The sequence below is a fragment of the Aethalodelphis obliquidens genome, unplaced genomic scaffold, assembly GCF_003676395.1.
Source record: "Aethalodelphis obliquidens isolate GAN/ISIS:26980383/991018 unplaced genomic scaffold, ASM367639v1 scaffold1, whole genome shotgun sequence".
NCBI lineage: Eukaryota > Metazoa > Chordata > Mammalia > Artiodactyla > Delphinidae > Aethalodelphis > Aethalodelphis obliquidens.
In genome coordinates, this window is record NW_020837945.1 from 3,688,623 (window position 1) to 3,759,504 (window position 70,882).

Sequence of the window (70,882 nt, forward strand, 5' to 3'; positions counted from 1 at the left end):
TCAGCCGAATTGGAGGACCTGGAGGTGTCTAGGTGTTTAAGGACCAGGGTGGTGGGAAGAGAGAGGAGGGGTGAGCAGGTCCTGCCTCTGAAGAAAAGAGCACGGCGGGCTGAAGCTTCTACTCGGGGGGTTCTTCAGTTCAGTACCCTCCCCTTTCTTACCATGATGTGCAAAGACCAGGCTTCTCAACAGTGAGGACACAGTGGAATTGACACTCAACCCAGCCCAGCCTCAACCATGCTCAGGAGAGAGCTGGGGCCCACCCAGTTCTGAGGCTCGCTGGCATCTCACATGGCAGACACCATGAGGGCGGTTGTCATGATCCATTCACAGAGAATCGAACGCTTCACCACTTCTCATTGCCTCCTTTTTCCTACATCATCATGTGCTTTTCAAAGACCTTCCCCCACGGCTGACATGGAAACAGGAACACTGTGTTCACGTGTCGTAGGTCAAATAGTAGCCTCCAAAAACATCTGGTCCCAATCTCTGGAACCTGTGATGTGACCTTATTATGGAAAAGGGGTCTTTGCAGATGTGATTAAGTTAAAGGTCTTGAGATTGGAAGATGATCCCTGATTACCTGGGTGAGGCCTAAATGCCGTCCCAAGTGTCCTTAGAAGAGAAAGGCCACAAGACAAGGAATGCCAGCAGCCACCCAAAGGTCAGAGGCCACCAAGAGATTCTCCCCTGTATCCTCCTGAGGGAGCGCGGTCCCGCTGGTACCTTGACTTCAGCCCAGTGATACTGACTTCAGATTTCTGACCTCCAGAACCATGAAAGAATAAATTTCTGCTGTTTTAAGTCACGAAGATTGGGATAATTTGTTAAAGAAACCACGGACAATGAATCCACCTCTCTCTACCTTAACCTGACTGTTTAAAGGGACAACCCCTCAGCTTAACAGGTTGGGCAAATTTGGACGTCTAGACACAAGTTCAAAATGAAACAGAGAATCACAGCCAGTTAAAACTTCGCACTTCCAGGGAATTCCCTGGCGGTCCAGTGGTTAGGACTCTGCGTTTCCACTGCCGAGGGTGCAGGTTCAATCCCTGGTCAGGGGTCTAGATCCCGTAAGCCACATGGCCCAAAATAATAATAATAATAAATAAAAACTTCCCACTTCCAAATATGTAGAGGCTTATGTTTTTAAACCCCAATTTACAAAAGGGCTGTTTGGTACAAGATATACAAACAAGTCGAGTTATGGTATTACTGACACAGACTCAGACATCACTGTGATAGTCTCTGAGGGAAAACTGGCCATTGAGGGCAGATGGCCCAGGACACAGTGCTAGCGACAGGCCCAAAGCTCTGGGACTCACAGGTTCACAGGCACAGTCTCTGCACCAAGAGCCCGCAAGTGAAGCAGCTGACCTGCTAGCAGCCGGTAACCGATGAATAATGTCACAGCAAAGCCACCGCAGCACAGGGGCAGGAGGCCTGCGGCTGAAGCTTGGAGGAGAAACGGGATCTGCCAGCAGGCTGAATAGGAAAAGGGCATCTGGGCAGTGCCGGTCCCAGCCATGCGTGGCTGGAGCAGTTGGTGCAGGGGGGGACGCCCAGAGCCATCTCCACTCCACTTTGTAGGTCGTGCCAGCACTGAGGCCGCAGACAACATCCAATTTGCACTTAGAGAGATAAATCGGACTAAAAACGTTCTGGGTTGGCACGGAAAGGCGCAAACCCGAAGCAGGAACGTGGCTGAGTGGCTACAATGACTGGCCAGAGGCCCTGGAGCCAGGGAGCGGCAGCAGAAGGGCAGGTGAGGACAGATCAGGGGTGTTTAGAGGTAGATTGATAAGACTGAGTGACGGCTGAATGCAGACACTGAGAGAGAAGAGTCTAAAATTACCATCAGCCTTCTGGCTGGGGTGACAGGGCAGTCCCACTAAGTAGGACAGGGATAGGGGAGGAAGAAAAGGTTCAAGGGACGACAGAAAGAACTTAGGAAGTTGTGCTATGTGAGCGCAGAGCTGTAGGTTATCCAAACGGTGATATCTAACGAGAAGCTGTCCAGATAAATGAGGTGAACCGTGTCTAAATAAATCTACATGTACATGGAGCTAGAAATCCTGCCGGGATGCATCCGTGTGTGGAGGACACACAATAAAAATATGAACTCAAGGTCAGGCACCACGCTGGGCACCGGGCAGGCAGAGGGGAACAGGAAGCCCACTGAGGGGGAGAGGCTGCTGTCAGGCAAATCCAATAACAAGTGCACATGTGTATAACAAGCTACACAAGCTGCTATGGGAGCACAGAGGGGGGCCCCAAATGCAATGAGGCTGAGTGATAACAGGGGAGGGGGCTGGGGGAGTCCTGGAGGAAGGAACGAGAACCAGCAAGATAAAATTATCAAGGGGAGACTGAGTGTGCACAGGGCAGGGGGAGGAAGAGCTCAGGGGAGAGGACAACGGACAAGGACACTCAGAGGTGAGAGGCAGGGTGTGACTTGTTCGGAGAGGACGTGTGTCCACGTGGGTGCCGGGAGACGCGGGATTAGAGGCGGGCTGTCACCAGTTTGGTCAGTCACATTACGAAATTTGAATGTCATCCTTAAAGCAGTAGAGAGCCGTCAGCAACTTAAGCAAGGGAGTGGCATGACACCTTTGGGTTTTTAAGAGGATCACTTGAACTGCAGCACGAGGGTGGATTGAACGGGAACATCCTGGAGGCTGGGGAGCAGTTAGGAAGTTGGGGACTGGCCCGTGGTTACATTATCAGAGGTACAGCCCGGAGGTGGATGGCCCCGATTTGGTGACGGGCCGAATACTGGTGATGAGGGAGGGGCTCTGGCTCAGGCAGCTGGGCTCACGTCCCAGGGATGGACAGGACTGCATGGGGTGAGTGAAACAGGAGGGCCACGGTCAGAACGTCAGGAGACCCAAACTGTGAGGACGGTCTGGGCAGAGGAGCTGACACAGGAGGCTGAGAACCAAAGGTCAGATAACGGGTTGAAAATCCAGGGGAGGGAATTCCCTGGAAGTCCAGTGGTTAGGACTCTGCGCTCTCACTGCCGAGGGTGCAGGTTCAATCCCTGGTCGGGGAACTAAGGTCCCGCAAGCCGTGTGCTGCGAGGCCAAAAAAGAAAAAAAGAAAAGAAAATCCAGGGGAACGAAGCATCACTGAAACAAGCAGGTTTGAAGGAGGAATTGGTAGGGTCACAAACCAAAGAGCCAACTGAACAAACTGCTGGATTTAGCAGTCAGGTCTCTTTTAGTGAAATGGCCTGATCACATGGCTTAAAGAGGAGACACCAGCGTGTATCTTCCTGAGGCAGCGGGAAGGGATGCAGGCAGAAGGCGATGGCTTTTGGCATACGGTACAGTACACTGAAAACTAGAAAACCCAGCTTCTAGCTCTGGTTACACAGCTGGTACGCGTTTTCTCACCCGTAACGTGGGGACAACTACGTGTGCTCGCCCAGCCTAACCACAGGGGACCCTAAAACTCAAGGCCCTTTGAAAGACTTATAATCACTGTTCTTTTAGTTCAAAGCCACTTTTTGCTCCACCACCATTCAGTTCAAAATACAAAGACACTTTTTCAAGCGTTTAAAGAGTTGCAGAAGAAAACTTTTAGGTGCAAGATTCTTCCTTTGAGACTGAGTCCTCTTAAAATTAGTGGAACGAAAACAACTGACAATAGAGCTGTTCATTTTGCAACACGTTTTTAATTTTAATCAACCTAATGCGAGATTATTTCTTGCACATGTTCCTCAGACGTTTCATAAATTTTTTTTTACCTAGGGTCGTATGTATAAACTCAACTTTAAAAAATTAAATTTATCTGAAAACTGACATTTGGAAAATATTAAACAACATGGATTTAAAAGCCAGCAATTTAAGCATTGGTCCTAAAAATTATCACTTTAAAAGGCAGTCTCGGGAATTCCCTAGCGGTCCAGTGGTTAGGACTCAGCGCTTCCACTGCAGGGGGCACCGGTTCCATCCCCGGTCGGGAGACTAAGATCCTGCATGCACCCCGGCCAAAAAACAAAACAACATGCGGTCTCCTCTCCATTCCAATCTGATGTGTTTTGTTTACCTTGCCTAACAGAACCTTTCTGTAGAGTTAGTGTGTACAGTTTGGCATTTCTGTTACACCAATTTTCTGGTTTTGAATGAGAGGGAAGTGAGTTTTCTAAATAATGGGCTTGTAATACTCATGCAAGAAAACGACAGTCTAGGAGACAGCAATTGAGAATTGATATTAGAGAAAGTAAGTTAGTTGCCCAGCGATCGCTTAAGCCAATGCCTATTAAAAATGAAGGTTTTGTCTGTGAACACGCAGCTGACAAGTGGATGCCACGCGAGGCTGAAGAGCAGAGCTGCCACCCCCATCTGCTCAGGCGGGGTGAACCTGGAGGCCCGTTCACCCCAAGTCAGCACCGAGCGGTCCCCAGCGATCAGAACGTCCAGCTGGGAAGAAGCGTTAGCGCCCAGGTTGGTTCTCAGCAGGTCGGACGCCCCGTCGAGAGGCGTCCGCGCCGCCGAGATGCACCTGGACCCGCGCACCAAGGGGCTGCCGTCGGAAAACAGTCCTCCGAGGGCCGAGCGGAGGCGCCGCCGCAGCGCACCGGGCCGGGAAGGGGCACCACCCGGCGAGCCCACCGGCGCGTGTCCCCGCGGCGCCAAACCCACCGGGACCGCCAGGCAGAGCGCGGTCCGCGCCTCCGCGATACGCGTCCCTCCAGCCGCCGCCGCCGCCTCCCATCAGGGCGGCCCACGGGGGAGGCGCGCCCCGCCTCGAGCGGGGGGAGGACGCCGGCGCGTGCGGCTCAGGAGGAGGAACACCGGGCGGAAGGCGCGCGCGGGAGGACGCGGCGGCGGTAGCGGCCAGCTGCCTGCCATCGGGCCCGCCCCGCCCGGCCCCCCGCGCCGCGCACCTCCCTCGCCCCGCCCCCCGGCGCCTGGCGGCCAATCACAGGGCCGCGCACGTGACGAGCGCTGCCTGCGATGACCTCATCCCTGGTGTGGGATGACGTCAAATTCAAGATGGATGGAATCACAGCGGCAGCGGCGGCTGCGGCGCGCGCGAGCCGAGTGTGAGCGGGAAGGGGCCTGGCGTCTGCCTCGGGGCTGAAGACCGGTGAGTAACTGTCAGGCCCCTGGCCCTAGGAGAACTGCGGGGCCCGTGGGAGGCCACAGCCTCCCCGCAAAACGCGGCCTTTCCTGACGTAACTCTGAGGTGATTTCTCTCCTCCTTTTTCTCTCCGCCGGCGGGTTGCGGGCTCGGAGCGCTTCTGCGCGTGCGCCGGGCCCGGCTCTCACCGAGCATGCCCCGGGCTCCCACGTAGCCCGTTTGCCTTCACACTGCGCATGCTCCTTGCCCGCACTTGGCCTCGCCCTCGCCACTGCGCACGCTCCGTCCCTCACTGGGCTTCCCTCGCCGGGCCCGGCGCCCTTGCGCCGGGCGGTTGGGGCGCCTTCCGGCCGCGGGCGCGTGCTCCATCCCGGGCAGGTGTGGAGGCCGGCTGGTGTCTGCCGGGGCGCGCGGGCGTACGCGGAAGCTGCGGGGCCGGGGGACCCCCGCACCTGCCGCGGCCCGCGCCCCCGCCCCACCGGCCCTCGAGTCCCGCCTAGCGGCCGCCGGCGCATCCAACCATTGACCCGAGTGGACTGCTTGCCCCGCCTCGCCTCGCCTCCTGGCCGGCCCCCCGCAGACCCCCGGGAGGACCGGTCTCCCCGACTCTCCAGCGCTGGCCCCGAGCGTCTCTGCTGGAATGCGGAGCGCCTCCCCCGCCTCTCGGGAAAGCCCCCGTCTGAAACCTGCGGCCGGAGGCGTAGGTTGCCGACCGGCCGCGCTGGAGACCCCCGCCCAGAGACCTCCGCGGGCCGGACTCCCCGAGATCTTTTCTCGCCCAGACCGCTTACCTGGCGCGCGTTCACTGGCCCCCGTACGGGAGAGCATGGATGTGACCGCGGGAACGCCCCTCGGTCCCGGCCCTCCACCCGGGTTGCTGCGCGCTCCGACCGCAGCGCCGCGCGGTTCTGGAGGACGCCGCTTCGGCAGCACCGTTCAGAGGGGTGACCGTAGAGACAGGTTCTCCAGCGGGGCGGCCTGGCAGTGGGAGGTGGGGGAAGCGGTGACCGGAGCCCGCGCAGTGCACAGCGCCCTGGGGGTCTTAGGGCGGGAGCCACCAGCCCCGCTCACGCCCGGCATCTGAGGGCGCCAGGTATTGCGCAGCATCCAGGACTGCTGACAGCGGTGACACTGCGTCATCCATGGGGAGCCTGCGTTGTGGTCTGATTCCTTGTTCGGAAGAAAGTGGGTTAATCCGTGTCAGAAAGGCTTCTCGTTGACAGTTACTTCTGAAAACTTTTACCCGCTGGTGCTTGGAGTAAATCCTTCATCCACCTTAATGACTAATAGTCATGACGTTTAAATATGAGTACCAGTAAATATCAATGGTAAAAAGAAAGTAGACATGGGGGGCATTGGTTCACTTCAAAATAACGTTGCATCTAATTTATTCTTCCTTTTTACACTGTTCGGTGTAGAATGTGCTTCATTCTCTGGAAATAAAAGTTGCAAAGGATATGACCCCTGCCCTTGAGGAACCTGACCGTGTTCATGGCAGGGCGTGTTAGGTGTGTAACAGGAGAGGAGCCAGGGTATTGAGAGGGTCTCTGGGTGAGGGGAGACGACCAGAGGGACCAAAGCCAGCGGGGGTGAGGAGAGCAGACGCCAGAGCTGACCACGAGCAAGGCTTGACGGGCGGTGGGCACTGGCTAGAAAGGAAAGAGAAGAGGTTTCCAGTTTGGGAGACCTGCTGGCTGGCAGCACACCGAACTAAACAGGAAATACGTGGGGACCGGCAGATGTGGGAGGGTAGGGTCCTAGGTACCATCCTGGACAAGAGGGCTGTCCTGTGATGGACGAGTCCCGAGAAGCCTCAGCAGGGATACAGAGTTGGAAGTCATAGGCCGGTAGCAATTAAGGCCACAGGCACTCACGCACAAAGCGAAGACCACGGCCACGCGCCGCTCTCTGTGCCGGATGCTGGAGCAGCAGAGATGCGCCAGCCCAGGCCTCGAGCCTTGGTAATGGTTTCCCTCTTTAGGCACCTGCTGGGCCTGCACTAAGCATTAGGAACACACAGCTGACAACAGGGCTTCTTCCTTTTAAGGACTCTCATGAGAGGGTAGATATAAAGGCCGATCATTCAAAATAGATGTGTTATTGCAGAGGGGACGAAGTACTGTGGTAGCTTAGATGGCTGAGCTACTGGCCAGGAGCACATCACTAGAGCTTTGTAGAGATGGTGACGTTTAAGCTGGATCTTTCTGTAGAGGTTAGCCAAGTAAAGGAAAGGTAAGAAAGACAGTCGGTGGGAATTGGGTGTGCAAGTTTGTAGGGTAGACGCTCACCCTCATGCTGTCCAGTAAGGGTGGAGAGACGAACTGTGATCAGAATATGAAGACTCTTGCATGCCAGTCTGTAGAGTGTGCATTTTATCTAGGGAGGAATAGAGAAGTCAATATAGTATTCTAAAGGGCACCGGTGGGACCAGCTCTGCTTTAGGAAAACAAAAGGCACGGACTCCACTCCTGCATCTAATCAGAGTGTCAGAGTACAGAAAAATCAACAGATATTTATTGTTGTGTGAGACACCACGTTGGGCATTGTGAAGAGTGTCAAAAGACATTAAATAGATTCCTAGTCCTTAAATAGCTTTTACATTTCTGCTGGGGAGACAGACAACTTACAGTATTCGGCACTGAATAAACACTGCGTAAATGGCGTCCCTCTGTAATGCTGCAGTTGAAAGGCGTTTGCTCGTTACAAACTGCAGTGGTCAAGGAAGGTGTGTATATTAGTTAGCTAGGGCTGCTGTAACAGAGCACCACAGACTGGGGGCCCTGAACACCAGCAATGTATTTCCCACAATTCTGGAGCCTAGAAGGCCAAGATGAAGGCTCTGGCAGGCTTGATTTCTCCCGAGCCCTCAGCTTGTGGACGGTCATCTTCTCTGTCTTCACATGGTTTCTCTCTGTGTCTGTGTCCTTCTCTCCACCTCTTACAGGAACACCAGTCACGTTGGATTAGGGCCCACCCTTAAGGCCTCATTACAACCTACGGTCTCTTAGAAGACCCTGTCTCCACATACGCTTACATTCTGAGGTGCTGGGGGTTAGGACTTCGACCTAGGAATCACAGGGGACAGTCCAGCCCACGACCGAAGGCTTAATGGAGGAAATGGCCTTGAGCTGAGCTTTGAAGGGTGAGTAACGTTCAGCTGAGTGGGGGCGGGGGCGGGGGGTCTGGGACATTGCAGATTGGGTGACAGGAGAAGCAAGACCTGCGGGTGGTGTCTCAGAGACAAAGTATCTGAAGCAGGAAGTTATCACGAGGCGATAACTAAAGGAAGGAAAATTTAAAAAGTAGTTTGAAACCAGATTTACAGAGCCTTGAAGTCCATGTTTTTAAAGTTTTTCATTTTAACCTAATGGAGAACCATCGTTTTTATCATTTTATTTCTTTTTAGTCAGGTCTTAGGTCTCAGCTAAACTGTCACATCGAGGCATTTCCCGACCACCCCCTCCAAACTCTGGTTCCCTACCCCCCGTCATAGCTTCCTATTTATTTCCATTGTAGCTCTCAGCACAGTCAAAAGTTATCTTTTTTTACTTGTTTCCCTGTTCATCGTCTGATTTACCCCACTGGAAAGCGGGGGCCTTGTCTGTTCTGTGCGACCCTGTATTTCACCTGTGTCTGTCTGTGCCTTACCTGTAATAGGAGCTCGGTAAAGAAGCTGAGTTCATAATAGTAATACCTAATGTGTGCGTCCAGCGGACTATCAGAGTTTTGCTTTCGGAAGCTCAGTCAAGGTGGATTTGGAGGCCATGATAGGAAGGACGAGTACCACTTGGAAATCTATTAGTCAGGGTCCTTTAGTGACAAGAGCAGAAACTGCCAAGCCAGCTTGAATAGAAGAAGAAATTGAAAGGTAGAGAGAGGGCTGCTCTTGACATTGAAGGAAAGACAAAGAATTGGGCCGGGAAGGACGAAGACCAAGGTAACTGCAGGAACCCGTGTAGCGGGCACTGCAGGCTGCACTTCCAGGCCAGGGCTGAGATAAATCAGCTCCGCTAGTTGCTGCCTTTGTTGTTCTCAGCCCATATTCCAAAGGAGAAAGTTTCTAATGGGCTGGGCATTGGTTGTGTGCCCAGTCCTGAGCGAGGGGAGCACAGCGCCTCAGACTCCTCGGGACGGGGGTGCTCCAGCGGGAGGGGCACAACAGGAGGCTGCTCTGTTAACCGGGGTGCATTCTGCTGGGTGAGGCGGCACGCACACCCTAAGACCAAATCAGACCTCCTCTCCACACAAAACCTGTGGTGAGATGGGGTCCAAGGGGGTGACATCGCTGCTCTTGAAGGGTCAGATCAGCAAGGCTGGCTTTGAATGCCCAGGCGCTTTCGAGGATGTCTGGACATCTGCGTTGTCTCCAAGTGAGCCATGATGAGATGTAAACTCAGAGCTGACTGCCTGCCACCATCTCATAGTAAAATCAAATGGACAGAGTCAGGCCAGACCCAGAGGTGACGGTTTGGGAGTGAGCGGGCTGTGTGTTTATATTCCGAAGCCAAATGCAGATGCTTTGTTTTGCTAACTACGTGTTTGCATTCCTTCTTTCTCCCGGTGTCATGGTTAGGGCTATATAAGCGATCTCCAGCATTCCAAAGGCTTGTGTGCCCGGAGTTCAGTTTCACGTTAATGTTTTGGATTAAAGAGAGATTTTCCTATAGAACTGGAGTAAGGGTTTTGTGGGCTGGTCTTGGAGCAAGTTTGATTTACAGTGTACCTTAGCTCTGATACCAGCCTGAGTGTTCGTCTCCAAAACTCGAAAGCTGCTGTGAGGTTATTTGGTCCCTTCTCATCTCCCCTTCTGCGCCCAGTGTTCACCTCCTGATGTCCTTCTATCCGAGTGTCTAGCTCTGCTTTGCTTCTGTTTATATCCCTGGAATGTTCTATAGTCCAGAGCTGCCTGCTTTCCTCCATCTCCTTAAAAATTGTAACTTCCTACAGTTGGTATAAAGAGGGAATTATTTGCACTGAATTACGTTATATTAAGATATGAATTCCCTGCCCCTCTTAGCACTCGGTACGTGAGGACTTTGAGGCGGTGGTATGAAGTAGTTTTCTGGAATCCAGTTGTGAAGTGCGCCGTAGCCATTCTAGGGAATTGGAACTTCATTCAGGCCAGGGGCTTCTGGAGTTTTTAAGCCCTGGCACTATTAGATGCATGTTTCTGGAAAGTATCTACGGTAGAATGGTGAAGAGTGGAACCTGTAGTATTGATATCATTATAATTGTCCGGTAAGCAATGAGTCCCCCATCTTCCCGCAGGTCCCCACGGTTCACTCATCGACCCTCCCACCCCTCGGCCAAATTAACTGCTTCCTGTAAACAGTATTCTCGGCACTTTTCGTATGCTTTGTTATGTTTAGTCTCACATGTCTGTCCTACCGTGGAAACGTTCAGGAAAGGAGGAAGAGAAGTAGAATGCCCGCATGCAGACGGGAAACACCACATGCACCAGGAGCTCGCACACATACGGCGCCTTTTGTTCTTCGTGAGAATCCTGCGTGGTGGGCAGTGTTAGCCCCATTGAACAGGTTGAGGAAACGTGTGCTCAGGTTGAGTGACCTCTACAAGGTTACATACTTAATAGGCGGCAAAGCCAGGATTTGAGACAAGTAGACTAATTTGACAGTCTTTCCCGTGGAGCTGCAGTGACGGCCATGAATTGTTAACTGTATAAAGATTCTCTCATTTTGAAATATCAGGAAACAACATGAAATAGAAACAATTTAGGCAGAGTTTGGGGAGATACTTGTGTGCAGGGACCCAAGTGGTAGGCAAGCCCGCCTCGCTTCAGGAGCTGGTTTTCCCGGGGGGTTTCCTCCCAGCCTCTTCTATGGTAGAGGGACCTTTTCTTTCATGTTTCACCCACTTTTCTTGTAAGAGCACCAAGGTTTCCACCGTGACTGAGTGGTGGCGGTAGCTTGGGCGCTGGAGGCTCATGCAGACGAGCAGTGGGCAGGAGGGGCCAGGGATGCAGCGAAAGCGCACATGTCCGCGTCAGAGCCTTCAGACCTGGGATGCTCTGTCCTCTGTGAGTCAGAGGTCCTGAGTGTCCACGAGAGATTGGAGTTTGATGACCCAGCAGATTTATGGAGGAGAAGGTACCTCCAGCACGAAAGCTGGCCTCCCCTGAGGCTGCAGAGCAGACAGGCACGCGGCTTTGAGCGTTCGGTCTGCACATCCACCAGCTACAAAGGGTTTTCTGGATTATGTCATGACATGCAGCAGTCATGATTCTCACCCCCGTTTTTGCCTGCGTTCTTAGTGTAGCATTTTATATTTTTAATGAAGTTGTGAAGCTCAATCAATATACCTACTGTGTCATTAAAACACAGAAGTCCAAAATGTTAATTGTTTGCAGCTAGACCAGGAAAGGGGCCATTGTTAAGCTTTGATGATTGAATTAAAAGGTAAAAGCAAGGGCCTCTGCGTGAAGGAGAGGAGTCTGCACTGTGTGCTCCTGTCACCTCAGACACCGAGAGCCCTTGTCCTGGGCTCCTGAAGAGGATGGGAGAGGTCACTGTCCTCCGATGACCCTTGGGGGGCCTTAATTTTGCTCCGGGGGCCTCATGCCTCCACCCCCTCCCCAGCCTCATGACCCGCCCTCCCCTACGTGTGTCTTTTGCTCCAGCCAGGCACTTGGCCTTGGCTCTGTACTGAACACACTGCTCCTGTCCTTGAAGTGTCCTTCACCTTTCCTTCCTGATGCCCATATTTTCTGAGTCCTGCCTGTTCAGGACACTTCTTTTGTAGAACCCCTTCCCTGACCTTCCTCTCACCTGGACCCAGTGCCATCACCTGTACTCCACCTGTACCTCTGCACCCAGGCTCCCTGACCTTCCTCTCACCTGGACCCAGTGCCATCACCTGTGCTCCACCTGTACCTCTGCACCCTGCCGCCGGGTGCTTAGCACACCGGAGCGTGTGGTGGTTTGACTTCCCCGTTCCCACGCAAGGCCAGGAGCTGTAAGGCAGGACCATGCTTGTCAGGCTGCCACCCTCCCTGTCTGGCCAGTTCTAGCACATACTAGACCGGTGCCCAACCATGAGAAGTGTGTAACGTGATGACCAAGAGTCCAGGCTCTGGGGCCCGACTCCCAGCCCCACAATTAACTGACTGGATGACCTTAGGCACACTACCTGACCTCTCGATGCCTCGGTTTCCTAATTTGTAAAACAGGGATGATGGCAGTACCTAGCTCAGATGTTTGTGTGGGAATTAAAAGGTACGGTATGCAGGTGAAGAGCATGGCCTCCAGAGCCAGGTCACCTGGTGTGAATTCTGCTGTGCTCCTGACTGTCTGTGCAAACCTGAGCCTCAGGCCCATAGCCTTAACCCTGTGTGCCTCAGTTTTCTCAACTGTAAAATGGGGATAATGATGGTACTACCTCCTAGGGTTGGTGTAAATATTGAGTTAAAGCCTGAAAACTGTTCACAGGGCTGCGTGGCAGAGCAAGCGCTCAGATGTTAGCTGCTGTTCGTGCCCAATCAGTGTCTCGGGAATGGTATGGAAAAATCAGTACCTGGAGCTGTTCTGCACTGTTATCAGGAATTTGGACATGCTTAGCCACTTCTCAAGCAGGCGCTCTCGATGATGACTATAAATTAAGGCTAGAGGCGAATGAATGGTTTTAAATTCCAAATACTTTTCAGGGACGGAGACCATTCCTCTTACAACTCAACTCTCAGTGACTTATTTTTCCCTAATTTCCTGTTTCATTCAAAAAGTATGGAAGCCTGTGGTTTAGGGATTAGAAGCAGTTACTTAGAACAAAAATAGAGGTCACGATAATTTGAAGGAAGAAAAAGAAGGAAACTTTTCCCAACAATGACCAGTGAGAAAATGCGGGTTTCTTGGCCTGTAGGAATAGGGAGCGGCTGGTATGTGCATTAGCGTTGCTTCGTGTCCAGGGGTGCAGAGATCTCAGTTGGTTTAGTCCTCACACAGCCGCTTGGTTTCTTAGTTGGGGTCCCCCAAAAGCAGACCCTGAGACAAGGATTCAAGTGTAGATGTTGATTTGGGAAGTGATCCCAGGAAGCATAAGAAAGGTTGCAGGGAGGGCTTCCCTGGTGGCGCACTGGTTGAGAGTCCGCCTGCCGATGCAGGGGACGTGGCTTCGTGACCCGGTCCGGGAGGATCCAACATGCCGCGGAGCGGCTGGGCCCGTGATCCATGGCCGCTGAGCCTGCACGTCCGGAGCCTGTGCTCCGCAACGGGAGAGGCCACAGCAGTGAGAGGCCCGCGTACCTCAAAAAAAAAAAAAAAGGTTGCAGGGGAAGTGAAGCAGCAAAGGATGCCCGTGAAGGGTACATTAATTACCAGGTTCCTGCTCACATTTAGTATATCTAAACTGAATTCCTGAAAAAAGTCTGAACCAATTTTTCAAGCTTCATCTCAAGTAAGGACATCCTTCCAGTTCTGGCAGAAACCTTGGAGACACCCTTACCTCCTCACCTTCTTACCCTCTGCAGTCAGTCCGTTAGAAATCCTAATGACTGTCTTTACCTCCACCACTGCCCCGCTGGTCCAGGCACTGTCCTGTCTCACCTGCATCAATGCGGTGGACTCCTAGCTGACTTCCCAGCTTACACCCTCTCCCATGGTCCATTCTTTGCAACAAAGCCAGAGGAATCTTTCTGAAACAAAATTCAGGTTGTTGTCATTCCTCTTCTCAGAATCTTCCAACAGCTGCCCTGGTAAAAAGTACAGTCCCTCCGGTGGTCCCCCCAGCCCTGCACAGTGTCTCCCCAAGCTCCTTCAGTGTCATCATCCACGGCTGCTTCAGCTCTGCTCCAGCCCTGCTGTTACCTCGTCTCTTCCCTATGCCTATATGCTCTTCCCTCAGTGATCCTTATGGCTCATCCTTGCGTCCTTCAAGCCTTCTGAAATGTCACTTTGTTGAGTGAGTGAATAGGTGAATGACGTGAAGTTCTGGTAAAATTTGTAGTATGTTATAGGTGCTGAATAAATGGTAGCGATTATGGTTTTCTTTCCTGATTCTCACAGTAACATTATTATCCCTGCTTTACAGTGGGGAAGACTGAGGCTCAGAGAGGTTGATTAGCTTAGAGCACTGACCTTCAAACTGTCTTAACTCTGACCCACAGGTAATCTAGAGATGATTTAAAGTATATGGGAGGATGTGCGTAGGTTATATGCAGATACTACACCATTTTATATAAGGGACTTGAGCATCTGTGGATTTTGGTATCCGCAGGCTTCCTGGAACCCATCCCCTGCAGATACTGAGGGACCACTGTACATCTCACCCCAGTGCCGGCTTACATGTGTGGAAATGTATGCGTATAACTTGTGAAAGTTTCACGAGATCGTAGTCAGCCTTACTACATTTGAGACATTTGGACTTTTCTACTCTGCCCTAGTCGTTTTTTTCAGTTGTTCACTTCAGACCACTAAATTGATTTTAAGAAACCCTTTTGAAAAGTACTTGTCCAAGCCTTTGATTCTGCATCTGCTGTTTTTCCCTATGGCAGCATCTGAACTAGCTGTCTCAAAAATTAATTGCACTAAAAATAGTGTTCACAACACGGCTGAGTTATGAGGGTGGCATTATAAGCTTATTTTTTTCTCTGCTGACCTCTGTAAATGATGACAGGGGTTTCTTTGCACATAAATAGATGTGTGATTACAAAGACAGTATAGTAGGATTAAGGGAGAAATTTAAATGGCTAATCAAAAAAAAGGAAGGGACAGTCTCCTTCTCAAGCACTCACCATGGAGGTGAAGCGATGCCAGGCAAGAATGAACCGCAGCTCGGTACAAGCTGACCAAGGCAGTTGTCTGTGGACGGGCTCCAGGCGTTGTCTCTGGAAGCAAAGTCACGTCTCCACGTCAGTCAAATGGAGTCAGTACCTCAACAGGAGCCAGATCAGTGGTGGGAAGACCGGGGATCACGCTTGGTCACTCCAGGTGGTGGCCTGGGAAACTCTTCCCTGCAGATTCTCCTGAAGAGCGCAGAGGCTAGTTGACCAGCAAAGCCTGGTCCTGTGAAGCCCGAGGAGAACCTGCAAACGTGCGGGTACCTTGTTTGGTGTATCTCTAGCTCACCCTCTAGGGAATGATAAAACTGTCCAAATAGTCTTAGTTACTCTGAATCCATTTTATATTAAAAAATAAATGTCATAACTATTTTAAAGAACAAGATGGCATTATAAAACCAAGCCAGAGACGAGACATTACCGTAGCAGCAGCCTGAGGGAAGTGTCAGATTTGGAGAGTCAGGTGTCCTCTCTGTGTGAAATGGCTTCATCTTCGTCAGAGGTTAATCTGGACCCTTTTATGCTGAATTAAATATCTATTAACCCTGCAGTTTCTGAAAATTAATTGCACATTTGTCAAGTCCTTACTAGGTATGACATACAGGCTCATGTAATTTTCGCAGCAACCCTAAAGGAGGGCACAGTTGTTAACCGTCTCACTTGAGGGACCTGCTAATCTGAGATGCTAGTGGACCACAAGGGAGGATCTCAACCCCAGCCTCTTGGCAGACACCCACCCCCGCCACCAGCCCCCCACTAGGCCTTTAGATCTCACCTTTAGATTTGAAGGGAGTTTCAGTGAAATCTCAAGTCAAACCCCTTAGTTTAGAATTAGTATAATTAAGTCTAGATCCAGGCTAAAGCTTCTACTGTGCTATTGTTGAAAGTGTAATTTGGTAAGGAAATAGTGTTCGGATTGCAAGGTGTTTAGCATAAGAAAGAAAACAAACTTCTTTATTCTTTAATATTTCTAACCTTTGCTAAACACTTTGATGCAATCGTAATTAGCAAATGATTTTCCTCTTTCCAAATTCTTACCTATTTTTTAAATTTTTTTTTTTTTTTTGCGGTACGTGGGCCTCTCACTGCTGTGGCCTCTCCCGTTGCAGAGCACAGGCTCCGGACGCGCAGGCTCAGCGGCCATGGCTCACGGGCCCAGCCGCTCCGCGGCATGTGGGATCTTCGCGGACCGGGGCACGAACCCGTGTCCCCTGCATCGGCAGGCGGACTCTCAACCACTGTGCCACCAGGGAAGGCCTCTTACCTATTTTTGAGACCTCTACTTTACAGCCTATTGTTAATTCACATTGTGTTTAATCATATTCAGTAATAAAACTGCTTTCCTTTCAGAATTACGGACTTTATGGGGTTCGGTACTTCATACTTACTCTCTGAGCCAATGAAGAATAGAATTAAGCCTCAAACGGATGTGGGCCGTAAATATGGATAATAAACCTTGTTTTCAAATATTGCTTCTCTACGTACCTGCCAAGTTCTAGCTGCCTTTTTGCTGGTATGGAAATGCCTGTTACAGACCTTAGTGCTTAAAATCCTTCAGTTTTAATGACTGATGACCTACCTAAGCCATGAGACTTGTTTCTGTATATTTTCCTTGTTACTTAAGTAAGATTATTCATCCAGAAACCTCGTGTTGGGCCACAGTCTGCTAGGCACTGGCACCTGTGAGAAGACAGCTGGCGTTCCCGGCCCTCGAGCAGCCCTCGTCTGGGGAGCTTCCGCCACCCTGCTCACGCGACTGCACGTTTGTCTTTCAGGTGAGCCCGAGCATGGAGGGGCTGCTGCACTACATCAACCCAGCCCACGCCATCTCTCTCCTGAGCGCCCTCAACGAGGAGCGCCTCAGAGGGCAGCTGTGCGACGTGCTCCTGATCGTGGGGGACCAGAAGTTCCGCGCGCATAAGAACGTCCTGGCCGCCAGCAGCGAGTACTTCCAGAGCTTGTTCACGAGTCAGGAGAATGGGTCACAGACTGTGTTCCAGCTGGACTTTTGTGAGCCAGATGCTTTCGACAACGTGCTGAACTACATCTATTCTTCGTCTTTATTTGTGGAGAAAGGCAGCCTTGCTGCTGTGCAGGAGCTAGGCTACAGCCTGGGCATCTCCTTTCTGACCAACATCGCTTCTAAGACGCCCCAGGCCCCCTTTCCAACGTGTCCCAACAGAAAGAAGCCCTTCACGGAAGACGATGAGAACAGTTCTCAGAAGAGAAGCGTCATCGTTTGTCAAAGTAGAAACGAGGCCCAGGGGAAAACCGTGAGTCAGAATCCAGCCGACCTCAGCCACCCTCCTCGGCCCTCCCCCGGCATCGCCGTCCAGGCCAACACCAGTAAGGCCCCCGGTCCCAAGCCCACGGAGCCAGCGCACCACGTGGCAGCAGCTGAGAAGAGTCGGCCGAAAGATGGCCCCGCGGGCCTCGCGAGGCCCCCCGAGCTCACCGGGCCATCGGAGGAGCCGAGCCGAGGCAGCCTGGCCAAGCGGGGCGCGGCGCCGCCTCCGAAGCCCCCGCAGGACCGGGGGGCCGCGGACGAGAGGCCGGGCGCCAGCACTCCGCTCCCCCGAGGCGTGGCCGTGGAGCTGGCACTGCGGAGCCCGCGGCCGCCCGTGCTGTCTCTGCGCGGCGCCCCGGAGACGCCCTTCCTGCTGAAGGAGGCGGGCCGGGGCGGCGGGCCGGGCGAGGACAGGAACCTGCTCTACTACTCCAGGCTGGGGCTGGTGATCCCGGCCGGGCGGCCGGTGCCCGGGGGCCAGGGCGTGGACAGGAGCGGCCCGCTCGTCAAGAGCCTCCTCCGCCGCTCGCTGTCAATGGACAGCCAGGTCCCCGTCTTCGCGCCCGCCGCCGACCTGCAGCCCCCGCAGGGCTCCTGCTCGGGCTCGGGCGACGCGGTGGGGAGCTCGCTCGGCGCCTTCTCTCAGGGGCCATCCTCCAGGGACGCGAGCGAGGCGGCGGCCCCCGACGCCCGGGCCCCGGCCCCGCAGCCGCACCGCCTCCGGTCCTTCAGCGCGTCTCAGCCGGCGGAGCGGCCGGGGGCAGCCCCCGGGCCCGAGGTGCGGGTCAAGGCCGAGCCGCGCAGTCCCCCGGAGCCCGGCGACATCATCCGTGTCACAGTGGGGGACGCTGCGGCCACCACGAGGGACCTGGTCCCGCAGGCGGACGACGACCGGCAAGACGCAAGCCGACTCCCGGCCAAGAGGCGGTTCCAGGCGGACAGGAGGCTGCCGGCCAAGCAGCCGAAGGCCGAGGGCCGGGGCTCGCCGGGCGCGGGAGACCCCCGTGCGGAGCGCTCGACCCCGCCTCTTCTCGAGGCCGACTTCCCGGGTTCTGACTTGAGCAAGGACGAATTCGGCGAGCTGGAGGGTGCGAGACCAAACAAAAAATTTAAATGCAAACACTGCCTTAAGATCTTTAGATCCACGGCCGGCCTTCACCGGCACGTGAACATGTACCACAACCCCGAGAAGCCCTACGCCTGCGACATCTGTCACAAGCGCTTTCACACCAACTTCAAAGTGTGGACGCACTGCCAGACGCAGCACGGCATCGTGAAGAACCCGTCCCCGGCCGCCAGCTCGCACGCCGTTTTGGACGAGAAATTCCAGAGGAAGCTGATCGACATCGTGAGGGAGCGGGAGATTAAGAAGGCCCTGATCCTGAAGCTGCGGCGCGGCCGGCCCGGCTTCCAGGGTCCCGGCAGCTCCCCCGTGCAAGCCATCAAGAGGAGCCTGCGGTCCCGGGCCAAGGGCGCGTACGTGTGCACGGCCTGCGGGAAGGCCTACCGCTTCCTCTCCCAGCTCAAGCAGCACGTGAAGATGCACCCGGGAGAGAAGGCCCTCGGGGCCGGCAGGGCCACGAGGCCCAGGGAGCGCGCGGCGCCCGGGGGCCCGGCGGGCGGCGGCTCAGAGCTCTACCTGTGCCGCCTCTGTAACGCCAAGCTCTCTTCTCTTCTAGAGCAGGGGAGCCACGAGCGCCTGTGCCGCACGGCCACCGTGTGCCCCTACTGCAGCCTCAGGTTCTTCTCGCCCGAGCTCAAGCGCGAACACGAGGGCAAGTGCGAGTACCGCAAGCTGACCTGCCTGGAGTGCATGCGCACCTTCAAGTCGGCCTTCAGTATCTGGCGGCACCAGGTGGAGGTGCACAACCAGAACAGCATGGCCCCGGCCGCAGGCGCCTCCCCGCCCCGGCCCGACCTCAACGGTGAGGCCAGCGGCCCGACCCGGCCACAGGCCCTGCCCGAACCCGGCCGGGCCGACGCCGCCACAGCTGCCGCCGCCGCCGCCACCGCCGCCGCCGAAGACGACCCCGCGGGCGGCCGCGGCCCCGAGCCCGTGAACTTCGACCCGGAAGACGCGCCCTGCCTCCCCGAAGACCTCAGCCTCTCCAGGCCGCTGAAGGTCCAGGTCAAAGAGGAGCCGGCGGAGGGGGCCGAGGAGGAGGCGCCCGAGCCCGGCGCGGCCCCTAAGGACCTGTGGCCATGCGAGAAGTGCGGCAAGACCTTCCCGGCGCCCAAGCAGCTGGAGCGGCACCAGGAGCTGCTGTGCTCCGTGAAGCCCTTCATCTGCCACGTCTGCAACAAGGCTTTCCGCACCAACTTCCGGCTCTGGAGTCACTTCCAGTCCCACATGGCTCAGGCCGCCGAGGACCCGGCGCACAGGGAGCCCGAGGTGGGCCCGGGCCCCACTGGCTCCCCATCGCCGCCCCCTCTGCCCCCGCCGCTGCCCAAGATCCAGCCCCTGGAGCCCGACAGCCCCACGGGCTTGCCCGAGAACCCGGCTCCCAGCGCCGACAAGCTCTTCGCGGCCCGGGAGTCAGACACGCTGTTCTACCACGCGCCACCCCTCTCGGCGATCACGTTTAAAAGACAGTTTATGTGCAAGCTCTGCCATAGGACATTCAAGACGGCGTTCAGTCTCTGGAGCCACGAGCAAACCCACAGCTAAAAGGCCGCGCGCCTTGCTCCTGGGAGACCGGAGCCCCTCGCCGGATTTCAGCCTGTGCCGTGAGCTGTGTCATAAGGAACAAAACATCTTTCCAAAAGGAGTAATAAAGGTTGCGAACTGTCATACTTGAATATAAGTTTGAGGGAAACTGATGTTAATCAGCAATGTCCTTACTCAACCTAGAAAAACTCCAAAACACCTTGTGCTTCTGGACCTACGGTCACAGGATGGCTTGACTTCGTTACTGTTGAAATTTGTTTTTGGTCGTGTGCATGGTTCCTCATTCCATGGTATCAGTATAATCTTTTACTTGAGGTGGTTTGGGTTTTTTTTGTTTTTACTGATTTGCAATTAGTGAAACACTGTTCAAGTATTTCTTCTTTTGATTCTCTTAAGACGCCTAAGTTCTGGTTAAATCTCAGCCGTGTTTGTAAGTCCAAAACGTATCGGATTGAAGTGGAGTAGTTTGCAGTATTAAGATCTTAGAATACTTCAGCAATAAAAAATGATAAACCTCAACTTTAATAAGTTATCCTGACACTTGATAAAAATAAATATTTGGTATTTTGTGGTCATTGAGAACTTTTTTTTGTATGAAAATTGTGAGATATAAATCAGCAATAGTAACACTTAGATTTTTATAAAATAACAAAAACTTGCTCTTGGGTCATTTCATATAATTAGTGATGGAAGACTTGGGAAATGAAAACATTAAGATTTCTGGAAGCCCTCCACGTCGGTTTCCAAAGCTTCGGTAGTGGCGGGCATGGTAATCAAACGTGCTCCGTCACGGCTCTGAATTCAGACCAGCATCGAGGGGCTGTGCGTGTTTGCTTTCCTCTGGTTTGCGCTGTCACAAATGGAAACTCTCAGTGTATTGGGGACAGAGAACAAAGATAGCATATGGCACAAATTTTGAATTTAACAACATTAGTGTAACAAGGTCAGGACATATATTTACATAGATCCCAAGCCTCCGGAGTGAGTACAGCTGCTCTAAATCCCAAATTACCGTTTACTCTCAGACACTTGAAGCAGAGGGAGAAGCCACACTGCAGTCTCCACATGCTTTTCAAGAACAATATATACAATAATCAGCTTTCCTGCCTCTCTGTCTTGTGATTTCTGGTAGAATTTTTTGGAGTTGATGGTGGTAAGATGTCCACAGTGAGACCATTATGCTTTAAGTCACTGCTTAATATTCCATAAATATGTATTAAAGTACTATCAAGGGTCCAAAATTAGTGTTTGCTACTTATTTTGGCCCATAGGGCTTGGGCTTCTTTTCTTTTTTATTGTTTTGTGTAAATTGTAATTCAAAGCCTTTCGGTGGGTGTAATCCAAAGTTCAGTGGGGTGTTTCAAAAGGAAAAGTTTATTTCATTGGCAGGGGTGGGGAAGTGAGCTGTATAAAAGTAGAAATATTGTTGAAACCCCTAAGTTCTTTCAACGTAATGATGGATTAAGCCTCCAGGTTTATTAATTTTTTTGCAAGCTGTTCTTTCAGATAAGAAAGTCAACTACTGTGACTAAGGAGTAATCTGCTGAGTGCCTAAATTGGTGCTCTAGCAGCAGAGAAGTCTACTCACCAGTCTCGTAACCCGCATTCCATACCGACGGTAGGAAGGGGATTCTTATTTTTTATTGAAACACAAGCATTTTTATAAAATTTTAACTGACTTTGTACATTGTAGAAATTACATATGAAAGTTTGCCTTTTATTCTTTCATTTGGAAACTATCAAAAGTCCCCAGCTATGGTTACTTCCTATTTTTGTTCTTAAATTTGATGGAGAAAGTAAAGTCAAATCAAGTTGCAGTTATTGATTATTGCCATCTTTGTGTTGTCTTGAAGAAATCTATGCATTTTAAAGACAAACCGAAAACGTGATTTTATGTGATGGATTACTGTTCTTTGAATTCACTGCCTGTATAATGTGGTATTTCTTACTCTGAACGTCCTGGTAGCTATCACTTCAAAACAAGCCGGTTTCCTTCAGAGTGATCGTTACTTATGGCTGTGGAAGGATGGGTTGGTAATTCCACGATACATGGGATCCTGGCGTTGTAAATTCAGGATCCCAGGACTTGAACCTTTATGCTACATTTTTGAAGATTTTTTAACAACGTTAATGAATAAAAAATATTTTTGATCTAAATATAGGCTCTGCATATCTGTTAGATTTTAAAACTTGCCAGTGTTTGGTCTTGTTCACATTTTTGTCTAGGCAAGGAGCATAAGATTTCAAAGAAAATTTTGAACCAAAAACATTTGTAATGCAGTTCTGGTTTTTCTATTACTTTTTATACTGTACCTTAAAAGCATCAGGCTGAAAGAGTTTATTTTGGTGGTCAAAAAATAGGCTTCCACTCATTTAACTATTTTAAGTGTTAAGATGTAAAATAATGAAAGACACATAAATTGCTTTATTCAGTAAAGTTTTGTTTAAGAATGTTTATCTCAGCCAGTAGGCAAATACTTGGTATAAGACAAGTTGGCCTTTTCTTGCTGAAACACGTTAGCCAGTAAAGATATTCTTGAAGATGTTTTTTTCTGATTGTAATTAATTTTTGAGAATGTAAAAAGCTCTTTATTCCTTGTAAGTATTCAGGATGCCTGCTTTTTTATGCAATTGTGGAAAGAATGTCAGATGTTTTAATATATTCTTTGTTAATCGGAAAACTTGTTATTGAATCGTTTTCTTCATTTGGGGGAGGGAGGAACACCACAGAAAGTGTGTTTTTATCCAAGTAAGCAATGGAGGTAACAAATCGTGTGCATTTTTTACAGGTAAAATATCTAAAGAGTAATAGAATATTCACCTTTAAAACTAGTTGTGGTTAGTATGCGTTTATAATTTTGTCAAAATATACAGCTGACAGTTCGACAGTGATGTTGTCTGCATTCATAGGGAGGTGGATGTGGCTCCTGGTTTTCTGTTTGGGAACAGATCATCATGGCCTTCTCTTTAAAAATATGCCCCAGCACTTAATCTCCGTGATAGTCTGATCCACACACAGCACCGATTGGTGCTAAGAGTAGGAACTGAGACAAGAATAAAATGTGCCCTTTGGTGGAGAAAAGAGGTGTAATCAGGCCAGCCGGACGGTCGGATGAGGGAGGGACAGGAATGGACTGATCCAAGTCGGCCTTTGTTCCCTCAAACTGTGTGTGTGTGTGTGTGTGTGTGTGTGTGTGTGTGTGTAGGGATGTGTGTGTGTGTAGGGATGTGTGTGTGTGTAGGGATGTGTGTGTGTACAGCCAAAATCTGGAACTTTAGGAAGTAAAGTTATTTTCATTTTCTTACTGCAAAAATAATGTCATTCATAACAGGTTTCTTTATAAATTGCACTAATTAATATTGGAATGTTACGAGTCAGTTTATCAATTTCTGATGTGTCTGATTTTTTTTGCAATAATTGTGAAAAGCATTATTGATTTAAATAATGCTAGCACATATTCTTTAATAAGTTCTTTAACACTGGCTTTTTTTTTTAAGTTTTACAAGTAGGTTTTTCTCTTGTGGCTTTAGCACTTTAAGGAGCTTGACGTTCGCATAGTTTTTGGTGTGCCCACTCAGCGCTTCCCGGCTGTGTGCACTAGGGTGCCCCGTTGCCACGTGACTGGGGAGAAAACTCACTGTCCGTGTTTAGATTCTGGAAGAGAAAAAATGAGTCAATGTCAGGTTTTTAAAAAATTCCATTTAGAGACAGTCGTTTGGGAACCAAAGTATTTTACTGTAAATCTTTAAAACAGTTGAATTCAGTGCTCTTTAGTCATTTATTAGTGCTGTCCAGATTTTCCACAAAGTTATACTTGGTTAATACTAATTCTCAAAAGGTGATAATTTCTTATCGACATTAATCCAAGGCAGTTTCAAAATTTTCATTGAATGAATGCTTATTGCTAAAAGAAAAACAGATGTGGCTGCTTTATAACTGTGTGTATTTTGTTGTCATACGCCTCAGCAGAGAAATCATTGTTCAATTTTATTTAGGAATAAGCTTTTTTGGACTGAAAACTCATAGTAAAATAGGACTTCTACCTAATGTTAAGCCATTGCTTATTTGTATCCAATTATCTGTTTACTTTGCTTAAATCTTGACTAAGGTTGATTGGAGTCAATAAATTTGTACTGTATTTTGTTTTGAATCATGGTCTCATTGGGATGTTTTGGACTTTAATTATATAATGAATAGAGTTTAAATTTATGAAAATTTAATTTATGAGATAAAGCCCTCCTCTTTGGGTAGTACGAATAGCCCCTTGAATCGTGAGAGAGATTTAATTCCCCTACCACTCCAGGTGGCTTGTAGAATGAAATTTGCACTGAAGCTTACTTGGACACCACAAATACATGATAATTAAAACCCCATCAGGGACTTCCCTGGTGGTCCAGTGGTTAAGACTCCGCACTTCCCCTGCAGGGGGCGAGGCGTGGGTTCGATCCCTGGTGGGGAAACTAAGATCCCACATGCCATGTGGTGAGGCCAAATAAAGAAAAAAAACCATAAGTGGCAATCTTTATCCACCTTTTTTTTTTTTTTACTGTTCAGATGAGTAGTTTTTAAGCTGATTGTGGGGTAAATGCATGAAAGGAATGTGTTTAGCACCCTGCGTTGACATTTCAGCATAGCAATCGATAAACTAGTTTTGTTTCATGTTTTAAGGGTTTCCACGCAGCAGCATCTTTTATCATTCTAATCTAGCTCTTCCAAAACACCAAGACGTGTTCACTCCTTTGCTATTAGCTTTCCCTGCAAGTGAAGAGCTGGGGTGACCAAAGCCGAGTCCGTCCATCTGGGCTTGCCCTCGCCTCTTCCCGTGGTTTTGTTTTCCCCGCCTGATATCCCAAACTAGCCTCTCCTGGGAGCCTCTGGTTAAAAGTTTCTTGAACACACTGCACCAGGAATAAGTGGTTTAATCTTTATTTTAATCTGCTTTAGCCCTGCTATTCAATTTGCCACCAAATTTTGTTTTGTTTAAAAAACTTAGGTTTGCCTTTTGTTCTTAGTAATCACGGCTTTTTGAGGTTGGGGTTGTGGCACTCCTGTTGCATCCTCGGTCTTAGGCACACACCCAAGACAGCAAACGCTTGTGGTGACAAAACCATGTCTCCAGCATGGAATATTTCCCCAGCCAGAGGCCAGATCTTGGCTCTGTGAACCGTGGAAGTTGAGTGGCAGGTATTCCTCCTACACGGCATTTGTCTGGGGAAAATGTTCCCCATGTTGTCACAGAAGCACTTTAAAAATAAAGCCTGGTGTAGCCCTGCTGTAGCGTGAACTTGGCTGTCGTGATCGGCCATCAGCCCCTACCCACTGCATTAGGGTGCCTGGGTCCGTTTGTTGACCTCACAGTAATGCAAACTGCTTTTCAGCCAGCTGTATCTCTTAGGTCCCACTTACTGCGGTTGGCATCATTTCTTCCAGAAAATACTTCCTTCCCCTATCCACCCACTCCTCACTCCAGCCCAAAGAACTCGTCCTCCTAAGTGTTCCCATAAGACCCTGACATGGTCCTGCCATTCCCCTTGCCACCTCCGTCTAACCCTGTATGGTTTATGCCACGAGGCTGGGAGGGGCCCGAGGGCAGGGGCTGTTATTATCCATCCTCATCTCCAGGGCCAGGCAAGGGAAGGGATCTATGAAGTATTTGATACATAAATGCAGCAACAAAATCTTGTCTGAGATGAAAGACAACCAGACTGATGATTTTCAGCTAATATTAGGAGACTTCCTGAATACTTCTGCATGTATTTCCCAGAATATTTTGATTCAGCTACTTAACAAGAGACCCAGAGTGTATTTTAATTTTTCCATGGTTCTCAGTAAGCCCAAGGAGAAATGGAAATGTTCAATTAGCAGGTCTTAGGTTAACGAGCCCCTTGAACTGTGCAGACGCATCACCCTTGTGCTGCTCTCGCAGTTCTGGGTGTGTGGCCCATCACGGCTAAAGTGCCCGTTAGGTCACGCCGGTGTGGCCAGTTGCCTGGTAAGTTCATCAGTAAACCTAGGAGTAGCAGTAGCTAATCGATAGCTCTTCCTGGTGATGTAGGAATAACTGATGCAGGTGCTCTCACTGCATGTGAAGCAGGCACACGTGTGTCTGAGAGTTTGTAAAATAGCAACGGGCTCGTTTTCCTCCCATGTTATTTTTATTTTTTTTATTTATTTATTTATTTTGCGGTACGCGGGCCTCTCACTGCTGTGGCCTCTCCCGTTGCGGAGCACAGGCTCCGGACGCGCAGGCTCAGCGGCCATGGCTCGCGGGCCCAGCCGCTCCGCAGCATGTGGGATCTTCCCGGACCGGGGCACGAACCCGTGTCCCCTGCATCGGCAGGCGGACTCCCGACCACTGCGCCACCAGGGAAGCCCTCCCATATTATTTTTGACTTTCCCTTCCTGTCCCCTGCTCCCCCGCCCCCTTCTCAGATACCCCAGTCCTCTCTGGTCTCCCTCACTCTGGAATATTCCTCAGTCTGTCTTTGACTTTTACGGCCTTGATCATTTTGAAGATTGTGGACCAGTCATCCTGTAGATTCCCTCAACTGGAGTTTGTCTGGTGTTTTCTCATGATGAGACCATGTCATGCATTTTTGTACCGGAATGTCACAGAGGCCGTGTTCTTTCCATGTCAGCCTATGGGTGGCGTGCGACGTCTGTTTGTCCTGTTACTGGTGGTGTTAATTTTAATCATTCGACTGAGATCTTTTCTACCAGGTTTCTTCATGTTTTTCCCCTTTGTTGTTAATATTTTGCAGGGAGACGTTCTGAGACTGTGTAACGTCCCATTATTCATCTCAGTTCCACCCACTAACTTTAGTCATCTGTTGATATTTCTGTGTCTTGCCTGAATTATTTTTACAATTGTTTCCAAAGGGAGATTTTCTCAAACCTTCATTCTTTCTTCATTTATCTGTGGGCTTTCTACTGCAAGACATTAATTTGTTCATTTACTTGTTTATGTCTTGTGGATTCATGGATTCCTGTTCTATTCAATGGGTTATAATCAGTTGCCGCCATTTTTGTTTTCATTTTCATGCTCAGATTATCCTAGATTTAGCCAGTGGGAGCGTTACACTGGCTTCTCTGACCTTTGGCATGCCCCCTTCATTCCTTGAGTATCTTCTCACTTCCTGACACATCAAGGTGTTCCAGACCCATCTCATTCCTTCTCTGCCGGAGCCTGGGGAGTCTGATTCCTTTTAGTGGAGAATGGTGTTTGAAGACCGGGATCTGGGCGTTAAGCATGCTGATTCTAACTACCGTGTGGAGGCTCCCAGGCCCTTCTGCGGACGGGCTTAAAGGGGAGAAACACACACACATCTGAATTTATCTGGGAATCCTGTAGACCTACTGACATATTCAGAAATCTATGAGTTCACATCCGTAGCTTCAATTCCAATCCAACACCACACGATGTATTCTTTGGCTGCCTCTCCAGGTTTGTATCTCTCCTCTGTGACGGTGAGAAACTCAGCTCCCATTACCTCAGTTTCCCTGCCATGTAGCCAATCTCCAGCTCCCCTTGGGCCTGCTTTCCACACTCAGGCTGACTGCCGTCCACGTGGGGATCTACCTTATGGCTTTTAACAGAGGAGAGAAGGATGGAGGGAAGGAAAGGAGGAAGGAAGGAAGGGAGGAAGGAAGGAGGGAGGGAGGGAGGGAGGACTATAATTGTTTCTTTTTCCTTTCAGTTCTATCAGTTTTTATATCATGTAGTTTAACACTATGATATTAGGTGCATAAATGTACAAGGTTGATTAATTGACCCCTTTAACATTTTTAAAATGACCTTCTTTATCTACTGTGAAACCTCCTTCATTTGTATTAATATAACTACTCCAGCTTTCTTTTGACTAATTTGAGCGTGGTATTTTTTTTTCCGTCCTTCTACTTGTAACCTATTTGTGTCATTATATTTAAAGCATATTTCCTGTAGGCATGTATTTGGGTACTGATTTTTTAAATCCAATCTGACATCTGCTGTCTTTTAATCAGGGTATTTAGATCATTTATATTTAAGGTGATTACTGATCTGGTTGCATTTAAATCGACCATCTTATTATTCATTTTCTAATTATTTCACCTATTCTGTGTTCCCTGTTTTCTTTTTTTGGATTAACTGAGTTTTTATGATTTCGTTAATGATTTTTTAATTACCTTACCTTATGGGTGATATAAGAATTGACAGTATATGCTTCTCAGTCTTTGTGCTTGGTTGTCATACATTTCATGTCTGTGTATGTCGTTAGTCCCACAATATATTGTCATTATTTTGCTTTAAATAGTCAATTAAATTTTTAAAGGAATTTAATTAATAAGAAACAAAGTCTTTATATTTGCCCATATAAGTTTCCATGCCTTGAGCCCTTCATGTCACCTGCAGATCCAAGTTTCCATATAGTATCATTGTCCTTCTGCCTGAAGGACATTAACATTAATATTTCTTGTAGAAAAGGTCTACTGGTACTAAATTATTTCAGCTTGTCTAGAAAAATCTTTATTTTGTCAATTTTGTTTATTTTTTATTGAAATATATTTGATTTACAATATTGTGTTTCTTTCAGGTGTACAGCAAAGTGATTCTGTTATACATATATATGTATATATTCTTTTTTTAAAATTCTTTTCCATTATAGGTTGTATTTTGCCAATTTTGAAAGATTGTTTTGCTGGGTATAGAATCCTAGAATGGATAGGGTTTTTTTTTCCCATTTTAAAGATATTGCTTTGCTGTTTCTACCTTGAGTTATTTCCAGTGAGAAATCTGCTTTCCTTATCTTTGTTCTCATATACATAATATACCAGTTTTGCTTTTAAGTTTTTCTCTTTGTTACCAAATTTTTTTGTGTGTGAGAAGAGTGGCATTGTTTTACATTAAGTTCTTTTTACATAAATTTACATCACATTTTTTTTATTCAAACAGAAAGTCACAAAAATTATAATCATCCTCATCAGCTCACTCAGTCCCATGTAATTAATTTTTTTTCATCTTGATGGTTTGTTAGCAATTTTATGAATGCATCAGTTTTCCATTACAGTTCTGAAAAGGCTTATTCATTCAGTTCAGCAGTATAGTCAGTTACTAGAAACCTGTACTTGTCAGAGTCTTTTCCATGAATTCCTTGAAGATGAAACCCTTTTATAGAAACATTTTTGCAAAAGCATCAGAGTACACCCAGAACTGTCTGTAAATGACAAAAGACTTAAAAATGACCACGGTTAAAGATTTGAAGAAAGTTCATAATAATGCAATTGACAAGGAAATTTAGTTATTTCTGAGATATACATTTGAAAGTAATAACTAGAATTATGACTTATAACGTTATACCAGAACACATAAGATTTTTAGGAATTTCATGTAATGTCTGAAACATTTATATTAACATATTTCCATACAAATACTCCAAAGAAAGTTTAGTATAAGTTTTTCTAGTGTTTTTTCTAATTTTTGAATTTTATTTTATTTTTTTATACAGCATGTTCTTATTAGTCATCAATTTTATGTATAAAACACATCATCATACATATCAGTGTATACATGTTAATCCCAATCACCAATTCAGCACACCACCATCCCCACCCCACCCCCCGCGGCTTTCCCCCCTTGGTGTCCATACGTTTGTTCTCATCTGTGTCTCAACTTCTGCCCTGCGAACCGGTTCATCTGTACCATTTTTCTAAGTTCCACATATATGCGTTAATATACGATATTTGTTTTTCACTTTCTGACTTACTTCACTCTGTATGACAGTCTCTAGATCCATCCAAGTCTCAACAAATGACTCAATTTCTTTCCTTTTTATGGCTGAGTAATATTCCATTCTATATATGTACAACATCTTCTTTATCCATTCGTCTGTCGATGGGCATTTAGGTTGCTTCCACGACCTGGCTATTGTAAAGAGTGCTGCAATGAACATTGGGGTGCATGTGTCTTTTTGAATTATGGTCTTCTCTGGGTATATACCCAGTAGTGGGATTGCTGGATCATATGGTAATTCTATTTTTAGTTTTTTAAGGAACCTCCATACTGTTCTTCGTAGTGGCTGTATCAGTTTACATTCCCACCAACACTGCAACAGGGTTCCCTTTTCTCCACACCCTCTCCAGCATTTGTTGTTTGTAGATATTCTGATGATGCCCATTCTAAGTGATGTGAGGTGATAACTCACTGTAGTTTTGATTTGCATTTCTCTAATAATTAGTGATGTTGAACATCCTTTCATGTGCTTCTTGGCCATCTGTATGTCTTCTTTGGAGAAATGTCTATTTAGGTCTTCTGCCCATTTTTGCATTGGGTTGTTTCTTTCTTTAATATTGAGCTGCATGAGCTGTTTATATATTTTGGAGATTAATCCTTTGTCCGTTGATTCGTTTGCAAATATTTTCTTCAATTCTGAGGGTTGTCTTTTCGTCTTGTTTACAGTTTCCTTTGCTGTGCAAAAGCTTTGTAGTTTCATTAGGTCCCATTTGTTTATTTTTTGTTTTTATTTCCATTTCTCTAGTAGGTGGGTCAAAAAGGATCTTGCTGTGATTTATGTCATAGAGTGTTCTGCCTATGTTTTCCTATAAGAGTTTGATAGTTTCTGGTCTTACATTTAGGTCTTTAATCCATTTTGAGCTTATTTTTGTGTATGGTGTTAGGGAGTGTTCTAATCTCATACTTTTACATGTACCTGTCCAGTTTTCCCAGCACCACTTATTGAAGAGACTGTCCTTTCTCCACTGTACATTCCTGCCTCCTTTATCAAAGATAAGGTGACCATATGTGCGTGGGTTTATCCCTGGGCTTTCTATCCTGTTCCATTGATCTATATTTCTATTTTTGTGCCAGTACCATACTGTCTTGATTACTGTAGCTTTGTAGTATAGTCTGAAGTCAGGGAGCCTGATTCCTCTAGCTCCGTTTTTCATTCTCAAGATTGCTTTGGCTATTCGGGGTCTTTTGTGTTTCCATACAAATTGTGAAAGTCTTTGTTCTAGTTCTGTGAAAAATGCCAGTGGTAGTTTGCTAGGGATTGCACTGAATCTGTAGATTGCTTTGGGTAGTAGAGTCATTTTCACAATGTTGATTCTTCCATTCCGATAATATGGTATATCTCTCCATCTATTTGTATCATCTTTAATTTCTTTCATCAGTGTCTTATAATTTTCTGCATACAGGTCTTTTGTCTCCTTAGGTAGGTTTATTCCTAGATATTTTATTCTTTTTGTTGCAATGGTAAATGGGAGTGCTTTCTTGATTTCACTTTCAGATTTTTCATCATTAGTGTATAGGAATGCAAGAGATTTCTGTGCATTAATTTTGTATCCTGCTACTTTACCAAATTCATTCATTAGCTCTAATAGTTTTCTGGTAGCATCTTTAGGATTCTCTATGTATAGTATCATGTCATCTGCAAACAGTGACAGCTTTACTTCTTCTTTTCCAATTTGGATTCCTTTTATTTCCTTTTCTTCTCTGATTGCTGTGGCTAAAACTTCCAAAACTATGTTGAATAAGAGTGGTGAGAGTGGGCAACCTTGTCTTGTTCCTGATCTTAGTGGAAATGCTTTCAGTTTTTCAACATTGAGGACGATGTTGGCTGTGGGTTTGTCATATATGGCCTTTATTATGTTGAGGAAAGTTCCCTCTATGCCTACTTTCTGCAGGGTTTTTATCATAAATGGGTGTTGAATTTTGTTGAAAGCTTTCTCTGCATCTATTGAGATGATCATATGGTTTTTCTCCTTCAATTTGTTACTATGGTGTATCACGTTGATTGATTTGCGTATATTGAAGAGTCCTTGCATTCCTGGAATAAACCCCACTTGATCATGGTGTATGATCCTTTTAATGTGCTGTTGGGTTCTGTTTGCTAGTATTTTGTTGGGGATTTTTGCATCTATGTTCATCAGTGATATTGGCCTGTAGTTTTCTTTCTTTGTGACATCCTTGTCTGGTTTTGGTGTCAGGGTGATGGTGGCCTCGTAGAATGAGTTTGGGAGTGTTCCTCCCTCTACTATATTTTGGAAGAGTTTGAGAAGGATACGTGTTAGCTCTTCTCTAAATGTTTGATAGAATTTGCCTGTGAAGCCATCTGGTTCTGGGCTTTTGTTTGTTGGAAGATTTTTAATCACAGTTTCGATTTCAGTGCTTGTGATTGGTCTGTTAATATTTTCTGTTTCTTCCTGATTCAGTCTTGGCACGGTGTGCATTTCTAAGAATTTGTCCATTTCTTCCAGGTTGTCCATTTTATTGGCATAGAGTTGCTTGTAGTAATCTCTCATGATCTTTTATATTTCTGCAGTGTCAGTTGCTACTTCTCCTTTTTCGTTTCTAATTCTATTGGTCTGAGTCTTCTCCCTTTTTTTCTTGATGAGTCTGGCTAATGGTTTATCAATTTTGTTTATCTTCTCAAAGAACCAGCTTTTAGTTTTATTGATCTTTGCTATTGTTTCCTTCATTTCTTTTTCATTTATTTCTGATCTGATCTTTATGATTTCTTCCCTTCTGCTAACTTTGGAGGTTTTTTGTTCTTCTTTCTCTAACTGCTTTAGGTGCAAGGTTAGGTTGTTTATTCGAGATGTTTCCTGTTTCTTAAGGTAGGACTGTATTGCTATAAACTTCCCTCTTAGAACTGCTTTTGCTGCATCCCATAGGTTTTGGGTCGTCGTGTCGTCATTGTCATTTGTTTCTAGGTATTCTTTGATTTCCTCTTTGATTTCTTCAGTGATCACTTCGTTATTAAGTAGTGTATTGTTTAGCCTCCATGTGTTTTTATTTTTACAGATCTTTTCCTGTAATTGGTATCTAGTCTCATAGCGTTGTGGTCGGAAAAGATACTTGATACAATTTCAATTTTCTTAAATTTACCAAGCCTTGATTTGTGACCCAAGATATGATCTATCCTGGAGAATGTTCCATGAGCACTTGTGAAGAATGTGTATTCTGTTGTTTTGGGATGGAATGTCCTATAAATATCAATTAAGTCCTTCTTGTTTAATATATCATTTAAAGCTTGTGTTTCCTTATTTATTTTCATTTTGGATGATCTGTCCATGGGTGAAAGCGGGGTGTTAAAGTCCCCTACTATGAATGTGTTACTGTTGATTTCCCCTTTTATGGCTGTTAGTATTTGCCTTATGTGTTGAGGTGCTCCTATGTTGGGTACATAAATATTTACAATTGTTTTATCTTCTTTTTAGATCGATCCCTTGATCATTATGTAGTGTCCTTCTTTGTCTCCTCTAATAGTCTTTATTTTAAAGTCTATTTTGTCTGATATGAGTATTGCTACTCCAGCTTTCTTTTGGTTTCCATTTGCATGGAATATCTTTTTCCATCCCCTTACTTTCTGTCTGTATGTGTCTCTAGGTCTGAAGTGGTTCTCTTGTAGACAGCATATATACGGGTCTTGTTTTTGTATGCATTCAGCCAGTCTATGTCTTTTGGTGGGAGCATTTAATCCATTTACATTTAAGGTAATTATCAATATTTATGTTCCTATTCCCATTTTCTTAATTGTTTTGGGTTTGTTATTGTAGATCTTTTCCTTCTCTTGTGTTTCTTGCCTAAAGAAGTTCCTTTAGCATTTGTTGTAAAGCTGGTTTTGTGGTGCTGAACTCTCTCAGCTTTTGCTTGTCTGTAAAGATTTTAATTTCTCCATCAAATCTGAATGAGATCCTTGATGGGTAGCGTAATCTTGGTTGTAGGTTTCTCTCCTTCATCACTTTAAATATGTCCTGCCAGTCCCTTCTGGCTTGCAGAGTTTCTGCTGAATGATCAGCTGTTAACCTTATGGGGACTCCCTTGTGTGTTATTTTTCCCTTGCTGCTTTTAATATGTTTTCTTTGTATTTAATTTTTGACACTTTGACTATTATGTGTCTTGGCGTGTTTCTCCTTGGATTTATCCTGTATGGGACTCTCTGTGCTTCCTGGACTTGATTAACCATTTCCTTTCCCATAGTAGGGAAGTTTTCAACTATAATCTCTTCAAATATTTTCTCAGTCCCTTTCTTTTTCTCTTCTTCTTCTGGTACCCCTATAATCTGAATGTTGGTGTGTTTAATGTTGTCCCAGAGGTCTCTGAGACTGTCCTCAGTTATTTTCATTCTTTTTTCTTTATTCTGCTCTGTAGTAGTTATTTACACTATTTTATCTTCCAGGTCACTTATCCGTTCTTCTGCCTCAGTTATTCTGCTATTGATCCCATCTAGAGTATTTTTCATTTCATTTATTGTGTTGTTCATCATTGCTTGTTTCATCTTTAGTTCTTCTTGGTCCTTTTTAAATGTTTCTTGCATTTTCTCTATTGTATTTCCAAGATTTTGGATCATCTTTACTAACATTACTCTGAATTCTTTTTCAGGTAGGCTGCCTATTTCCTCTTCATTTGTTAGGTCTGGTGGGTTTTTATCTTGCTCCTTCATCTGCTGTGTGTTTTTCTGTCTTCCCATTTTGCTTATCTTACTGTGTTTGGGGTCTCCTTTTTGCAGGCTGCATGTTCGTAGTTCCCGTTGTTTTTGGTGTCTGTCCGCAGTGGCTAAAGGTGGTTCAGTGGGTTGTGTAGGCTTCCTGGTCGAGGGGACTAGTGCCTGTGTTCTGGTGGATGAGGCTGGATCTTGTCTTTCTGGTGGGCAGGTCCATGTCTGGTGGTGTGTTTTGGGGTGTCTGTGGACTTACTATGATTTTAGGCAGCCTCTCTGCTAATGGGTGGGGTTGTGTTCCTGTCTTACTAGTTCTTTGGCATAGGGTGTCCAGCACTGTAGCTTGCTGGTTGTTGAGTGAAGCTGGGTGCTGGTGTTGAGATGGAGATCTCTGGGAGATTTTCGCCATTTGATATTATGTGCAGCTGGGAGGTCTCTTGTGGACCAGCGTCCTGAAGTTGGCTCTCCCACCTCAGAGGCACAGCACTGACTCCTGGCTGCAGCACCAAGAGTCTTTCATCCACACAGCTCAGAATAAAAGGGAGAAAAAGAAGGAAGGAAGGGAGGAAGGGAGGGAGGGAGGGAGGAAGGAAGGAAGGAAGGAAGGAAGGAGATAAAAATAAAATAAAATTATTAAAATAAAAAATAATTATTAAGAAAAAAAGTTTTTTTAAAGAAAAAAAACAAAAATGGACGGATAGAACCCTAGGACAAATGCTGGAAGCAAAGCTATACAGACAAAATCTCACACAGAAGCATACACATACACACTCACAAAAATAGGAAAAGGGGAAAAAATAATAAATCTTGCTCTCAAAGTCCACCTCCGCAGTTTGGGATGATTCATTGTCTATTCATGTATTCCGCAGATGCAGGTACATCAAGTTGATTGTGGAGCTTTAATCCGCTGCTCCTGAGGCTGCTGGGAGAGATTTCCCTTTCTCTTCATTGTTCTCACAGCTCCCAGGGGCTCAGCTTTGGATTTGGCCCCGCCTCTGCGGGTAGGTCGCCGGAGGGCGTCTGTTCTTCGCTTAGACAGGATGGGGTTAAAGGAGCCGCTGATTCGGGGGCTCTGGCGCACTGAGGCCGGAAGGAGGGAGGGGCACGGAGTGTGGGGCGAGCCTGCGGCTGCAGAGGCCGGCGTAACGTTGCACCAGCCTGAGGCGCACCGTGCGTTCTCTGGAGGAGTTGTCCCTGGATCCCGGGACCCTGGCGGTGGCGGGCTGCACAGGCTCCCGGAAGGGAGGTGTGGATGGTGACCTGTACTCGCACACAGGCTTCTTGGGGGCGGCAGCAGCAGCCTTAGCAACTCATGCCCGTCTCTGGGGTCCGCGCTTTTAGCCGCGGCTCGCACCCGTCTCTGGAGCTCCTTTAATCAGCGCTCTTAATCCCCTCTCCTCGTGCACCAGGAAACAAAGAGGGAAAAAAAAGTCTCTTGCCTCTTCGGCAGGTCCAGATTTTTCCCAGACTCCATCCCGGCCAGCCGTGGCGCACTAGCCCCCTACAGGCTGTGCTCACGCCGCCAACCCCAGTCCTCTCCCTGCGCTCCGACCAAAGCCTGTGCCTCAACTCCAGGCCCCGCCCGCCCCGGCGGGTGAGCAGACAAGCCTCTCGGCCTGGTGCGTGCCGGTCGGCACCGATCCTCTGTGCGGGAATCTCTCCGCTTTGCTCTCCGCACCCCTGTGGCTGCGCTCTCCTCCGCAGCTCCGAAGCTTCCCCCCTTCGCCACCCGCGGTTTCCGCCCACGAAGGGGCGCCTAGTGTGTGGAAACCTTTCCTCCTTCACAGCTCCCTCCCACTGGTGAAGGTCCCATCCCTATTCTTTTGTCTCTGTTTTTTCTTTTGCCCTACCCAGGTACGTGGGGGGTTTCTTGCCTTTTGGGAGGTCTGAGGTCTTCTGCCAGCATTCAGTAGGTGTTCTGTAGGAGTTGTTCCACGTGTAGATGTATTTCTGGTGTATCTGTGGGGAGGAAGGTGATCTCCGCGTCTTACTCTTCTGCCATCTTCCCCCTCTCTGTCCTATCCAACTCTTAAGAAAACAAAGAGAAGACTAATTTCATTCTTTTACATGTAGCTGTCCAGTTTTCCCAGCACCACTTATTGAAGAGACTGTCTTTTCTCCATTATATATCCTTGCCTCCTTTGCCATAGATTAGTTGACCATATGTGTGTGGGTTTATCTCTGGGCTTTCTATCTTGTTCCATTGATCTATGTGTCTGTTTTTGTGCCAGTACCATATTGTCTTGATTACTGTCGCTTTGTAGTGTAGTCTGAAGTCAGGGAGTCTGATTCCTCCACCTCTGTGTTTTTCCTTCAAGACCACTTTGGATATTCGGGGTCTTTTGTGTCTCCATACAAATTTTAAGATTTTTTGCTCTAGTTCTGTAAAAAATGCCATTGGTAATTTGATATGGATTGCATTGAATCTGTAGATTGCTTTGGGTAGTATAGTCATTTTCACAATATTCATTCTTCCAATCCAAGAACATGGTATCTGTTGGTACATCTATAATTTCTTTCATCAGTGTCTTATAATTTTCTGCATACAGGTCTTTTGTCTCCCCAGGTAGGTTTATTCCTAGGTATTTTATTCTTTTTTTGCAGTGGTAAATGGGAGTGTTTCCTTAATTCCTCTTTAAGATTTTTCATCATTAACATATAGGAATGCAAGAGATCCTATACGTATAGCGTATAGGAATGCAAGTGGTGAGAGTGGACATCCTTGTCTTGTTCCTGATCTTAGAGGAAATGCTTTCAGTTTTTCACCATTGATAATGATGTTTGCTGTGGGTTTGTTGTATATGGCCTTTATTATGTTGAGGTAGGCTCCCTCTGTACCCACTTTCTGGAGAGTTTTTATCATAAATGGGTGTTGAATTTTGTCAAAAGCTTTTTCTGCATCTATTGAGATGATCACATGGTTTTTATTCTTCAGTTTGTTAATATGGTGTATCGCATGGATTTGCATATATTGAAGAATCCTTGCATCCCTGGGATAAATCCCACTTGATCATGGTGTATGATCCTTTTAATGTGTTGTTGGATTCTGTTTGCTAGTATTTTGTTGAGGATTTTTGCATCTATATTCATCAGTGATACTTGTCTGTAATTTTCTTTTTTTGTGACATCCTTGTCTGGTTTTGGTATCAGGGTGATGGTGGCCTTGTAGAATGAGTTTGGGAGTGTTCCTTCCTCTGCAATTTTTTGGAACAGTTTGAGAAGGATGGGTGTTAACTCTTCTCTAAATGTTTGATAGAATTCAAAAGCCACCTGGTCCTGGACTTCTGTTTGTTGGAAGATTTTTAATCACAGTTTCAATTTCATTACTTGTGAATGATCTGTTCATATTTTCTATTTCTTCCTGGTTCAGTCTTGGAAGGTTATACCTTTCTAATAATTTGTCCTTTTCTTCCAGGTTGTCCATTTTGTTGGCAGAGTTGCTTGTAGTAGTCTCTTAGGAGGCTTTGTATTTCTGCAGTGTCCGTTCTAACTTCTCCTTTTTCATTTCTAATTCTATTGATTTGAGTCTTCTGCCTTTTTTTCTTGGTGAGTCTGGCTAATGGTTGATCATTTTTGTTTATCTTCTCAAAGAACCAGCTTTTGGTTTTGTTGATCTTTGCTATTGTTTTCTTTGTTTCTATTTCATTTATTTCTGCTCTGATCTTTATGATTTCATTCCTTCTGCTAACTTTGGGTTTTGTTTGTTCTTGTTTCTCTGGTTCCTTTAGATGTAAGGTTAGATTGTTTATTTGAGATTTTTCTTGTTTCTTGAGGTAGGCTTGTATAGCTATAAAATTCCCTCTTAGAACTGCTTTTGTTGCATCACATAGGTTTTGGATCGTCATGTTTTCATTGTCATTTGTCTCTAGATATTTTTTTATTTCCTCTTTGATTTCTTCAGTGATCTCTTGGTTATTTAGTAACGTTTTGTTTAGCTTCCATGTGTTTGTGAGGTTTTTTCCGGTTTCTTTTTCCCTGTAATTCATTTCTAATCTCATAGCGTTGTGGTCAGAAAAGATGCTTGATATGATTTCAATTTTCTTAAATTTACGGAGGCTTGATTTGTAACTGAAGATGCGATCTATCCTGGAGAATGTTCCGTGTGCACTTGAGAAGAAAGTGTAATCTGCTGTTTTTGGATGGAATGTCATATAGATATCAATTAAATCTATTTGGTCTATTGTGTCATTTAAAGCATGTGTTTCCTTAGTAATTTTATGTTTGGCTGATCTGTCCATTGGTGTCAGTGAGGTGTTAAAGTCCCCCATTATTATTGTGTTACTGTCGATTTCCTCTTTTATAGCTGTTAGCAGTTGCCTTTTGTATTGAGGTGCTCCTCTGTTGGGTGCATATATATTTATAATTGTTATATCTTCTTCTTGGATTCATCCCTTGATCATTAGGTAGTGTCCTTCCTTGTCTCTTGTAACATTCTTTATTTTAAAGTCTATTTTATCTGATATGAGTATTGCTACTCCAGCTTTCTTTTGATTTCCATTTGCATGGAATATCTTTTTCCATCCCTTCACTTTCAGTCTGTATGTGTCCCTAGGTCTGAAGTGGGTCTCTTGTAGACAGCATATATATGGGTCTTGTTTTTGTATCCGTTCAGCAAGCCTGTGTCTTTTGGTTGGAGCATTTAATCCATTCGTGTTTAAGGTAATTATTGATATGTATGTTCCTATGACCATTTTCTTAATTGTTTTGGGTTTGTTTTTGTAGGTCCTTTTCTTCTCTTGTGTTTCCCACTTAGAGAAGTTCCTTTAGCATTTGTTGTAAAGCTGGTTTGGTGGTGCTGAATTCTCTTAGCTTTTGCTTGTCTGTAAAGCTTTTGATTTCTCCATCGAATCTGAATGAGATCCTTGTCGGGTAGAGTAATCTTGGTTGTAGTTTCTTCCCTTTCATCACTTTAAATATATCATACCACTCCCTTCTGCCTTGTAGTGTTTTTGCTGAGAAATCAGCTCTTAACCTTATGGGAGTTCCCTTGTATGTTATTTGTCATTTTTCCCTTGCTGCCTCCAATAATTTTTCTTTGTCTTTAATTTTTGCCAATTTGATTACTATGTGTCTCGGCATGTTTCTCCTTGGGTTTATCCTGTATGGGACTCGCGGCGCTTCCTGGACTTGGGTGGCTATTTCCTTTCCCAGGTTAGGGAAGTTTTCGACTATAATGTCTTCAAATATTTTCTCTGGTCCTTTCTCTCTCTCTTCTCCTACTGGGATCCCTATAATGCAAATGTTGTTGCATTTAATGCTGTCCCAGAGGTCTCTTAGACTGTCTTCATTTCTTTGCATTCTTTTTTCTTTATTCTGTTCCACAGCAGTGAATTCCACCATTCTGTCTTCCAGGTCACTTATCCATTCTTCTGCCTCAGTTATTCTGCTATTGATTCCTTTTAGTGTAGTTTTCATTTCAGCTATTGTATTGTTCATCTCTGTTTGTTTGCTCTTTAATTCTTCTAGGTCTTTGTTAAACATTTCTTGCATCTTCTCGATCTTTGCCTCCATTCTTTTTCCAAGGTCCTGGATCATCTTCACTATCATTATTCTGAATTCTTTTTCTGGAAGGTTGCCTATCTTCACTTCATTTAGTTGTTTTTCTGGGGTTTTATCTTGTTCCTTCATCTGGTACATAGCCCTCTGCCTTTTCATCTTGTCTGTGTTTCTGTGAATGTGGTTCTTGTTCCACAGGCTGCAGGATTGTAGTTCTTCTTGCTTCTGCTGTCTGCCCTCTGGTGGATGAGGCTATCTAAGAGGCTTGTGTAAGTTTCCTGATGGGAGGGACTGGTGGTGGGTAGAGCTGGCTGTTGCTATGGTGGGCAGAGCTCAGTAAAACTTTAATCTGCTTGACTGTTGATGGGTGGGGCTGTGTTCCCTCCCCAGTTGGTTGTTTGGCCTGAGGCAACCCAACACTGGAGCCTACCTGGGCTCTTTGGTGGGGCTAATGACAGACTCTGGGAGGGCTCACGCCAAGGAGTACTTCCCAGAACTTCTGCTACCAGTGTCCTTGTCCCCACAGTGAGCCACAGCCACCCCCCGCCTCTGCAGGAGACCCTCCAACACTAGCAGGTAGGTCTGGTTTAGTCTCCCCTGGGGTCACTGCTCCTTCCCCTGGGTCCCGATGCACACACTACTTTGTGTGTGCCCTCCAAGAGTGGAGTCTCTGTTTCCCCCAGTCCTGTCGAAGTCCTGCAATCAATTCCCACTAGGCTTCAAAGTCTGATTCTCTAGGAATTCCTCCTCCCGTTGCTGGCCCCCCCAGGTTCGCAAGCCTGACGTGGGACTCAGAATCTTCACTCCAGTGGGTGGACTTCTGTGGTATAATTGTTCGCCAGTCTGTGAGTCACCCACCCAGCAGTTATGGGTTTTGATTTTACTGTGATTGCGCCCCTCCTACCGTCCCATTGTGGCTTCTCCTTTGTCTTTGGATGTGGGGTATCTTTTTCAGTGAGTTCCAGTGTCCTCCTGTCGATGATTGTCCAGCAGCTAGTTGTGATTCTGGTGTTCTCACAAGAGGGAGTGAGAGCACGTCCTTCTACTCCACCATCTTGGTTCCTCTTCTCTTTGTTACCAATTTTATGCAACCTGATTATGACACACCATGGTGTACTTTTATCGTGTGTGTGTGTGTGTGTGTGTGTGTGTGTGTGTGTGTGTATACCCATGCACACTTGGGCTCGTTTAATTTCTTAGGTGTTTGAGTTTATAGTTCTTATCAGATTTGGAAAATTTTCAGCCGTTATTTCTTTAAATATTTTTTCCTTTCCTGCCCTCTCTCCTCTCTCCTTCCACAGCTCCAATTACACATTTATTAGACCACTTGAAATTGTTCCAGAGTTCACTGTTGCTTTATTAAAATTTTCCTTTTTGTTCTTTCTGTTTCATTTTGGATGGTTTCTATTGCTGTGCTTCTAGTTTACTAATCTTTTTTTCTGCAATGTCTAATCTGCCATTAACCATCTGGTGTAGTTTTCATCTCTAGAAATTTGATTTGGATCTTACATTTATCTTGTATGTCTCTACTTAACATTTTCAATCTTTCCTTCAGCTTCTTGAACATATGGAATACAGTTATAACAACTTTTTAATGTCCTTGTGTACTAATTCTATCATCTGTTCCATTTCTGGTTTGGTTTCAATTTACTTCTTTTTCTTCTCATTCTGGGTAACAGTTTTCTGCCTCTTGGCATATCTGGTAATTTTTTGTTGGATGGAAGACATTGTGAATTTTACCTTGTTGGGTGCTGGGTATTTTTGTATTCCTATAAATATGCTAGAACTTTGTTTGGGGGACATAATTAGCTTACTTGGAAACAGCTCTATCCATTTAGGTTTTGTTTTTAAACCATGTTAAGTGGGATCCAAGTGGCATTTAATCTAGGGCTAATTTTGCTCCACTGCTGAGGCAGATACACCCCTTCTACCCAATGTCCCATGAATTATTTAAAGCAGCATGAGTTCTGGGATTGTCCCCTCTAATATGTTTGGGTGGCTCTTTTCTGGTGTCAGAAGTTTCCTCACGTGTGTTGATCTGTATGCACTGAAGAGTCAAGTGGCCTCTCTGGGCAGCCTTCTCCTCTCTGGTCGTCTCTCCTTGAACCCCAGCCACCATGTCTTCCCTGGACTCGTGGCCCCAGCTCCTCAGTCAGAGAGACGCTGCTTTGCCTCATGTTTTTCTCATCCCTCAGTGGTCATTGTTCTTCGTTGCCTGATGATCAATGTTTGAAAAATCGTTCTTTCATATGTTTTGTCTGGAATTCAGTTGTTTCAAGCAGGATGGTAAATGCAGTCCTGTTACTCCATCTTGGTCAGAAGGGGAACTGAGACGAGTTATTTTATTATTAATAGCTTAGCTAACATGTCCTAAAGTGTCTAGCACTGTGTGTCTGAGAAATTCTTCCAAATTCTAAGCAGCTCATAAATGAAATTTTCTCCAACTTGACCGAAAAATCACACATACATCTCACTAAATCCAAACTAAACTTGTCCCCTCCTCAGCTTACCTTTCAGTCAGGTCTCAAAAAGCCTATGTTCACCTCAACACCAACTATTGCAAAAGAAATGATGGCGGAGGGGTTGTCAGGATGGAAACAGACAGACCTCTCTCTTGTGATCAGTATGTGCCTGGTCGCACTTTTACACAATTTGCCACAGTAAGATAGTTTACGAGGTGGCCTGCACCAGTGAGGGGCCCTGGAGCCAAGCTTCATTAGCCGCACGGTAAATCTGCCTCTGTTTTGTTCATTTATAGTGAAAAACCTAGGTCACAACCCATTATGTGAATTTCCTAACCTGGTAATGGGTCACAACCCACGGTTAGACGCTTTGTCCTGCCCAGGTCAGCAGATAACTGGGTGGCAAGGTGTCCTCTATAGGAGGAGGCCAGGGGACCTGGAACTTGCTGGCTGAGGGAAGAGCCGTCCCTTTTAATCCTCAGTGTTTTTGGTGGCAGAGGTGATAAGTAATTAAAATGGCAAGCACGCCAGACCTATTCTTCTCCCTCATGTGATAAACACATCCGGATGACACCTTAATTTGTTCCCCTCGAAACAGAAATTTGGCGTGTAAGGAAGCAGAGATTTGGTTCTAATGGTCTCAGTGATGAAAAGTAGGTGTTCATAGGCATTCAAGTTGGGTCTCCAAGTTCAGTTCAAAGAGCTTATCAAGAAACCATTTCTGGGACCTCCCTGGCGGTCCAGTGGTTAAATCACACGCTTCCACTGCAGGGGGCGCAGGTTCGAGACCTGGTCGGGGAATGGAGAACTAAGATCCCACATGCCACGTGGTGTGCCCACCCCCCCTCAAAAAAAGAACCTGTTTCTGTTCACAAAATCAAAGACCAAAGATGGATTACCGAATAGTTTGTAACATTTGATGTTATTTTTGTCTGTTTTTTAGCAACGTAAAAGAACTTAAAGTACAAGATAGCCTTGAATAGCCCTCTCATTTAAAATAAAATCATTTTCATCAAGCGCTGTTGGGTCTCTAAGAAGAGTTGAGCTCTGTTTCTAGCCACCTACACACCCATAGAATGTTAGAAACACCCAGGGAACTTCTCCTGATTTGTTGCACTGAATAGTTGGAAATGGCTGTAGCTAGCCACTAAGGAAGGGTTTACACAATTCACGAGCTGAAGCTCTTTCCCTGCAAACTTACTTTGATTGGTCCAAAGAGTTACAGTTGAAAGAGTTACCAGAGCTCTGGAACAGTCTTACAATGTATACAACTTGGAAATCTTTTTTTGAAATAACCATATTTCCAGTGTCAATACTAGGAATATAGTATATTCCCAATAAGTGATTTTTTTAATACATTGAAGACAGGGACACATTATAACTTTTGTTGACCCTAGACACTTCGGGAGAACCTTTCTTCCATAGAAACATATAGATTAAAAATTATATTTTATATTTGAAATATAATATCATTTTCATTAAAAAAGAAAAATATAACTGGCTGAAGTGAGTTAAAACATTTTCTTCAGCGCTAAAACCTCATTTTTTTCCTTCTGCTTTTCAAAGAAATTAAAAAATTTTTGTGGTCCCCATAAAAACACTTTTGTGGTCCCCTAAAAGTACCATGGACTCTAAACCCTGTGCCTAGTGGATAAATCGACCCCGATTACAGGAAGAGCAAGGCCAGCAACCATGCGAGCTGCCGAGAGGCCAGATTCCCCAGATAGAGACGGAACTTGGGCTTCCAGACTTTCTGTTAGAGAAGTTATGACGCAGTGGGTGATCACCTCCCAACTTTATGTTTACTTTTTAGCCTGATACCTGAGATCAGGAATTCTTACTGGGTTTTTTTTTTTTAATTCTTTTAAAAAATAATTCTGAAACACTTTTACTTCTGATGCGTGATGAATTGGATGCTCTGAGATTTCCTGCCGGGAAGCACTTGGATTCTTGATAGTACGCACTTTCTGATGAATTACCAGACCCATAAGAAATAGGGGGATTTTCCAAGCCCCCTCTCCAGCTCACCCCCAAGAAGGAAAAAATCTCGTGAGCTGGAGAGAGCTGGCTTGCCTGAGGGTGGGCGCCCCTGGCATCACTCTCGGGGATGCTGAGCCTTGGGCAGTGACAAGGTGGGGGAGCTGGGACTGTGGGGCAGGGCAGCCGGGCTGTGCAGAAAAGTGTGACCGCAGCCAGCCTGCCCTCCTTAGGAAGTGTGCAAGGGCCAGAGCGTCTCCCTGTGCCTCAGCTGTTTATACAAACAATACGGTTTATGCTGAATACCTGGTGTCCTTCGCAGAGTCTGGAATTTTGGTATGCCAGGCAGAAGGTGCCACATGACCAGCTCCCAGTAGAACAACTGGCACCAAGCCACTAATGAGCACCCCTGGTAGGTGTGACGTGTGCTGTGCTGTCACGCTCAGGGCTGAAGGAACATGGCTCCACCAGGAAGCTTGCTCCTGCTTCCGCTGGGTCTCACCTCATGCACGTTTCCCCTCTGCTGCATTTGCTTTGTATCCTTTTACTGCGGTGTATCATGTCCATGCGTCCTGTGAGTCCTAGCAAACCACCCAACCTGGGGGTGGTCTTGGGGCCCCCAATACGCAGTTTCAAATCCATGTCACCCAAGGCTCACAATTGTATCAGACAATAGTCCCCTCTGTTTGAAAGCACCCCAAATATAGTTGCTTATGATTCCAGCAGATCAAGCCAAGGGCTCACAGTGAACACGTGAGGAGGCAGGCCCCCTGGGTGAGATTTGGCAGTGACAACCAGCAACAGAATTAGATCACCGGAAGCTGCCAGTGTTACACTGTCATAGGGCAGGTACACAATAAATACTTATGAAACATTTTAAAGTAATAAAGTGAAATAATAAAGATGACAAATAACTGGACAGTATAGGGACTGATCAGGTATATTTGAGAAAGAAACAAATGGCATGTCTAGAGAAAAAATAATAATTTGAAATTTAGAAAAAAAACACCTCAATGAATGGTGCTGTGGACTGAATATTTGTGTCCCCGATGCCTTACATAAGAATGTGTAATGATGTTTGGAGGTGGCGCTCCTAGAAGGTGACTAGGTCATGGGGGTGGAGCCCTTATGAATGGGATTAGTGCCCTTATAAAAGAGGCCCCAGAGAGCTCTCTCAGCCCTTCTGCCGGGTGAGGACACAGTGAGAAGACGCCATCTGTGGACCAGGAAAAGAGCCCTCACCAGGCACCGAATCTGCCGGTGCCTTGATCTTGGACTTCCAGCCTAAATAAATTTCTGTTGTTTATCAGCCACCCAGTCTGTGGTTTTCTGTTATAGCAGATCAAATGGACTAAGGCAACTGGGTCAAAGAACAGATTTCATATGGCCAAAGAGAATTAATGAACTAGCAGATACATCAGAAGGAAATTACACAGAATCTACAGAATGGCCATCATCAAAATGTCTACAAATTATAAGTGCTGGAGAGAGTGTGGAGAAAAAGAAACGCTCCTACACTGTTGGTGGGAATGTAAATTGGTACAGCCACTTTGGAAAACAGTATGGAAGTTCCTTAAAAACCTAAAAATAGAATTACCATATGACCCAGGAATCCCACTCCTGGGCATATATCTGGAAAAAATGAAAACTCTAATTCAAAAAAATACATACACCCCAGTGTTCAGAGCAGCACTATTTACAATAGCCAAGATGTGGAAGCACCTGAATGTCCATCGACAGATGAAAGAAGATGTCATATATGTATATGTGTATATATATAATGGAATATTACTCACCCATAAAAAGAATGAAATAACGCCATTTGCTGCAACATGGATGGACCTAGAGATTATCATACTAAGTGAAGTAAGTCAGACAGACAAAGGCAAATATCATATGATATCACTTATGTGTGGAATCTAAAATATGACACAAATGAACTTATCTACAAAACAGAAATAGACTCACAGACATAGAGAACAAACTTATGGTTACCAAAGGGGAAAAGGGTGGGGGGATAAATTAGGAGTTTGGGATTAACAGATACACACTACTATATATTTATAAAATAGATAACCAGCGAGGACCTACTGTGTAGCACAGGGAACTATATTTGATATCTTATAATAACCTAAAGTGGAAATAATCTGAAAAAAAAATATACGTATGTATATATATGTGTGTATGTGTTTGTATAACTGAATCACTTTGCTCTACAACTGAAAAGTTGTAAATCAACTATACTTCAATTAAAAAAAAAACTAACAAAAGTTACACAGAATCAGCACAAAGAGACAAAAAGTTTGAAAATATGGAGGAAAACTTCAAAGTTATAGAGGATTTCCACTCTGGTCAAGATGGAATAATAGGGACTGGATTTGCCTCCCCACCTAAAACAACTAAAACACTGGATAAAATATAGCTACAGCCCTCAAGGCATTGGATTCCCAGCAACAGACAACTCTTAAATATTTTAATGGTACTAAAACGTTAAGTATTTAATGCTATTTAACATTAATACTTTATAATAATGATATTTAATGTTAATGAGAGCATTGCCATGCATAGTAATTTCTCTTGATCAAGTGACAATTTTAGATAATTTTTATATTATTAAAGTATTTGATGTTTAATGTTATTTAATACCTAAAATAATATTTAATATTAATTTTAAATTATTTTAGATCATCACTTGGTCTAGATAGATTGTCAGACATAGCATTTACTGAATTAAAAATGAGATAAGTAAAGAAGTAGATTTTGAAAATACTATTGATGAGGTTTTTTTCCATTAAAACCAGGAAAGGAAATGTATAAATTCTGTTTATGGTGTTAGTAAAATACTTAAAATAATGTCATGCATTTCAGTATACGTACTTTCCATTCTTCAATATTTTTCAATTATCTTAATTTTCTGGAAAAAAACCAAGCCATTAAAAAAAAGTAAGACCTTTGATTTGCATTTCTCTAATGATTAGTGATGTTTCATGTGTTTGTTGGCAATCTGTATATCTTTGGAGAAATGTCTGTTTAGGTCTTCTGCCCATTTTTGGATTGGGTTGTTTCTTTTCTTGATATTGGCTGCATGAGCTGCTTGTAAATCTTGGAGATTAATCCTTTGTCAGTTGCTTCGTTTGCAAATATTTTCTCCCATTCTGAGGGTTGTCTTTTGGTCTTGTTTATGGTTTCCTTTGCTGTGCAAAAGATTTGTTTCCTTAGGTCCCATTTGTTTATTTTTGTTTTTATTTCCATTTCTCTAGGAGGTGGGTCAAAAAGGATCTTGCTGAAAATCTACAAACAGTAAATGCTGGAGAGGGTGTGGAGAAAAGGGAACCCTCTTGCACTGTTGGTGGGAATGCAAATTGATACAGCCACTATGGAGAACAGTATGGAGGTCCTTAAAAAACTAAAAATAGAGCTACCATATGACCCAGCAATCCCACTACTGGGCATATACCCTGAGAAAACCATAATTCAAAAAGACACATGCACCCCAATGTTCATTGCAGCTCTATTTACAATAGCCAGGACATGGAAGCAACCTAAGTGTCCATCGACAGATGAATGGAGAAAGAAGATATGGCACGTATATACAATGAAATGTTACTCAGCCATAAAAAGAAAGGAAATTGAGTTATTTGTAGTGAGGTGGATGGACCTAGAGTCTGTCATACAGAGTGAAGTAAGTCAGAAAGGGAAAAACAAATACCATATGCTAACACATATATATATGGAATCCAAAAAAAAAAAAAAAAAAGGTTCTGAAGAACCTAGGGTCAGGACAGGAATAAAGACACAGAAGTAGAGAATGGACTTGAGGACACTGGGAGGGGGAAGGGTAAGCTGGGACGAAGTGAGAGAGTGGCAGGGACATATATACACTACCAAATATAAAATAGCTAGCTAGTGGGAAGCAGCTGCACGGCACAGGGAGATCAGCTCGGTGCTTTGTGACCACCTAGACGGTTGGGAGATGGAGAGTGGGAGGGAGACGCAAGAGGGAGGAGATATGGGGATATATGTTTACGTATAGCTGATTCACTCTGTTATACAGCAGAAACTAACACACCATTGTAAAGCAATTATACTCCAATGAAGATGTTAAAAAAAAAGAAAAAGTAAGACCATGTATGGTGCACATTTTTTTCTTTTGCCTGTGGTCCAATATGGCTCAGGTCAGCGATGGCCTTTGCTTAAATTGTCGATATTCTGTTCATCATAGACTTTTTGCATGAATTTTGATTTTTTTCTAAATATTGTATTAAAACTGTGTTTATACTTGATTACTAAGTGTTTGGCATCCTCTTAAATTTTGCACCCAGACAAGTGCCTTCCTCACCTTACCCTCGCCCTGGCGCTGGGACCCAACCTCCATCCTGAGCCGTCCACCTGCCAGGAACAGGGAAAGTGGGCAGAGATGGCGCTGCAGCCTTTTGCCCCGGCCAGACGCTTGAAGCCTTTTGGTTGAGGGTCCAAGCTCACATCGTTCTTCGTCAGAGCTCTTGACTTAAAGAAAATGAGGTTGGACTTGAAAATGTATCACAGCTCCTGCTGTCCTGCAGGAACACAGAGGCTTCTGGAAATGGTCATTTGTTATCCTTGGGCAGCTGGATGCAAGACTAGAAGAAAGGGCTGCTGCCAGCGCCACTCAGTGGGCTCCGAAGGTGGAGCGGATGGGAATGGGGTGGGGACGGCGTGCCAGGAGGGGACGAAGCGTCGGGCAGGCCAGCGGCTCTGACCTAGCTCTACGTTAAAATCAGCACGGGAACTGTTAAGAAACAGGTGCACACTCACAATAGTTACAAACGGGAAGCGACCTGTCGTCCCCCGAGGGTAGCCTGATGTGTCCCTATGATGGACTTGTACACTGCGGTGTGGAAGGGGCAGCTCAGCCCCACTGTGTGGAAGGGGAAGCGCAGCAGCTTCTAGAAGAACCCAAGCCGCCGACCCTGGACGGTCAGCCGTCATCACCTGGTTATCTCTGGAGGAGGCGACAGGGAGTGACTGAGAGGGAGTCCATCTCTGGACCCCAGGTGCTGGTCCTGTTTAGATTCCTGATCTGGGTTACGTGGGGGCCGCCCACTGGTGACAGCTCGTGGAGCTGAACACAAGATGCGTACACCTTTTCGGGTACATTATACTGCAGCAAACGTTCACAACGTAACTATAAAGTACACAATGCTGGCCCACAGCAGGCTAATCAGAGTTTGGGGGCCGAGCCCCAGGTCTGAGGCAGCTGTGCCAGCTCTCCGGGCACCCCGATAGGTTCTGACGTGGGAACCGAGCGCAGTGCCTCTCTGACGTCAGAGTGGATCAACTCGCCTGGCATCTCGTTAACTGCAGCCCCTGTCTCCCAGGCCCAGGCGGGCCCAGGACTCTGCATTCCTGATTGCATTTGAACGAGCCCAGTGGCACCGATGCTGCTGACACAGCACCACATGGGGGCAGCCAGGCAGTGACCGTTCACTGTCTGTGCCCGGGGCGCCTGGGGACCTGCATTTTAAACAAGCACGTGGTTCTTAGGCAGGTTTGAAAGACACCGATCAAGTTCCCGACTGCTTCATCAGGTGGTGAGAATTTCCTTAGAATTCACTTTTTCTTCAGATGAGAAAGTTGGCGAAAGGGACTTTAGAAGCTACCTTTAAATTTTATTTATTTATTTATGTATTATTTTTGGCTGTGTTGGGTCTTCGTTTCTGTGCGAGGGCTTTCTCTAGTTGCGGCGAGCGGGGGCCACTCTTCATCGCGGTGCGCGGGCCTCTCACTGTCGTGGCCTCTCTTGTTGAGGAGCACAGGCTCCAGACGCGCAGGCTCAGTAGTTGTGGCTCACGGGCCCAGCCACTCCACGGCATGTGTGATCTTCCCAGACCAGGGCTCGAACCCATGTGCCCTGTATTGGCAGGCAGATTCTCAACCACTGCGCCACCAGGGAAGCCCAGAAGCTACTTTTTTTTTTTTTGCGGTACGCGGGCCTCTCACTGTCGTGGCCTCTCCCATTGCGGAGCACAGGCTCCGGACGCGCAGGCTCAGCGGCCATGACTCACAGGCCCAGCTGCTCCGCGGCATGTGGGATCTTCCCGGACCGGGGCACGAACCCATGTCCCCTGCATCGTCAGGCGGACTCTCAACCACTGCGCCGCCAGGGAAGCCCCAGAATCTACTTTTAAAAATGATTTTTAAAAGGAGGAGAAACCAGCCAAGGGCAGGAGGCACATTCCAAGTGGGGAGGCAGCTTGCGGTGGGCTGTCGGCCCTGTGCAGGTGGGGACGGAAAACAGGGACCGTAGGGACACCCCTTCATCTCAAGGGAGGTTCCACAGAGCTCCCACGATGACGGCACCCTGGCCGGCCAGCTAGAAGCAGAGCTGGGCCCTCCTGGGCGTCCCTGAGCGAGGTTGGCAGCCTGGGAGAGCGCCCGCCCCTCCACTCTAGGGACCCCGTTCTGTTCTGATCTGCTTCTCATCCCTCACCATCGACAGCGGTCCCCAAACTAAACACATTCAGCCAGACTGGGTTGCAGCCGGAGAAGGAGACTATTCGGGTCAGGCCCTCAGGCCCAGGCGGGTCAACACAAAGATGCCGCCGAGCTGGCAGGTATGACAACAGGATCCCCGTCCTTGGAGCTGGGCGAGCAGAGACAGGTGTGTAGGGGGAGATCTCCCAACCCCAGGCGTCCCTCCTGTGAGCCCCGGCCTCCTGCGGCCCTTGGGCCCGCTGCCCCGGAGGAAGCAGGTCTGTCCCAGCCCCGCCTGTGCTCGGCCGCCTGGACCTACCTGATCTGGGGGCTCGGCTAAGAGACCCGGGCCAAGTGGTCCACTTGGCTCACCGGCACTAACGATGCCAGTCTGCCCCCTTGTTTACTGGTTACTTCACTCCCAGCTTATTCAGAACCGCGGTGAAGAAGGGGGGTGCTAATGTAGGGAGGGGGCCCCACTCAGAGATTCTAATATAAGGTGCAATGAAAGGGGAAGCGGAAACGTCCTGATTGTCCACAAGGTGGCTACCAGAAAGTTCGATCTGGCACTGACCGCTGACAGCACGTCAGACGGATCGTTATGCAGATGGTTTGCAAGGATTTAGAAAACAGCAGAGACTCAAAGCAGCCCGGGTCACCACCATCCACTCGCACTGCATGTGTCTGGTTTCCAAGTTCTCGAGCCATCACTACAGACACCTAAGATGTAGCGTCCGCCACATGGGGCCCACCATCCTCCAACATGCTCTCAGCCCTGCGGCTCGATGAAGGATCTCACCCCCCGCCGTGGAGGAGGCCCGGCGGTCGCCTTGTCCCCGCCTCCGCCCCCGCCTCCCCAGATTCCTCACCAAGTGCCCCTGACCTCTCGCCCACCTCCTCATCTCTGCTGGCAGAGCCCCACAGGACGCGGTGCCCACCCGGTCAGGAGTGTCTGCTTCAAAGTGTCCTGCGACGGGACTTCTCAAATTTTAATGTGCATTGAAATTCTCCGGGCTCTTCTTAAAGTGCAGGCTTGGCTTCCACAGGGCCTGAGAGTCTGCATTTCCTACAGACTCCGAGGTGATGCTACAGCTGCTGGTCCCAGGCCGCTATCTGCCTAGCGAGGCTCTGGGTGACATACTGTACAAACTCTTCCTTGCTCAGCCCTTGGCCAGTTCCCCGTCCCTTTAGGGCTAAGAGCCGACTCTCAGCAGGGCCACTGCCGGCCCGGCCCTGCCTGCATCTCCAGACCCCTCTCCATCGGGTCCCACCAAACCTGTTAAACGTGGGCTGCAGGAGCAAGAAGCCCAGCGCCTGCTCTCACTTCCTGGCCTTTGAACTCCCCGCTGTGCCCGCCCATCTCTGTGCCTGGCCTTCCCGCCCCACTTCCTCTTCAGGCTTATTGACTTCTGCTGACACTCAAGACCCTGTTCAGACTTTCCCGGACGCACAGCCACCCCTAACAGTCGGGCTGTCCTTCCTCTGTGGCCCCCATGCACGCTGTTCTGTAACTAATGGTTCGGGGGTAACTTTGTCCATCCCTCTGGACCAGGAGCCCTTGTGCAGCTTCTTCAGGTCTCCCCAAGGGACAGGAGCCTGCCCCCTGGTGTTTCACTTTTGGAAGCTATTCTAGGGAACAGGTGGAGGCTGGGAAGAAGGCCCCCCCCCCCGCCCCTGCCGCCCAGAAGGTACGGTATCAAGCTAGTTACGCTGTAGGCCCAGGGGCCCCTCCTGCTGGGACGCCTCTGAGGACAGGCGGACGGGGCCTCTGCGAAGGAAGACACGAAGAGGGGAGTGCTTACCCTGCATCTCCTGTCACCACCGGTCAGGGCTGGCCCGGAGCATATCGATGTTCTGTCATCTCAAGATTTACGTGTGTTCAGAATAGTTGTGCCGTCCGCAGGAGGTAACAGAGGGTGACTGTGCCCACCGGGAACAGTGGGCGCCGGGCAGGGCTGAGGCGAGAGGGAGGAGGGTGGGAGGGTGAGGCCCAAAGCACCTGACACTGGGCGGGATTGCAGCTCCCCTCGGGCACAGCTCAGTGCGCGGACCGCTGCACCAGGCTCGGGACCAGCTGCCGGCTGTGAGCGCAAGGATGCTGGATGGATTGGACGGATGATGGATGGACAGATGGATGAGAACAAATGGCTTCGTCTTCTTTGTGGATCCGGTTGTCAGGTTGACAACCAGGAACTAATCAAGACCGCTCCTGACGGGCTTGCAGGGAGGATGGAGGAGTGGATCCGAGGGTAGAGCCCACACCCACCGCCATCCAGAGAACCAGCCTCAAGGCAGAGGCTGGGGACCAGGCCGTTCCTGGGGGATTCTCCATCTTTCTCAGGCCTCAGCCAGTGCTGGCCCCCATTTCTCTGTCCAAAGACATTGAAGTCAGACTGACGTTTATCAAATTCGCAGATAAAATAAAAGCTGGAAGAATACCAAGTAGATCACGGGCAAGGCCAAAATGAAAAAGAAAAAAAAAAAACAAACAACTTCGTGGGAGCAGGAAAAAAACAAGGGCTCTGCAGAGCAACTTCATGCGCTGGAAGAATAAAAGCTGAAGGTCCGTCATTCACGTTAACTCAGGGAGATTCTTCTCATGCGGGGCTGAAGCGAGGTACCTTTTTTTCTCACCATTTAACTTAAAACAAGACGGAGCTTCAGAATCCCAGAGGAAAGGCTGCTCGAGGTACAGGTAAGCGCCTGATTCTCTGTGAGTCGTCTTTCCTGGATGTCAAGGTGGGCCCCAGCGCCCCGCAGGTCTCCCTGCATCCCTGGTGGCTTTCATGGACCAGGGCCTGATGGACCAAGTTCTGTGTGACATTTGCTACCAATATTTTGCTGTGACAGTTCAAGGCCCTGACTTGTGTTGTCACACAGACAAAAGCCCATCTGTCCTCAAAGAGGGGGCCCGCGGGGGCGCTCTCAAGTGCATCTCTAATCTGGTCCACAATTATTTACAGCAAGTCCCCTACATACAAATCGTCAAGTTGCGAACTTTCAAAGATGTGAACGTGTGTTCGCGTGTCCCATCACCTAAGTTCGTTCACGTGTCCGGCGTACATTGTCACATGCGTGCATCCTCGAGTGGCTGTGCTTTCGTGTACTATACTGTACGGCACTCTTGCTGGGCAGCACAAGGAGCTCACTAATGAAGACCTGATGGAGTTGGAGGCCCAGAGAAAGGACGAAGACGGACAAGAGGAAGAAGAAGTAACGGAAGAACCGAAGAGATTCACAACGCAGGACATGGCAGGGGTTTTTCTTTATGTGAGGAGGCGCTGTTAGTTTCTGAGGCAAAGGACCCAAACCTATAACGGTACATGAAGGTTGCAGCAGCCGTTCAGAATGCAGTCCAGTGCTACCGTGTCATCTATGATGAGAAAAAAAGAGCTACTACCCAGACATCACTGGATTGTTCTTTCAAGAGGGTAGATAGAATTGAATCCAGCAAGGAACCAGAACCTGTGCCGTCAGCGTCAGGTGTGAGTGAAATTGCAGCTCGCCCTCCGTCTCCTGTTGCTGACGACCCTTCCGCTCTACCATCTCCCACCTCCTCTCCCTCCTCCAGGCAGTAACTCTTCTTGCCTGTTCACTCGATGCCAGCCCCTGGATGCCACCTGTTGTATGGTACTACTGTACTTTTCAAGGGACTGTACTGTAAGATTGAAAATGTTTTCTTTATTTTCTTGTGTTTCTTTTTACATATTATTTGTGTGAAAAGTATCATAAACCTATTACAGTGCAGTACTATGTAGCCGATTGTGTTAGTTGGGTCCCTAGGCTAACTTTGTTGGACATACGAACAAATTGGACTTACGAACACACTCTTGGAACTGAACTCATTCGTATGCAGGGGACTGACTGTATAGGCCTGTAATGGGGGCCCAGGCTCCCGTGATGGGTGATTGACAGCTCAGACACAGATGCTGCCTGGTGTGGCTCTCCCGCCACAGGAAAGACACCCGCACAAATTACAAGCGCGGAAAGGATTTCAAAGGGGACGGGCAGGTGGCCGTGGAGTGAGCCCGACCAAAGGGCCAAAGGATCTCCCCAGGGGACCCAGCTAGGCCGGCGTGCCAGAAGGAGGCCTCTTGAGGGACCGATTTAGAAACCATAATGTTGCCGGGAGAAGAAGGTGGGGAAGAGCATCTCAGGCCTGAGGATACCAACCCTGCGCGCACAGCAGGAAGAGAAAACGGGAGGGGGCGCGGAGAGCATGGCGGGCTGCTGGCAGCACCACCCGTAGGAAACGGCCTGCTTTTCCAAAACAAATACACGAACCCTCACTTGCAAGGAGGAGCCGTGTTCCCAGGGGTTGTGGGTGAGCTGTGGGCCATGAGGGGGAGGCCGTGTGAGGCGTGGGACCAGGTCTCCAGGCCTCCACAAAGGCACCTGTTGACACCCAGTGCACCTGACGTCCACGAGTGCCTAGAAGCTGAGGCGCCCAGCAGTGTCCCCGGGAGAAAGCCAGCAAGCCGCCCAGCCCCACCCTGTTTGTCTCGCAGCTTCACCTGTGGAACCCACCCAGCTCTCTCCCCTCGTACCCAGTGCGAAACAGAGCATAGCTTTTCTTTCCTTAAAATGAGAACACCCTCCCTGCCCCGAGGCTGCTAACAGACTGTGCAGCCTTAGTTTCTGAGGGTCTCTACCACCCGGGCCAGCATGGCTGCCTTTGTGAGGCCCTGAGCCCCGTGCAGCCCAGGGAGACAGGGAGCAGGGGCTGCTGCCGGCCCACATGGACATTCTGTGTGTGTCAGAAAAAGATGCCCCTTCCTCCAGGCAGGCTGCCCGGCAGCCCCAGGTGCCTCTCCACCCGATGTCTTTGTGCAGTGAGCAGCCTGAGCAACTGAACAGGAAGTCAGGGGTAGTCATAGGAATCCACTGAGGGCTCTCAGCCTCCACGGCTGCTGCCAGGGTATCCTCTGTGCAGTGCAAAAAGGCACGAAGGGGGTGTCCAGTGGAGCGGACCTTGTGGCCCCTGGGGTACCCAGAACCCCCGGGAGTGAGAAAAAGGGCAGTTCCTACAGAGTGTGTGTCAGTCTGTGACAAATACCCAGACACAGCAGAGAAGCCACAGGCTGGCGCCTTCACTTAAAGCTTCCAGGCTTTACGGATGTAAAATAAATGTAACATGGAGATCTTTGATTTTTAAATGTTTATGGTCCGTGCTACATCAAGATGAATAACCTCAAACTTCCCCTGTTGAGGAGCCAGGATGACGGCACGACCCTCGATTTTGAGGCCAAAATCACACGTATCTTAAGCAGAAGCTTTCGAATCAGGGAAGGCATTCAAACACCCCAACTCAGGACTTGGGGCTGTAAACAGCTCAGTAAGGCTGCCGTGCACTTGAGTCCCTGTTCAGGAAGCCCCAAGAACGCTCGTAAGGAGAGGACAGGGACACGGAGTCACCTGTAGTGACTGGAAGCAACAAGTAACAACACTCGGCCTGTCACCATCCACCTCTGGGGAGCAAATCCTGGGCGCCCGTGGGCACTGGTGTGTATTCAGACTCTGGGATTTGGGCTTTGGTTCCGTTAGAACGTTCCGGCACCTGCTCTTCACCCGAGGCCCTGCAGGAGACAGAGGACTCTCCTCCACCCACCCCTGCAGTGCCCTGCACCCAGCGCGCCCTCCCCGAAGGAGACACAGGCGCCGTCCCCGTCCTGCACCAACAGGGTAACTTTATTCTGGGCCAACGACCCAAATTTCCCTTGAAAGCTTGCTTGTTGATTTTTATCGCTTGCATTCATTCATTCACTCACTCATTCATTCATTTGTAAATGAAAACTATTGCCATATCAGTAAATAAAGATGTTGCAGCCACCGAGCCATCACATTACAGCCGCCCAGATGGGGAGCCCTGAGGGGACTCGGGATGGAGACAGGATGCCCGCCATCAAATTATCAGACGCTGCAGCCACCGCCCCCATCCCGGATGGTGCCCCCTGAGGAAACTCAGGATGAGAAAGCACAGAGTACTGGCCCCAGGGAGCTGAGGTGCACATCAAAGGAATGATTTCAGTGAGCCCAGACTCTTGCATCTTCCCATACATAGAAAAGCACTAAATTCCTTAACTGGTGACGTCTGGTTTTCTTTAATTAACAGTAAACTTTTGATGTTCCGACTACCTGGTCTTTGCTGCAAAAACTCCTCTATATAGTGGCTCCCCCCTTGCCTCTTCAGAGCGGTCCCTCAGCGCCATTTGAGATGCTGTGTCCCAGGCTTAAGTCCTCAGTTTTCCCCACCGAATAAAACATAACTCTCAACTTGTAGGTCATGCATTTTTTTCAGTCGACACATTCCATCATACAGCAAGCATCCCTTGAGCCTGCGCCCTCTGACCTGTGTCGTATTCCGTGCTGGGCTACGACGCTGCAGAGGACAGGAATTCTGTGTCCTTCCCGAGGGAAGGGGACACAGAAAATGAGATGCGCCCTTCTGCACATCACGAGAGAGGTGCTGAGAGGGCTGGACGGAGCCAGCAGTGAGGCTCTGGGAGCTGGGCTACTGCCAGCACTGTGGTTTACATGCGTGTGTTAGCTTGTCCAGTCCTCTTGGAGATAAGAATAATAACCCCTTTGTACAGATGAGGAAACTGAGGCACGGAGAGATGAAATTACTTGCCTAAAATCACAGGGGCCCAAATTTGAACCCAGTTGGTCTGACCTGGAACTTGAGGTCTTAACCGCCATGTGACAGTTCCTGTTACGGGGCGACTTTGACCTGATCCTGGAAGAAGGAGAGATGATTGCAGGCGGAGAGGGGACGGGGGGAGCTGCAGGCAGAGAACGGCCTTGGTTATGCAGACCATCGGACGGGTCTAGGGTCTGTGGAGGCCTCGCAGGAGGCTGGACATGGCTGGGGAGGGTCCAGAGTGATCATGAGAAAGGGACAATATGGCATTGCTTCCAGGCTGAAGGGAAGCAGCTCTGCCTGCCCGTCAGCATCACAGAAAGACAACCCTGGCCGCAGTGGGAAGGACCAAGCCCAAGAACGGGGGCAGAGCCTCTGGTCCCTGAAAGCGACCCAGCCCAGCCCTGGAGAACTCGGCTGGAGCAGGACCTGTGCACACCTGGGTTCAGGTGCAGACGGCAGCCCTAAATCCAACTTAACTCTGGGGCTCGAGCTACAAACCTCTAATCCAAATCAAGAGATGTTTCCAGAATACCTGCAGATTCTTGCAGAGAGAATTCAGAGGATCTGGTCTCAGTCCTAAAAGAACTCGAAGTCTAGCAGGGCCACACGTGCACACACATGCGTGCGCACACACACACAGATACTTCTGTGAAGATCCCCATGACAGTCCAGCACGGTAGAGGAGGTGTGACAGTGGAGGGCATGCAGGCTCGGGTCCCAGGCAGGACACAGTACGTGGGAGGGATGCCATGCGGGGAGCACAGGCCGAGGGCTATAACCTGGAGGAGGACCGGTCGGGGGAATCGGCAGTGGAGGGAGACTGAGCATGTGCCTGGAGGGAACAGGGTGCCCTCAGTGCCAGGAAGTAATCCTGGGGGCACTGGGAAGTCATGGACAACACCTGACTCTCTGTACAGCACTGTACAGGAGCTCTACCCCTGCTGGGGTCTCCAGGCCCCCCAGCGGCCTGGTGAACTAGGCATCCACGTGTCCGCTTTGCGAGGGGAGGTGAGCTCAAGGAAGGTCAGGAAAAGTGTCAAGTCACCCAGCCTGGAAGGTGCATGAGGTAGGGAGCAGGTAGCTGCAGCAGGTGGTCAGATGGTAGGAGCAGGGTGGCATGGAGGAGAAAGCGACACAGCCGCGGGAGGACCGGCTAGAGAGCCCTGAAGACGGGTTCCAGGAGGAGGGAAGCAAGAAGCTGCATTTAGACTGAAAAGGATGGGATTTTGGTTCTGACCCATCGGATGGGATGGGATCAGGGTTGGAGAAGCGAGGCTGGTAAAGATGATTCTGGTGTATTTGTGAGAGAAAATGATGCCACTGGAGCACAGACAGAGAAGTCGGAGGGTGGGAATATTTCTGTCGTTGCATAAACTTTTTTTTTTTTTTTTTTTTTTGTGATACGCAGGCCTCTCACTGCTGTGGCCTCTCCCGTTGCGGAGCACAGGCTCCGGACGCGCAGGCTCAGCGGCCATGGCTCACGGGCCCAGCCGCTCCGCGGCATGTGGGATCTTCCCGGACCGGGGCACGAACCCGCGTCCCCTGCATCGGCAGGCGGACTCTCAACCACTGCGCCACCAGGGAAGCCCTGCATAAACATTTTAAATCGTGTTTGTATGTTACCTCTCCAACAAAGTAAGTGCTCAGTAAGCATGAGTTGCCTGAATGAATGAGCGACTCTTCCCTTTGCGCTTTCTTCGATCGTGTTTAACAAAGAGAACCATCACTGACCGTGGATAGGTTACTATGTTCTCCTTTTAATTCATTCACTATGATTTTTCTTTACTAAAGGTAAAATTCCCGTAACATCAAAGTCTCCATTTTACAGTGGACAATTTGGTGGCGTTTAACATCTTCCCAATGTTATGCAACCATCACCCTAATTTCAGGACGTCTTCATCATTCCAGAAGGGAACCCATAACCATTAGGAGTCAGCCTGCGTTCCTCCCCACGCCCAGCCCCTGGCATCCACTGAAATCCGTTTTCTGTCTCTACGCATTTGCCTGTTCTGGACATTTCATATCAAGGCAGTCGCACTCTATGTGGCCTTTCGTGTCTGGCTTCCTCCACTTCGCATCACGAGTTAAGGTTCATCCGTGTGGTAGCATGTGTCACTACTTCAGTCCTTTCCGTGGCTGAATGCTATTCCATGGTATGGGTAGACCCCTTTGTTGATCCGTTCATCTATCAATGGACATTTGAGTCTCCCCTGTCGTTTCAGCTGATTGGAGTCCTTGCCTTCTTGTGGCTGGTCCCAGAGCTACAGGGTGAAGGAGAGGTTCCCTCCAGGCTCACCTGGCATCATCTCTCCCACCTGCTCCCTCTTTCCTTGGCCTTCTCGGGACAGAGCTCATTAAAAACGATGGGTGGACCAGCTCTGCCACTTGGCCTCATGCACGAGGACAATTCCGTTAATGGCCTCCTTGGTTGTCCCCCTGGTCCAGGACTCTCACTTACCACATTCAGAGATGGCCGGTCTAGCTCTCCCCAGCAAAAAAGGATGTTCTTTTTCTCACCACCTCTAACCAGAATCTCTCAATCTCATAAACCCAGCGTCAGGAAGCATCTCCCATGGTGTACTACTCCCTACCTCATCCCGGGAGGGAGGGGAAACTTCGGTGAGGAGACAGCATCTGGGTCACTCTCATCCATCATTTCTGGACCTCAGAGCAGGACACAGAGAAGGACAGTTCCCCATCGGTCTGCCCCTCAGAGGGGCACATTTCCACACTAGACCTGCCACTGGCAGCGGCAGAACTTCACATAGACCACATCTCTTTTCTGTTCTTTCAAGTTTGCATAACTTCTTAGATCAACTTTACAAATAAAAAGGCAAAATAATCCCCGGTCGAGGTGGATACTGCATTTGAACAGTGACGCATAAACAACTCCGCCATCTGGAGCCCGCCCGGTGAAGCCTGTGCACTTTTTCACTCGAGAGCAGCTTTGATGATATTTTTTGAATGAATATGCGGGCCTTTATCACTGGAGCAAATAACATCAACCAGCCCTTTACAACAGCTCGGGCTAAAGACCGAGGGGTCCCAAGGGTGCACATCCGGGGGAGGCCGGTGTGTAGGGGTCCCAAGGGTGCATCCAGGGGGGCCGATGTGTGAGGTTCTCTGCTCCTGGTCACGTCTCTTCCCCAAGGCTGTTTTCAGTGAGCAGGGGGCAGTGTGGGAGCAGCAGGGCCCTGGACACACCCATGACTGCTCAGCTGTGTCCGTAGTAAACGCAGGGCCCTCTGGACTGGAGGCCCGTACCCCAAAATGCGGGTAATCGTGTGTACCTCATAGCATCGTGAAGGCTAAAATCAAAACGCGTCTTCTTCCTTCTTCATGGTCTCGATTCCCTTTAAGGAGCCTCCGGTCATTTTTACCCCGGATTAGTCTATGCTCCATCGTATTGGCTAAGATTCTGGGTGGTTTCAGCTGACAACTTTCTCAAAGATTCTGTTCACTATGAATCTATGAATCTATGTTCCGTGAAGCAGTCTAGCCGAGGGTCTTCGGGATAATGATGAATGACGTCACCGCGTGAGAGGTCTCTGCGACTGCCCTGGGCGTCACAGGTGACAACCCTTTTATAGAAACGTCTGCATGGATTTGTGAGATCACGCACTTAATATAAATGTAGACTAGCTTCCTTGTCATCATCCTTTCCCCCAGAACATTCTTTTTCTGGTTCTCCTTCAAAGGGGGGAGGGGCCTCATTTCCACCTACTCTTATTCACCTGCTCCCCTGTGGCCTTAAACCCCCAGCTCCTTGGTGACAAAGACCTCAGAGCCTGCGCTGCCCAGTCCCGGTGCCTGCACGGGAAATCACCCTGGGCTTCTTCCTATTCCTCTGGGGAATCCTTGGACTCTGGCTGTTTTCCGGTCAAGCTGGGCCGTGCGTTTGAAAGGCAGCAGGTGTCACTCCCCGCGGCATTCTTCCATGTGTGGAGGCAGGACGGTTCTCCGTGTATTTTTCCCCCCATCGTACTGGACACAGAAGCATGGCGTTAAAACGATATATGTATGAAGATGGCCGACAGGCACATGAAAAGATGCTCAACATTGCTAATTATTAGAGAAATGCAAATCAAAACTATAATAAGGTATCACCTCACGCCGGTCAGAATGGCCATCATCAAAAGTCTACAAACGATAAATGCTGGAGAGGGTGTGGAGAAAAGGGAACCCTCTTGCACTGTTGGTGGGAATGTAAATTAAGACAGACAGTATGGAGAACAGTATGGAAGTTCCTTAAAAAACTAAAAATAGAGTCACCCTATGATCCATATCACTTATATGTGGAATCTGAAGAAAGGATACAAATGAACTCATTTGCAAAACAGATACAGACTCACAGACATAGAAAACAAACTTATGGTCACCAAAGGGGAAAGGGGGGAGGCGTACAGTAGGAGTTTGGGATTAACAGATACACACTACAGTACTATATATAAAATAGATAAACAACAAGGGTCTACTGTATGGCACAGGGAACTATATTCAATATCTTGTAATAATCCGTAATGAAAAAGAATCCGAAAGAGAATATATATATATACACATATATATAACTGAATCACTTGCTGTACACCTGAAACACTGTAAGTCAACAATACTTCAATAAAGAAGAAATATAAAAAAACAGTATATGTATGAATAATCAGGAATTGCAGTGCCGCAAACACCCTCGAGGCAGGATTATTGTGTGTTTGCACAAACAGAAAGGGTGGGGCTGAGGCAGGACTGTTTCTCCTGCTGGGACCCATCAGCTGCCTTCTTCCTGTCACCTGGGGAAGAGCCTAAAGGGTAAGGGTTCAGTTGCTTCCCTCCATAGAGTTCCTGTTTCATCCTTGTGACCCCCCCCGACGCCCCCCCCCGCCTTAACTCAAGGAGAGTCAAGCCGATTGGAGTGGATGTGGAGGGAAGCTGGAATCGCAGGGTTGTCTCCCTCCCCACCCCAGCTCTGCTGGCTGCCGGGTCCCTGGGCTCAGCGGGGCCCCCGGAGAGGGAGCTGGCAGAGCTTCTGGAAGGTGACTCTGCAGGAAATGATGCAACAAGAGATGCATGTGACGATCTCAGGTGTTCACAGGTACAGTTAGTTACATCTTCCACCCCGAGTGGCAAGGGAAGATGACGACTCCATCAGAATCGGTGAAAAATGAGACATTGCAATAAATCTGTGTGAAGAATCGCTCTTTAATTGCACAGGGATGGCCCACAGGTGTAGCAGGAAGGACCACACAGAGAACACCTGGATTCCAGGTCTAGCTTTGCTCAAGCCAAGCGGTCCTTGCTGAGTTACTTGCTATAGGAATCATCGCAGAGAGCTAGGCAAACAGAAGGCATTTGTGTTTTCCTCTTTTAATCCCTAGATCAATTGTTTCCAGACTCCAGTATTTTCCAGACCAGCAAAATTGTTCACTTTGTCTCATTGGACTGCTCGGTGAGCCGCTGGAATAGATGATAATCATTTGTAATTAGAACATCAATGCTTTGTAGGTAAGTAGGTGTCTTTGGGTTGTTTTAAAAAGCCGTTTAATAGTGGTTTCCTTTAACTCCCAAAGAGACTAAATATTCCTCCTGTTATTTTCTTGTCTCTATCCTTGTGCCAGTAAGGCTTTTTCAAAAAAATACATAGCACAAAGGAAAATTTGGGGCCAGAATGAAGGCAAAATATTAATTATAGGCACGTGCCTTGATGGGGGATGGGAGAAGCTTTCCGAGGTCTCACACGGGCTGGCTGAGCCCCGGCCCTCCCTCCAGCTTGCTGGGCTTGGGAGCAGCCATGAGAGCGCCCTCGCGCGGCTGCACCATCCCGTACATCAAGTCCGCGTTTTTCTGAAGTCAGCGCCAGGAATGCCAGGTCAGGGGGACCTAGAAGCAGATCCCAAGGGTTCTGAGAAGGACGGAGCAGTGCCCCTTGGTGCCCAGGAGCCTGTACCCAGCAAGAAGACCGCACGGTGGCCGCCTCCAGTTGGAGTCTCAGATGCGGCCACGGCAAAGTCCCAGCGAGGTTGGGGGAGGGGGCGATGCCTGTCTTCAGGGAGTTCATCTCTCTCTTCCTTGGCACGCCCTCCCGCCAGGCCGCCCCCCCCAACCCCCCATGAACTTGACCTCTACACTGCGGACACATCTGACTCTCCGACAGCGTGACTTCAGACTTCAGTGGACAGGTGCAGGGCAGCATTCTTTCGAGTCATGGAAAACATACCCTGTAGGTGACTGCCTCTCCGAAGGACTTTTTCAGTGTATAAAAAAATACGAGGTCAAATATTTTCATTCATAATGTAGGTCCCCGCCTCGGGTGCAAGTAAACTTGCCAGATCCCCTTGCCGTTGGGTAGTTACACAGGAGGCTTAACTGAGCCACCTGGCTGCGATGGAGCTGCCATCTGCATCACATTCCTCCATCCACCCGGTGTGGACACAGAGTCACCCGGACTGCGTCATCAGGGTGGCCCAGAGCAGGCTCTAGGCTGCCAGGCCCTGCCTCTGCCCCCGCCCCCCAGGCCGTCCCGCCTGAATCACCGATGACTCAGGCTCCTCAGTGGCCATCACCAGGGGGAATGAGGGCACATCCTGTGACTGTTCGCCTCCGGGTGGGAGGTGGACGGCCTGGCAGGCCCTGCGGGGCTGGGGGCAGGGGCTCGGGCCCTCCTTGATGGGCAGCGCAGGATGGCTGGCTGACTTCCCTGCCATCTTCCCCAGAAAGGGCTTGGGACACAGCAGAAGCGCCACAAGTCCCTCTTGTATGAATGACCCCTGAATGAACTTCCTTCCCCTCCGGGTTTGAAAGAATCCGTGTCTCCTGGACTTCAAAACACAAAAGGCAATTCATCTTCTTTAGACAGATCTTTGCCGGAGCACATGAGAAATGGGACGCCTTCATGTCCAGCTTTTAACATGTTTCTGTTTTTAGCAGAATTTGTTTGCTTTATAATAGTTGATGGAAAGAACACGGGCTTTGGGGTCAACAGCACCTGGGGGCCGCCTCTGGCACTGCCATTTTCTCGCTGTGTGGCCCTGAGCAAGTGACTCAGCCTCTCTGAACTCAGCTTCCTCACCTTCGACACGGGATGATGCCATCCTTCACATTGCCATGAAAATTAAGTGAGCCCCTCAAGTGGAGCGGCTCCCCAGTGTGCCTGCTGTGAGTGCCTGCAGCCACCCAGCCACGCCAGCTGCATGTGGGGAGACCCACTCCCAGGTGCAGTTATGACCTCGCGGAGGGGGCATGCAGGACAGACCATATTTCCATCTCACGCAGCCGGGGCGACTTGCGTGTGGTCTGAACTTCAGACTCAGAAAACTTTCTCACAGCCCTCGTGATGCTGTGATTTGGGGTTAAGACAGTTATGCAGAGGTGCTGCCTTTCTCCCAGGGAAAGCATCACAAAACCTTGAAAATAACCAGCAAGAGGATCCAAGGCCTCTAATGCCTGGAGCAGGCTCCCTGCATTTCCCCCCCCCACCCCCACCCCGTCCACCCACCCCCCTCGACCCTCAGGCACAACAGGAAATGGCCCCCAGCCCCCGAGCCTCCGACTGTGGAAATGACTAAGTCCTGCCAATGCAGCCTAGGAGATTGGGTCAAATGTCCCCACGGACCCCACTGCTAAGGGCGTGGGCGCAGATCCAAATCTTAAAAGCGTTTTGCTAAGAAGGAATTCTCGGAATGTCTTCCATCAAGCACTGCCAGAGGAAGCTGCGTGTTTGTCTTCCCAGGTCACCCATCACAGCCCCGCTGGGGCCCAGGCTCCGGTCCATTGGTCCATTGGGGCAGTGCGGGCACAAGGTGATAGTTCAGGCAATCATCTTTCTCACAGTCACGCAGATGGCTGCAGCGTGAGGGAGAAGCATCTCCACCAAGTCAGAGACAAACTAGATCTGCCCTTTTCCTCTTCTCGAAAATGTAAGATTGGAACTGGAAACTCAATGACACTGCTGGTAAGTGTTTAAGTATCTATCCCAATTTTTTGTTCAGTATTTTTAAAAGCCCATAAGAATATCTGGTTCAATGATAATGGATATTTTCTAGTATTGACAAGTATAACTTTGTTTGTAGTTATGAAACATATATGACCCTAGACATATTTATTAATTTACAAAAATGTAACATCATCATAGAACCTCCTGGGCTTGGTAGAGGGAAACATTAAAATACTTCCACAGAATATTACTCAGCCATAAAAAGGAAAGAAATTGTGCCAGTGGCAGAGACGTAGATAGACCTAGAGACTGTCATACAGAGTGAAGTAAGTCAGAAAGAGAAAAACAAATATCGTATATTAAATGCCTATATGTGGAATCTAGAAAAATGGTACAGGTAGCCTGTCTGCAAAGCAGAAATAGAGACACAGATGGAGAGAACAAACGTATGGATACCAAGGGGGAAGGGGGTGGGTGGGAGGAATTGGGAGATGGGGATTGATACTATGTATAAAACAGATAACTAGTGAGAACCTACTGTATAGCACAGGGAACTCTACTCAGTGCTCTGAGGTGACCTAAATGGGAAGGAAATCCAAAAAAGAGGGGATATATGTATACGTATAGATGATTCACTTTGCTGTACAGCAGAAACTAACACAATATTGTAAAGCAACTGTACTCCAATAAAAAAAAATAATAATAATAAAAAAGAAGAAGATTTAAAAAAAATCCTTCCACGGAAGACGCAGAGATGAACCACCAAAGGGAACAAGGAGCCTTTACTCCTGTTTCGTGTGTGCAGGCTCACAACCAGTTACTGTGGAACATTCCAGAGCGGAATTTGGAAACATAGTTTCTGCTGTCTCCTCATGCAGTAATGGGACCCACCTGGTCTCAGGTTCAGAGTCATGCCTTCCAGAGAATTCCAGGCAGGTGGCTGCCTCTGGGCGATCCAGTAGGTTGATGTGAAGACGGTTTCCCTTGGGCCACAGTATGAGTGACTGGCACCCGTGGGCCCCTCCCCTGCACCCAGACCCCTAGACCCCAGCCCCACCTGCTCACAGAAGCTCAGTGCGAGTGCTTGGAGGATTCAAAGCATGGTAGTTTCCTCTGAGGACTGGTTAAAAGCAGCAGACCGCTGGTGTAGAGTGTGATGGACCCCAATCCATTGGAAGGTCTGGTGGGTGACAGCGAGTGTCCTTCCTGGGCAGAGCTGCAGTCTGGCTCCTTGGGTTGAAGGGACACGGGGTGGAGTAGAGGGCAACATACTAGGAGCAGAGACTGTCACCATGTATGACAGTGGTGAATGCTACTCTTCCTGGAGACTGAGCTGTCCAGTATCCACTCCAGGCAGTGGATGAATGGGATTGGGCACCGGAGCAGAAGTAAAGGGAGTCTGTTCTCTTCCGTAGGTTTACAAGGTGTTTTAGTTCCTTCCTATTGCACGTTTTGGCCAACTGCATTTTCCTGTAAGCCCATGACGTTCCTCATTTCCCCTCACTTGGCTTCTACACAGAAGTAGTTCAATATTTATATGTTTACCTTCCCTTTGGAAAAACTTACAGCAGTGTGACAAATTCTAAACCCTGGGTGGTTGTTAGTTTACAGTGTGTGACAAAGCCCCTAAATGTGCCAGTGGGGTGAGCATGCGTCGGAGACACTGCCGCAGAGGAATGAAACTGGTTCCACCAGTCACACGGGCTGGGGACGGCTGTCTCCTACCTGCCACACAGCCATGCTAGGCATCGCACATGCGCACACCTGCACTCACCGTCGAACAGGGAGACGAGGAGCCCTGGGTATCCAGTTATCCAGGTTATTCTGGCAACGGGGCCAGCATGACTGGGATTATTCAACTGCATAGATCTGGCTACAGGTCAGAAAATACTAAGATGTTTCTTCCAAGTAAGAAGAGATTTCTGAGAAAAGCAGAGCAACTCCTCCCAAATCCTTTACAGCCTGGGGGCTGAAGGACGACTTACAGTTTAAAGGATAGATAACTCGAAGGAAGTTGATAGGATCATTCTATTTCCACTTTCTAATATCAGACCTGCCTAGTAAGGGCTGGTTCTCCCCGGCCCCAGCTCGCCTGGGCAACCTGATGAATTCCCCTCCCTGCCAGCCCTGGTCCTGTTCCCCACTAGGGCTGTCAGTCCACCTACCTCCCAACCCCTTCCTCCTTCTCAAAGAAAATCGGGTCCTCGGGTGTCAACTCCTTCACCCTCCTACTGCTGTAGACTCGCCCACCCCATAAAGAACAAGGTCCTGCTGTAGAGCACAGGGAACTATAGTCAACCTCCTGGGATAAAACGTAATGGGGAAGAATGTGAAAAAGAATGTATATACGTATAACAGAATCACCCTGTTGTACAGCAGAAATTAACACAACATTGTAAATCAACTATGCTTCAATAAAATAAATTTAAAAAAAAACAAACCCTCACTCACCTTCATCTCCTGGCCTCCAGTCTCTAAGCCAGAAATACCCTCTCCTGGGAGGGCCCACACTCTAGGGCTTAGGGTACTGAGCTACATGCAGGCCTCAGGGACTTTGCACACACACACTTCTTCAAATGCCATTACATCCAACCTCCCCCTTTCCAGCCCGGCACCTCACCCTCCTCTTCAATACTTGGTATCCAGGGCAGATTCGTCACAGCATCTGTGGTTCTCTTTGTTCTACTGCTCCCAAGGTTTTCACGAAATAGCTGTCAATAAATGCCATTAGCCTCTGAACCAGATCCAGACCCTAACCTCCATCGGCCCGACTAGTCCGTCTTCTTAGCGATCTCCCCTCTGAGCCAGGTTGGAAGGCTTCTCTTTACCCACTGCCGTGGCAGAGGGAGGGGCTGGGGAGGAGCCAGTGAGGACCCTCTGCTGCAGTGTCGGGGCCAGAATCCTCACTGATGTTACCAACCAGACAGGCAGACCCTGGCTAGGTAAGAGAAGGCTAAGTGCTCAGGTCTAACCAACCCAATTCAAAGTCAAATCCCCTTCATACAGCCGCAGAACTACAAGCAAATCACTATTTTATGATTCAGGCTTTGCATTAGGCCTTGGAGAATCTCAGGCTAGTGTTTTGAGGCGTTGCCTAATGACGGGGGCGGACTGCAAGGTGAGGGGCGCAGGGAGCGCGCCACACACATGCGCACACACAAACTTCTTAATGGGCATTTTCCTGAGACCCTCCCAGGAGTGATCATGGCAGCTCTTAAAGCGAGGTTCCAGACTTCAGGGTGCGAGTGGTGGATTTCTAGGGGCTTTCCAAGTATGTTAAAACCGGACAACTGTCTTTTGCTGGTGGGCAGATGGCGATCCTAGAAATCACCCTTTCACACGCACAGGCGCGCGCACACACATGCACGCACACGCGTGCACACACGCGCACACAGGCTCACGGAAGCCCCGCCAGCCCGCCCCACTGTAGCCCTGGGGTTGGGCTGACTAATTGGAAAGTCCCGCGCTTTCGCGTCTCCGCGCCGGAGACAGGTCCGCGCAGGAGGATGCAGCGCCGGGCGCACACGCGGCCACCGCGCAGCCATGGTCCGGGCGAAGGCGCCGGAGGTGGCAGGCGGCGCGCGCACACGGCCGGCGGGGGCCGAGGCCGCAGCGGGGGCGGGGTCGGCAGGGGAGCTGGGCGCTGGGCCTTTCAAGGGGCGGGCGGGGCGGGCCGCGGGGAGCCGGGAGCGGGGAGCGGCGGGGACGACCCGGGCTCAGGGAAGGCCCAGGCCCCGCCCCGCCCCCGCCCCGCCCCGCAGGCCGCGCCCCTTCCCCCGCCCCGCGGCCCCGCCCCTCCTCCGGCCGCCGCTGGGCCGCGGGCGGGACGCCTGGGGCGGCGCGCTGGAGGAGAGGCGCCCGGCCACGGCCCCGGGAACTACCAGACGCCCGAGTCGGGAACGCGGGACGCCGCGTCCCCATTTGTTAGGGGAGGCGCAGTCCCGGGCCGTGGCCGTCGTGAGGCGGCTGGGCTTTTCCTCCCGCTCACCCTGCCCGCCGGCCTCTCGGCGCCCGGGGCCCGCGTCGCCAGCCGCCTGGATCCGCCCGCCGCGCCCCCTCCCCGCCCCCCGCGAGCCCCGGCCGGCCGCGAGCTGATGTCCTGAGCTCGCCGCCCGCGGGCTGTGCGCCCGGCCAGGGGCTGCCTGGGAAGTTGGGGCGAGGCGCGCCGGGTATGCGCCATCACCATGTCCCGCCTGGACTCGTGGCTCGGTGAGGTCCAGTGGCTGGGCTTGGTGGCGCTCTTCGTCGTGGCCTTGGGCACTGTGGGCCTGTACCTGGCGCAGTGGGCGCTGGCCAGGGCGCGACCCCGCTCCCCGAGGCGGGCGGCGGAGCCCGGCGAGGGCCAGCGCCCCGAGCCGGATGCGCTGCTCGCCTGGATCGTGACGCTGAGCATCTGGAGGAAGCAGTGGCAGGCCGCCTGGGTGGCCGCCCTGAACGATGAGGCCAAACGGAGAGCGGTGAGTTTCCGTGAGGGCCGGTCGTGCTGCGGGGTCGGGCGCGGTGATCTCGGGGCGCGGGTTCAGAGCAGAGCTCTTCTTCCCTGGAGGCTCGCCACAGCCCTTGACTGATTCGAGGGGCAGAGCATCCTTGAAAGTTAGGAGAAAGACCCTGAAGACTGGAGGACCCTTGATGGGGAATCAAGACAAAATGATTCGATTTTATTAACCAGACATGAGGTGTGCCAGGCCCTAGGCTCCACTGGAGGGACAGACTGGTTGTTGGAGAGACTTTTCGGGGTGCCCCTTCCCCTTCAGGCTCATACTTGCCCTTCCTGGCGTCCCAGGTGGATTCCCGTATTCAGGTGGACCCCGAACTGCGTTTGCACCTGAATAACTGTGAACCAAATATGCTTCCACGTACAGAGCTGAATTTCGCCCAGCGTGTTATTTCCAGAAGGTTTGCATTCCTTGGCATTTAAAATTAGTGACCGTTGAGGGCTAGCCGCTCGCCAGACATGTACTGGGGGCTTCAGGTACGTCTGTCATCTCTGAATCCTCACAACTCCTGCGACAGAGGCGTTGTCAACATTTCACAGGTGGGGAAACTGAGGCCTGGAAAGGTTAAGTAATCCGCCCAAGGTCACACAGCCTGTGGGTGGCAGAGCTGGGATTTGAACCCACCTATCTCCTACCTCAAAGCTCAGGGGCTTATGACGGAGCTCTGCTACCTCATGCTCCTGTGGTTATGTTTCTTGTCTGGTTAATGACTGGGTGACTTATTTTTGCTTCTAAGACATCTTGGTTTAATGACAAGCTCCTGGCGTCTGCTATTTCTTGGTGTTCCATAGGAGGAATGGGGGCCTGGGGGGTTTGGGGTACCTCCCAGTCTTCGCCTGTCCTGATGGCTCCCAGGTGTACCGCATTCCGCCACCTGCTTGGGAACTCAGTGGAGAAGCCTGTGGCGCTTCGCTTTGGAAATAGTGAATGCTGTGTGTCTGGACCATCAACCTTCAAAATATTCCACGGTGGGCCCTCTGTGTGGTCTTTGCGCATGACCTTGACTGACTCACATAGCCACGGGTTTAAAAAACAAAATAGCTTTGAGTGTGAATGAGCATAAATCCAACAAAAGACCGTGTTCTGAACCCTCGGGAGAAAAAAAAATAACCGTAACCTTTGGATGAAAAAAGCCTTCAAGGTCATTTGACTGCCGTCTGCCTCGGTGCCTGGAGTCCGTGCC

At 48.5% G+C, this 70,882-nt stretch overlaps 2 protein-coding genes across 11 annotated transcripts in view; both read left to right on the plus strand.

The window, feature by feature from the left end:
- The first annotated feature begins 4,960 nt into the window (after nt 1–4,960).
- Nucleotides 4,961–30,368, plus strand: ZBTB21 (zinc finger and BTB domain containing 21). Of its 8 annotated transcripts, XM_027091377.1 has the most exons (4): nt 5,109–6,048; nt 6,507–6,596; nt 8,033–8,230; nt 16,651–23,981. In XM_027091377.1, the coding sequence occupies exon 4, from the start codon at nt 16,663–16,665 to the stop codon at nt 19,828–19,830; it is 3,168 nt and encodes a 1,055-aa protein (XP_026947178.1). In that variant the 5' UTR covers nt 5,109–6,048; nt 6,507–6,596; nt 8,033–8,230; nt 16,651–16,662; the 3' UTR covers nt 19,831–23,981. The 8 variants fall into 8 exon arrangements, 7 of the variants coding, with proteins under 7 accessions (XP_026947338.1, XP_026947256.1, XP_026947178.1 ...); XM_027091455.1 differs by lacking the exons at nt 5,109–6,048; nt 6,507–6,596 and adding an exon at nt 4,962–5,094; XM_027091227.1 differs by adding an exon at nt 16,226–16,388 and having other exon boundaries at nt 5,109–8,230.
- A 38,689-nt stretch (nt 30,369–69,057) lies between these two features.
- Nucleotides 69,058–70,882, plus strand: part of C2CD2 (C2 calcium dependent domain containing 2) — a 60,353-nt gene continuing 58,528 nt past the window's right edge. The window contains exon 1 of one of the 3 annotated variants that reach the window (XM_027091747.1): nt 69,058–69,660. In XM_027091747.1, coding sequence (XP_026947548.1) covers nt 69,388–69,660 — 273 coding nt within the window. In that variant the 5' untranslated portion in view covers nt 69,058–69,387. The remainder of the gene's footprint in view (nt 69,661–70,882) is intronic. The other 2 variants (XM_027091815.1, XM_027091662.1) reach the window with 2 other exon arrangements.

Excerpts from the sequence above, each read along its gene's own strand:
- ZBTB21 (XM_027091537.1), top strand. The coding sequence starts at position 16,663 with ATGGAGGGGCTGCTGCACTACATCAACCCAGCCCACGCCATCTCTCTC.